The sequence below is a fragment of the Lycium barbarum genome, chromosome 6, assembly GCF_019175385.1.
Source record: "Lycium barbarum isolate Lr01 chromosome 6, ASM1917538v2, whole genome shotgun sequence".
NCBI classification, from domain to species: domain Eukaryota; kingdom Viridiplantae; phylum Streptophyta; class Magnoliopsida; order Solanales; family Solanaceae; genus Lycium; species Lycium barbarum.
Genome location: NC_083342.1, coordinates 84,367,515 through 84,439,603, shown reverse-complemented (window position 1 = coordinate 84,439,603; position 72,089 = coordinate 84,367,515). Strand labels below are relative to the sequence as shown.

The window sequence follows — 72,089 nt, the reverse complement described above, 5'->3', positions numbered from 1 at the left end:
AAGTTTGGTGATGAGGAGGGAGAAAATTTTGATCATTTCTTATTTTCTTTTTGCACAACTTGGGGGCCAAGTTTTGCTCCTATAAAAGGAGTCATTTTTTCATTCCAAGAACACACCAATTTGAGAAGAATTAGTTGTGCTTGTCTTCTTCTTTAGAGAGTTTTTGTAAGAGAGTTGTGTTTGGAAAACACTTGTGTGAATCCATCTTTAGAGTGATCTAGTGGAGTTACTCTCTTGGGGTATTTGGGATATTAGAGTATTTAATTACTCTATTTTTTTTTACTCTCTTTTGTACCGGTTAGTATTAGTAAATTTGCTCCTCTTTTGATTGTGGATGTAGGTCACGTTGACCGAACCACGTTAAATATTAATTTCTCATTATCTTTGTTATTGTCTTTAATTGACTGCTTTGTCTAATTCTGCACTATCCCGGACTCCCAATCCTAACAAATTGGTATAAGAGCTTAGTTAATCCGGGTTTTGTCTAGTAGTCATCATGACAATAACAAAGATTTATGTTGAGTAAATTACCGAAGTGCAAACTTCAGAATGTGGCAATTGAAAATGGAAGCTATCTTGGTTCAGGATGGTTCAGATATGGAGCTGCAAGGAAAGAAGAACAAATCAGAAAAAATGACGGACGGGGAATTTGCTAGCCTTGATAAAAGGGCGAGATCTAATATTATATTAAATCTCTCTGATGATGATGTATTACGTGAAGTAGCTTTAGAAACTGCTGCTAAAGGCATGTGGGAAAAATTGAAAGTTTTGTATTTGAAAAAGGACAGTAGAGAATAGACTCTACTTGAAGCAGAAGCTTTGCACGTTTCGCATGAATGAAAGTACTTCCATACTCTCACAGCTTGACACATTTGATTCCATTCTTATGGATTTTAGTAATAAAGATGTTAAGATTGAGGAAGAGGATCAAGCCGTTTTGTTAATATGCTTCCTACCCCAATCCTTGAAGCATTTTAGAAATATTATACTTTATGGAAAAGAAATTATCTCTTATAGAAAAATCAAATTTGTGCTGAAATATAAAGAACATATATATAGAGATATTACTGGGGAAGGTAGTGGAAATCAGGTTATTGATTTATTTGTTAGAAGTAGATATGATGCAAAGTCCATATACAACAATTTAGTGTGCCATTATTGTCATAAAAAAGGCCACATTAAGTTTGAGTGTCCTAATTTGAAAAAGGAAAAAGAAAAGAAAAATGAGCACAGGGATTTCAACACTGCTGAAGCAAATGTTGCTACTGATGAGATTGAAGGAGCTATATTTTTAATAACTTAAAATAATTTTAATTCTATCGATGAATGGATTTTATATTCGGGTTGTTCTCATCATATGTATCCCAACAAGGGCTTGTTTTCTACATATGATTTTGTTGAAATGGAGTTGTTTTGATGGGTAATAATGCTGGTTGGAAAATTGTCGGAAAAGGTACAATATTCAAAATGCATGATGGTGTGGTGAGAACTCTTACCAATATTAGATATGTTACTGAGTTGAAGAGAAATCTCATTTTTTGGGGCACTCTAAAATCTCCTAGGTGCAAATATTCATGTGAAGGTGGAGTTCTTGAAGTCTCTCGAAGCGCTCTTGTGATTATGAAGGCACGTAATTCTGGGACATTGTACACGTTGTTGGGATCTACTGTTAAAGGTGTTGCTACTATTTTGACATTAGATGGAGATCCATCGAATTTTGGCATCATTGAAATTTTGAATATACCCTTCGTGGCTTCCATATTTACTATATTGGCCAAAATCAAGTTAAGGTAGAGATTTGTAAGATGTTGCCTTACTTGGCATGTGCCAATTTACTTGGTCACAAATGTTTCTTGGTGCCAAAGTTTGGTGATGAGGAGGAGAAAAGTTTGATCAGTTCTTAGGCCCCGTTTGTCCATAGAAACAAAAAAAAAAATCACTTTTTTTGGAATTTTGGAGTTGGAGTTGTATTTGGCCATAGTTTTTGAAATTGTAATTTTTAGTGAAATGTAGTTGTAAAAAAGCGAAAAAAGTGCAATTTTTTGAAAAACAAGTTTTTGGAATTCCGGAATACAACTTCAAGTTGTATTCGGAATTCTTATGGCCAAACGCTGAAAAGTGAAAAAAGTGAAAAAAAAATCCGGAATAAAGTGAATAATTCTTATGGCCAAACACCTACATATTTTCTTTGCACAACTTAGAGGCCAAGTTTTGCTCCTATAAAAAGGAGAGCATTTCTTCATTTCAAGAACACACCAATTTGAGAAGAATTAGTTGAGCTTATCTTCTTCTTTAGAGGAGTATTTGTAAGAGAGCTGTGTTGGGAAAACTTGTGTAAACCCTTCTTTGGAGTGATCTTGTGAGGTTATTCTTTTGGGGTATTCGGGCAGAGTATTTAATAGCTCTAATTTTCTACTCTCTTTTGTGCTTTGTACTCTCTTTTGTAATCGTTGGTGTTAGTAAATTTGCTCCTCTTTTGATTGTGGATGTAGGTCAAGTTGACTGAAGCATGTTAAATCTTTGTCTCTTATTATCTTTGTAATTGTCTTTAATTGTTGCTTTGTCTAATTCCGCATTTATCCGGACACCCCATCCTAACAGATGTTAATAACATGCCACGGGACACGATCGTTTTCTGTAGCCCGTCACAAATTAAATGAGTAATTATGGCTGGTTTTAGTTGCATTTGTCAATCATTCAAGCATAACTAAGTGTCCCAAGTTGTTAAGGAGCGGCTCAACAATTTGTGTGGCCGAAATCCAACCTTTGATAGGAGGCCTTAAAAATTATTTTTTAACAATTTGTATATATATATATTTTAAGTTTATTTTCTAACTTTTCGAGATGCAAAGTTATTAATAATATTTTATAATCGATTTCTTCTGACAATTATATTTCAATTGATAATATAGCTAATCAACTTAATTTCCCTTTAAACATTGTTAACTCGGAAAAGGGCCAAAAATGCCCCTGAGCTATCAAAAAAGATTTTAAGTATGCCCTTCATCAATCTATTTTGCTAAAATTACCCCTCTAGTTGCGTTCGGACTAACAAACATATATATTCTACTATTCCCTGGCCTTAATTTCGAAACAGTAGAAACATTAAACCTTAGGTGACCCACGTTACCTTGTATCCCCGGCCTTAAATTCGATGCTTCCAAAATACTTCTTGAATTCAGTAAAATTAATACTCTAAACTACTCGACTTTTACGTTGAAAATTATCTTCCGTTTCAAATTAAATGTCTTTCCTATGGTTCTTGCTGTAATAGTACCCCTTGTCTGGAAAGAAAATCTGTCAACCAGATATATGAAACCAAAAAATGTCAGTGGTCCTATTAAAAATTGCTAAGGGCCTTAGACTTCTCTTGGTTTCATATATGTTCTCTGCAACTTCCATGGAGTTTTTTTTTTTTTTTTTTTTTTTTACATAGGGGTTGGGAAAGGAGAAATGGGGGAGGAGATCACAACGTGGGGATTCGAACTCTCAACAAGGTGAAAGTTCAGGTAGTCAACTAACTGAGCTACTAGATCTCTACGCTTCCATGGAGTTAGATGGAAGTAGAATTTCTTTTCTTAGTTAGATTTTTTGTTCGGATCGGGTTAATCCGAAAAACGAGTACATATGGATGAGTCTTTTTAATAGGTCATGTGTTTTAATTTTGACCCATAAGAAGTTGTCATGTGGAATTTAAATAGACATTTTTTTTTAGTTAGTGTTGAATGTTAGTCAAAGGCATAAGTGAGCCAAAAAATAACCGAAGAGGTATTTTTAGCAAAATAGATGGATGAAGGGTATATTTAGACCTTTTTCGATAGTTCAGGGCATTTCTTTTACCCTTTTCCATTGTTAATTTAGATAAGATTTTATTCAATTTTAATTTTGAAAAACTTCTTTCCACGTAACAACTGTTACAGAAACTGTTAACATTATTCTATAAGTGACTGAAAAACAATCATGCCTTATATCAATTAAAGTATTATTTTCTACATGTATTACTTTCCCTAACACTTTTAATTCGAAGAGTTCAAACCATCAATATTAGTATGACTATTATGTTTTCGAGCTCATATGTTGCTAAAAATTAGTTTTTTTTTTTTTTTGGATTCTCTCTAGTTTCTACTAATTTTAAATAAGCATTTTTTTATTTGTGGAGCATGAAATCTTATTGTTTTAATACTTTCAATATGATTTTAATTTTTCCATATGCTTATGACGATGATTTAAAAGTTACGCTAGGTATATTATTTTTTAAAACTTACATCGCTTAGTAGAAGCAGAAAACAATGTATATATATGTATTGTAGCACCACTTCAAAGAATGATATAATTCGTAGAAAAATTAATCACGTCACAACGTACCAATTTAAATTATGACAACCGTAAAATGTACAAATAATCTAGAGTTTATATCGATTAGTCCTTCTTGTACTCTTTGATATTTTCCTTGCATATTAGATCTTCAAAAAGTGTTTTTTCTTTGGGCAATCAAAACACTATTCCTATTACCTAAAATAATACTCAACCGTTGGAGTCATAGAACATTTTTCTTCCTTTGTTATAGAAAAACATTGTACTTTTCTATTTACGGTACTCATTTTTTTCTTTTGAAGAAACTTAATTTATTACTAGTAAAATAATGAATCCTTCATAATTGAGGGGCCTAAGGTCATTACCTTGGTTGTTTTATGCTAAAGCCGGCCCTCTTTTTTTCTTTTTCACTTATCTCATATATCTACTACATATGGTGATAAAGGTCATTGACCCTCATTCAAAGTTGTGGCTGAGAGAGTAGTAATTTCAATGCAGATGAAGTTCTCACAATCTATAGAAAGAAAAGGAATTAAAAAAAAAAAAAAAAAAACTTGTAGAATTCTCAAAAAAGTTCTGCGATTTCCTCCGGAAAAATATAACTAATTATTTGCTTTTCACATTCTGTGAAGAGCTGACAGTATAATGAATTATTTATTTTTTAATGTAATTAATTTAATTTGTTATAAATTGTTACATATACTTTCTAATTGACCTGACAATGTAACCTTTGTTTTACACTAGCGGTTTATAGAATTTTATAAACATTATTTTTGCTCAAAAAGTGTCTTAAAGCACTTCTCCATAGATTTTTTTTTTTTTTTTTTTTTTTTTGAAAAACCTTTCACCAAACATTTATCTGTCATTTATTTTTAGCTCTCATGATTACCTACAAATTAAAGGGTGTAGGATTACACCAAAGTATGGTCAAGTTAGCAATAATGACAAGGAAAATGGGCCGAACTATATAAGGCTATAAATTGCGCAACCTTGACAGTAATTCCAGAGAATGACAACCCCATAAGTGCCAAAGATTACAAGCCAATAGCATGTAGCACTGTCCTTTATAAATTGATTTATAAGATGCTAGCCTCAAGGATACAGAAGATCATTTCAGACACTATTTGTGATACTCCAGCTGGTTTTGCGCTTGGAAGTAAAATAAGGGACAATATTATTTTGCATGAATTAGTCCAAGGTTATTCAAGAAAAGACATTTCTCCTAGATTTATGATAAAAATTGACCTACAGAAAGCTTATGATTCTGTAGATTGAATTCTCCTAGGACAGATGTTGACAGAGTTGGAATTTCTTGATTTGATTATCAAATGGATACTAGAGTGTGTTCAAACAGTAAACAGTAAACTACACAATTTTTGGTTAATGGGAAATCCACCGTTCCATTTAATGTTGCTAGAGTCTTGAGATAAGGTGATCGTATATCACTTTTCTCTTTGCAATAGCTATAGAATACCTTAGCAGAGGTTTGGCAGGAATGAAGCAAGGCCGGCTGAAGGGCCAAGCAACTAAAGCAAAAGCCTTAGGCCCCCGTATACTTTTATGCCTCACTATTAATAATTACTAATAGGTTCAATCTTTCGTGATTAATTTTTTTTTCCAAAAAATATTAGATCCTCCAAGGTAAAAAAAAAATGATCTTTGTAAGAAAAGAAAGATTATTATTTTCCTTTTTCATAACTAAATTTATCTTAAAAAGAAGGATATATTACTTATACAGGACATATACATAATATATAATATATAAGCAGGGGCGGAGCCACATTGGCTCTAGGGGGTTCCGAACCCCCTCGACGAAAAATTACAGTGTATTTTCAGAGTTAAAATTATTTTGTTATGTATATATCGTAGATGTTGAACCCCCTGACTTCTTCGTGTATTTACCTTATAGAATTTTTGAACCCCCTGAATGAAAATCCTGGCTCCGCCACTGTATATAAGTAATGTATTTGCTTTGTATAAACAGTGTATAACTATGTTTAAACAATATATCAACGCTATTTCTAGGGTTTTTGTTAGGATATTGACTGGATGTTTATTAAAGATGATAATCTTGCTTGGAATGATCTAATCCGGAAATTTGAAGCCAAAAGGAGAACAATTAGGCCAAAACCTGAAGAATTCCATTGCTATCTTTTTAAAGCCTCTGAAATTTCAGATTTGCAGAACCAGTCTCGTTCTGTAAGGAGAAAAAAACCGACAAGGATTTTACTTTTGTTGAATGTAGGGACAAGATAACTTAGCCTGGGATTAGTTATTTCACCCTCCCACAAGGATAAAATAACACAACAATCCCAGGATAACTAATCTTGAAATTAGTTATACCACCATTTTATCCCAACCAAACATGAGATAAATTCATCTTAAATATAATCCCGAGATTATTTATCGTTATCCCTTGTACCAAACGAGCACTAAGATTATATAGGGTCGTGTGGTATGACGTATATAAAATTAGTTATTATAAGGGAAAATTAGGCAAAATACTCCTTCCGGTACATATTACTTGTTATGATACTTTGGTCCAAAATACTTGTCATATATTAAGATATAAAAAATTATTATTTTCTACCTTTACCATTTAATGAATGTAAAGAGAGATTAATATAGCGAAAGATTAGTATCAAATTGAGATCAAATAATAAATATGGATAATTTAGCAAACAGGACAAGTAAAATGAATCGGAAGAACTACCAAGGCAATATTCAAATGCACATAAAACATGAATATTTACTTGAGCACTTTGGTTAAAGCATTTAGTTAAGTACTCGTTTCCAGTGAACAGTTAAAGCTGAAAACTTCGTAGCTAAATGTATTTGATCCAGACATGATAGTATCAAATAAACGCTACCAATAATCAAGAAAGAAGCACATAACATGTGCATATAACACAAAAATATCTTGATCACTGTAATAGTATGAATGGATGTCCATAGAAAATCTAACTATGCTTCCCGGGAGATGAATCAAGAGAAAATCTAACTATAGTTGTAAAATTGTTTGATTGAGGAACTCCAGATACAATGCTCAAGATATCATCTAGCACCAGGAACGTCAAATGCTGCTGGTACCTGAACTATGAAGGGTACACTGCTTGCATGTAACATCTAACAAATGAAACTGTATTCTGCATCCAGTTCATCAGGTTCTAAATCTTTTTCCACGTTACAAGAATCAAATATTGACCAAGCCACTGTCTGGTGGATCTTTCACATCTCAGATAAAGGTTGTCCAGAGAAATCAAATCCAAGATCCCCATATGACAGCTACTATGGCTATCACCAAGGTAGAAGGAATTATAAGGAGCCACATACCGCAGCTTACATGAATCACTGGTATACAATGCGAACCATTTTATCTTACATGGCACGTCTTGGTAACACCACTAGCACTCCAGCATCAAAGGTAGACAATGTGATCAGCTTAAAGCACTGACAAATTAAAGTGGATCTATCTCCCCTTCCTCTAATTCATATTCCATAGGTAAAACGTCAACCAGCAATGACCAGTCCTTCTCTCCACTCAGATCCTTCTCTTTCGTTGATAAAACTTCTGAATCAAGCACTATGCATGTATCACCAACTACATCTTGCTCACCTTCAGTAACATGTCCATTAAAGAATGATGTGGTTAACTTGTCTAATGACTTGATAGAGGTCTGGGATGCTGGATTTAACCTGGCACAATCCTAGATATCTGAAATGTGTGGGTCTAATGATCCATCGTCCCCTATATCCTCCTCCTTGAACATCACTCCCTTGGGACTTGGACTATCACTGCAATCTACCTCTTTCAGCACAACTTTTAGAGGAATGGAATATTTGATTACTTCAAAATCACAGCTTAGTGATGGCAGAAAAACATAAATATCAGGATATTCCAAAATAACTTTATTGGCTAGTTGCTCACACAGCGGGGCTTTTATATTTAACTGATAGAAAGGTGATTTTGACCCCTGCAATCCAACAAATACCTTTCTATCAGCAGTATTTACTATAAATAGCTCATTCAAGGATCATGATCATATATACTAAAAAACATAAACAATAAGATAATACACATCAAAAGAAGTAAAACAAAAACAGGAGCAAAATTTGTACCTACGAGAAATAAATGAAGAGTAAGCAAAATCAAGCCACCAAAACATTGCTTAATAAACATCCAGGATCATGCAGCACGTGTTCCGACAGATGTCATTGTTATGCTAAAAACAGGATTAAGAGCCAATCTATTCAAAAAGTAAGAGCTCTTCCAAAGAAATTACATGAGCAGCTTTTCTCATCAAACCCGCATGCAAAGAAGAGCAACGTAATGGTTTTACACAGAACAGAAGCATCAATTTAAATGGAAGACTATGTACTTCCTATTGTAACACTAAAATAAATGACCTACTTACTGAAGCTATCACACCTTGATTTCAGAACAGAATTAAAAAAGGCAAGGATATTGTCTCTCTGAATGTATGTCTATTATCCAGAAGTTGGAACTTTGTAATCAGCTATATGTAGAGAACAGATTTCATATAGCAAGTTTGACTGTGCATACTCATTAACATGATCATAAATTCATACATTCGCAAATATCCAAAGAGAGACCTTTGGATATTTGCGAATGAAAAGTTTAAGACAGTTCAGAGACTCTTCACAAAATTGCTTCAGTGGATGATTCCAGGGACCAGGTTTCAAATGAGTCTCAAGCACAGAGCAGAGACTTGTGTCTTCATGTACCCTGCATCGAAAGCAATTATATAACTACTCAAAGCTTCTCAAGGTGGTGCCAATAGTATGCAGAACACTACTATTTAGATCAAATTAGAGAACACTCTAGTGTAGGGATAAAGTTGGTCAAGGGCATTTACCCGTGGTCAATCAACACAACATCTGTTGAATCAAACCGCCATTCAATTGTCCAAGATATGAACTTATTCCTGCAGGAAATACATAAAAGTGTAGTGCATTAAAATTTCTGAAAATGCACTGATGCATCATACCAACATAAGATAATCGATACACATATCCTTATTTCACAAAGAGTAGGGGAAGAGGACGTCAATGAAAAACAAAGCAATTACTAATTCTTGTTCATAAGAATGATGATAAATCAGCAACCAAGTCTTAATTAAAGCTCAACTGTAGCACGAGAAGTATACTCAGTGGCGCTTACAAAATTGTTGACTCTTTGCAGATTGGCCCCGTCAAGGGGAAATTCATGAATAGATGCTATCCTTGATGGAAAAGAAAAAAAGCACCTTAATGGACGAACATAAGTGCATGTCGCTCCTGGCCAAAAAGAAAAATTGGTTCAAAACCTTGAAAGAGGGCGCCTAGACAAAAGTTAGAACAAAGAAAGAGTCAACCTTTTTTTTAATTGACAAGGGAACCCGCAGCTGCTACCCTTCAGGTGCGCACAAGGTAAACCCCATTCCAGTGTAATAGCCCGCAAACCACACAGGAGAGGTAAATGCACTAGGCAAGCCTCGTACGACAAGCTTGACCAAAAAGCATGCAGGGGGTTCGAACCTAAGACCTCCCATTGAGGAGATCACCGGCTCAACCAACTCAACCACCCTTGCGAGTAAAAGTCAACTTGTTCTAAACTACGTAATGACTTGATCCTCTTCCGATGTATGTAGGCCGCTCAAAGTTCTATTCTAAGTTCAGTCACCTTAAAAAAGACTGAGGTCCTTTTCCAACATAGTAGAAAATGTGGTTTAACTATCGGATCTTGATTGTTTAAGTGCAGAAAAAAGAAAAATCAATGAGAATGATATAAGGCGAAACAAAATGAATTTTATTTCTGATTGAGAATCTCTACTATACAATCAAATGAAAGAAGGAAAAACAAATAAAATAGTGTTTCTAGGCTAATAATTGATCAGGTGTTGGCGCATAGCGCTTCCAGGCGCTCCTTGTTTTCTAAATCGGTCGAGTCGTGAGAAGTCATCAGGGCTATATCAGAGCATGCATCATATTCCTTTCCGGCAATAAGGCTCTTAATTTGACTTCTTCAACTTCTTTCTCAGTAGCTTCTAAAAGGACTTCATATTTAAGTTATTTTATTTCGTGCAACTTTTTAACATTCTCTTTTACCTTATCTAGGAATTAACGAATATATGACACTTCTTTAACCTTTTCATGTTCTTCAATCTTGGCATATGTAAGACGTTCTCCGACTATTGAAAACAACTCTAATCTTGCAGCTATAGAGTCAACTGTGCCTAGTCATACGAAGCAGCTAACTCAAAAAGGACATCAATAAGTTCCTCAATGGGGAAATATCCACATCCTCCATCATCGTGGCAAGAATCACTTGGACTTCTTTTTCAAGCTCAGAAACCCGGTCTATTACACTTTTGGAAAGCTTAACCTAAATCAATGTCCAAAGTTTCAAAATAAATTCCTTTCAGTGGTTTAAGACAACTTTTTTCCCATCATACACAAACACTACAGATGTCGGACGTTTGTGTAAATCAGAATCCAATTTTGTTGTAACTCTACGAGGAATAGAATTTGCCTCTTACTCTGCTTTAGTTGTAGAAGATGATATCCTAGGGTCCGGTCCCGCTATACACTCATCTCTATCTTGTGGCCTTCCTCGTTATAATGCTCCACCGACGTTTGACCGCATAAGAAAAAAGTGAACAAACAATTAGTAATGTTATTTTAGATATACTCAAAGGCTGAAAGTTTTAATCATTACCTCCTTAGTAGGAGCTGCACAATCCTAGAAGAGCTACCAATAATCTCAACCACATGTAAATCAATGTCTCCTAACGGGTTTAAACGTCGCTTCGCTTGCTTCCAACAACGATCTCCATGATTGTTACAACTCTCACCTTAAGATAATCACTTGTTAGCAGCATCTACAGGTACACCTAATAAAAAGAAATATTTGTCATCTTTGATGAATTTGAGCATTGTACATTTTCTCTTTGAACTCCTTCATGTAGCTGGGTCCTTTGCCTTTATGGCGCCCAACCACTTAAAACGGGAGACTTGTCAATTACTAAAACCTCATTGCCACACTTTTGAAGAGTATTGGTAATTAGCTCAGCAACATTCACCAAGGATTGTAAGTGGTCTTCAAGAAAGCTCCCATGCACAATTTTTTCTTCATATTGGACCCAATTGGAGGAAATATCGGCTTTGACCAAGATCTAGTCAACACATAAGTTCATGAAAATATTAACCAGTATTCTAATGAAGCCTCACGAAAATCTTGCTCCAACTAACCAAGGACATCCGGGTAGAAACCAAATTGGCTTCTGAATCTATTAGGATTATATGACTCAATAATAAAGACAACTCAATCCCTTACAGGATGATAATTTGAGCGAATACTCAAAAAGTTGTTCAATTCAAACTTTTTTGCATTGTCATAATCGTATTAGTGGTGTGGATGAGATCTATTGGGCATTGTTAAAGTCAAAATAACACTTTCTTCTCTATGAATTCACTTCCTTGCCTCCTCTTTCCCAAAGTACCCCCAGCAGCACCCTCGCTCGAATACGCGGCCATAAGAGGATCAACTCATTGCTAATGGATAATGAGTCTTGAAGTAATAGCCTAACCCACCATGTTACCAGTCTCAAAAAGAAAAAAAGGTAATAGCCTAACCCACCATACACGTAATGGGCCGAGAAGTAAGCTCGGGCAAGATCAAGTTGCGAGCATTTTGAAAGTTCCCGGACAAATGAAGTCGCCCTCTTTTATAAAGTGCACAAAGATACAAAACTAATATGATAAAAAGGCAATCAAGTATGTTTCGTCTGTCATATGACTCTTAACTCCTAGCTTATGGAATAAGGCTTTTTCAACCGTCAACTAATTAACAGCTTCATAAATGGCCCAATTGTATTGTGCATCGATTTGAAACGAGCAGACTTCTCTTCTTAGCGGAAGTTGTTCATACTTTGCAGCCTCTTGCACCAAAACTCACAAGAATGCTTGGGTTATTCCTATTTCTCTCTCGAATGCATCAAATAAATGTTCACAAGCCTGAGGAAACCTCAAATTGATATAGACCATTCTCGAACTAAGATAAGCAATGTAATTGCAAGAGAACACCAAGCTTCGCATAAGGTTTGCATGACGTTTGTATTACGAACATAAGTGAAAAGTAAAGCATATACAGTATCATAAATTTTTGCATCTATCAAGATCTTGTAGCTTCTGCTAAGGACATCTTCATCCCACTCCCAATAACCGAGAATGTATTGAAACTCACCACCGAATGTCAAAGTATCACTCCAAATAGTCTCTCTATTTATGATTAGTCGTCCTAAGCACAGTAAAGAACTTGTAATATCTTTAGCATCATGATTGGGGGAGCAAAGGATTCTCGTCTTGGACAGACTGCTAGTGTATTCAAGAGTCCATTCTGCCAAACAAGATGGATTCCTCAAAGGTGGCCACGAAGCAATATATTGACTAACTAATGGTGTATCAACAAACAACCTTGTCTCCACCTTGTCTGAAATTATAGGGTACTTTGACTTGGAGGAAGAAGATACCGAGTAAACCATGCTCATGCTCAAACTGGAAAACAAAAAAAGTGTTTATCAAAACTTTAACTTAGTAAGGAAATAATCGTGATTTTGAATCCAAAGTCTTTGACTCGGCAGTGTAAAGTCTTCACTGTTTACAATGTAAAGTCTTTGCCTCAACTTTGTAAAGTCTTGCCTTACTAAGTTAAAGTGTTGAATAACACTTCTTTTGTGTTGCAGTTTGAACATGGTTTACCGAGTATCTTCTTCCTCCACTTCGAAGTATCTATAATTTCATACCACAAGTACAGCACAGTAGAGACGAGATTGTCTATTTGATACCCCATTAGTTGGCTAGTATGTTGATCCCTAGTCACCTTTGAGAAATCCATCTTGTTTGACCGACTGAGTCGTCCGCCCAAGACGTGAATCTTTTGACCCTCCAAACTTCCTACTAGAGATATTGCAACTTCTTTACCGAGCTTAGGGGACGAATCATAAATGGAGAGACTAATTGGAGTGATACTTTAACATTCGATGGCAAGTTTCACATTCCCGGTTATTGAGAGTGGGCTAAAGATGTCCTTCATAGGAGCTACGAGACCCTGACAAAAGCAAGAATTTATGATATCGTATATGCTTCACTTTTCACCTATGATCATAATACAATCGTGAAGCTTGGTTTCCTCTTACAAATACATTGCTTACCTCAGCTCGAGAATTATCCAAATCACTTTGGGATTTCCACACAATTGGTGGTCTACCCATACCAGGACCTCCTCAGGCTTGTGAACATTTATTTGATGCATTCGAGAGGGAAATAGGAATAACTCAAGCGTTCCTATGAGCAAATGGGTAGAGTTTTGGCACAAGAGGCTGCAAAGATGAACAACGTCTCGCTAAGAAGAGAAGTCTTCTCATCTCAAGCGAAGCACAATGCAATCAGGGCCGTTGACGAAGCTATTAATTGGTCGACCGTTAAAGAAGCCTTATTCCATAAGCTAGGAGTTAAGAGTCATAAGACAAACGAAACAGTTTCTCAAAAAAAGACAAACGAAACATACTTGGCTACCTTTTTATCAAGTTGATTATCTATCTTTATGCTCCAGGGTGACTCTATTCATCTTGGAACTTCCAAAACTGTGTCATCTAGCGTGTGGGCGAAAAGTTAACCTTGTAGTCCCAGTCTTAGCTAGTATTTACAGAGGTTTAAACACAATTTTAAAATGCTCGCAACTTGATCTTACCAAGCTTACTTCCCGACCAATTACGCGAATGGTTGGTTAGCCTCTTACTCAAAATTTATTATCCATTAGCAAATGAGACAGTTGATCCTCTTAAGTCCGCGTATTCGAGCGAGGATACCGTTGGGTAAGAGGAGGCAAGGAAGCGTATTCACAGAGAAGAAAGTGGTATTTGGACTTCAACAATGCCTAATAGATCCCATATGCACCATTATCATGATGGCAATGCAAAAAGTTTTGAGTCAAATTACTTTTTGAGTCAAATTATCTTCCTTTGAGGGATGGACCTTATCATTGAACCATATAGTCCTAATAGATTCAGCCACCAATTTAGTTTTTACTAGGATGTCCCTGATCAGAGGAGTGAGATTCTCCTGAGGCCTCATTACAAGACGGGTTAAGATTTGCACGAATTTGCATGTTGACTAGACCTAGGTCAAAGGCAATGTTTCCTCATATTGGATTTGAAGAATTTTTTATTGTCTAACTATAAGTCTTGGTGCGAAAAGTGCGTAGGAGCTTTTTTTAAGATCCCCTGCAATTTTTTGTGAATGTTGTTGAGCTAATTACTTTTCAAAAGCGTGGCAATAACGTTTTGGTGATTGACAAACCTCCCGTTCTAAAGTTTAAAGTGGTTAGGCCGCACAAAGGCAAAGGATCCCAGCTACATGAAGGAGTTCAAAGAGAAAATGTGCATGCTTAAATTCATCAAGATAGCAAAAGTTTCTTTCCATTAGACGTACCTATAGATGTTGCTAACAAGAGATCATCTCAAGACGAGAGTGGTAACAATCATGGAGATCGTTGTTGGAAGCGAGTGAAGTGGGGTTCAAGCGGGTTGGGAGACATTGATTTACGTGTGTTGAGATTCTTGACAGGATTGGTAGCCCTTCTAGGAGTGTGACAACTCCTATTAAAACGTAATGAGTAAAACTTCCTATCTTCCTAGTATAGCCAAACTGACATTACTAATTGTTTGCGCCCCCCCCCCCCCCCTCCTTCCCTCCTTTTATGCAACCAATGAAGGCCCCAGGATAGTGATGAGTGTGTAGTGGGACTGGACCCAAGGAAATCATCTTTTACAGCTAAAGAAGAGCAAGAGGCAACTTCTATCTCTCGTGATAAAGTTAGAACAAAATTGGGCTCTGATTTACACAAACATCAAGCAGCTGCAATGTCCGTGATTGGAAAAAAGTCGTCCTAAACCACCGAAAGGAGTTTATCTTGAAACTTTGAACTGTAATTTAGGCTAAGCTTTCGGAAAGTGATGTAGACCGTATTTTCAAGCTTGAAGAAGAAGTCCAAGTGATCTTTGGCACAATGATGACAATGATGGATGGGAAGGATGTAGATATTTCCCCTCTAAGGAACTTATTGTCGCCCTTTTTCGAGTTTGTTGCTTCATATGACCGGGCACGGTAGACTCTATTCGACAAGGCTGGAAGCTGCAAGATCAAAGTTGTTTTTAATAGCTGTAGAACATCTTACAGATGCCATGATTGAAGAACCCAAAAAGGTTGAAGAAGTGTCATCTATTCGTCAATCCCTAGAATCTAGATAAGGTAAAAGAGAAGATAGAAAAGTTGCGCGAAAAAAAGAGAACTTAAATAAGAAATCCTTTTAGAAGCTACCGAGAAAGAAGTTGAAGAAGCCAAATTAAGAGTCTTGACTGCTAGAAAGGTATTATGCATGGGCCGATATAGCCTTGTTGATTGCTGACGACTCGACCGATTTAGAAAACAAGAAGAGTGCCTGGAAGCTATGCGCCAAGACCCGATCAATTACAAATTTTGTTTAGATTAGACTAGGAACACTATTTTATTTGTTTTTCCTTCTTTCATTTGATTGTTTCGTAGAAATTCTCAATCAAAAATAAAACTCATTTTATTTCGCCTTATATCGCGCATTCTCATTGATTTTGCTTCTTTCTTTTTTCTGCACTTCAACAATCAAGTTAAACTATAATTTCTACTATGTTGGAAAAGGACCTCAATTGTTTTAAGGTGACTGAACTTAGAATAGAACTCTAAACTGCCTACATACCTCGGCGAAAAGGATCAAGTTATTATATAGTTAAGAACAAGTGAGATAAGTTGATTTCGGCAGATGCTACTAGAGTGGCTCTAAACAAGGCAAAGTGATATGACAAAGGATGGAAATGGAAGAGCGAAATGGAGAAAAGCGATGTCAAATGCTAAAGTCGCCGTTAAACCAAATGGCAATTGCCGAAACTTTTGTATTTTTATGACTTTGAAGATGAGAACCTCCAGAATTTCATTTTTCGACTAAAAAAATATAGACAAGTTGACACAGGAAGAGGTTCTCCATTTCTTCAGTTTCCGGGATCCAAAATCAAGTCATTTGAAGGGATTCATACTGTAAGACTGGCAATAAATAATCAAAGCAAAGAAATAAATACCATAAGATTGATGGGTTGACCAAAGAGCAGAATATCACTGCAACTTTATGCATTTGAGATCAACAATTTACCTGTTGTTGTAATAAGTTTGATTTTTCTCTCTCTTTGACATTCCACTGGACAGAAACTGTACTTTGGTTCTGCGACTGGCTGCAGCTCTACGAAGGTTTTTAAGAGGGAAAGGAAGCTTAAAATGAGAGTAGCCACATAGCCTCTGTCTCATTCTTCTTGCAGATTCAGCAAATCTCTTAACATGCTCAAGCGTATTATAATCTGCAGAAGGAAAAGGTTCTCAAAGAGCACATCATAATCAGAAAAATAAAGGGAGAAATGCGAAGAAGCCTATTGTTCCATCGAGTACAAATGAATCTAAAGTAGGAGCACTGAATAGATAGTAATCAAACATGTTGATAAATATCACAATGACATGCTCAACAACATTTCACTAAATCTGATGCAAGTCATGTTTCAAGAAAAACTATCAAAGTAAAGCAAAGGTATTTTCATCAATCAAAGAGAGAGAGAGAGCGAAACTTGGATAAAATTCTCAACGACAAAGGTAATTAATCTTTAGACACCGGTTTCACCAAAATGGTCCAAAGTAAAGAGCTCAACAGAAAGCAAAGACATGGAAAAGGAAAATACGTTAAAAATCCCATTGTGAAGAAGATTCCCCGAAATTCGAGTCAAGTTTGTGTTTCACAACAAAATCATTTTGATAAGAACAGCAGGTCACAGAAAGAGAGGAAGACAAATTGAGAATAACTCAAAGTCCTATTCGTCGATCAAAGAATGCAGCTTTTATATCTTGAAGAGTAAATAGAATCTATGTGCTCAAGTTTCACACAACCTTCCAAGTAACTGATTCCACCAGAAAAGCAATTTACAAACAGAAATTTCCAAGCAGTTTAACTCTTGCCTGAAATGTAAATCACATAAAACAACTCACCAGACAGACCTACAACTGGGCTATGGGTATTTGAGACAATGTAAAGAATTCTCATAAGTGGAGAACTTCAACTACTACTAATAACCTGATAAAGAAATATTAAGAAATTCTAGAGAAAACAAGAATCTCTTCATTAATCAAAGATAATAAAAACAAGAATCTTTACGCTCAAATATCACCAAAATTGCTCCAAAGCAACGAGTTCCACACAAAGCTATAAAAGGGAAAACATGTTCGCAGTCTCAAAACAAAATCCTCAGATAATTAAAATAAGAATTGATTTCGAAAACCATAAAAATACATACTTCTGCACAAAAAGCACAAATTATGCAAAGGCAATTAGCTACATCCTATAATATGTGTTTAATTGTTCTTCGGCAAGCCCCTCAACTGCAGTTATGAGCAGATCCTATAGTTGTAACAGTGTATGCTGGCACACCTACTATCCTTTGATCGAGCTACATATATAGCTGAATTTTATATATAAACAATAACAAGATACCCATTGTAATCCCACAAAGTGGGGTTTGGGTAGCGTCCCTTTATATGTACACACATATTTATCCAAGTCCAAACAAACCCATATAGAACTCTTTTTACTATTAATAATGGCAGAATGATAAAAGGAGGTTATGGTCGAATTGAGAAAGAGGTATGACGTGAGTGAGGGACCTTTTGCCATTACAAGCAGTCCTTTGTTTGTGAGAATTGACACATGGGCATTTATACTTGCATGGATTTGACTTGCACTCTTCACATTCAACTGGTGATATTGGCTGAGGTTTTGTCACTAAAGCTGATTCTTGTTCCTTCTCCATTACACGCAAAATCCTTATGGTGGGTCTTGACTCCTGCTTCCTTTTGGCGCTAGGGTTTGTGTTAGGGGTTTTTATAATGCTAGTTGATAGGCAAGGAAGTGGAGTTCTATGCAATTTCCACCTCTGCAATATGTTCATTTAAGAAAGATAAAATTTGTTATTTAAGTGGTAAATCATTCATATTCATAAAGTGAATTTGTTTTCAAATTAGAAAAGAAATCATTTATTTTGGCACAGATTAAAAAAAATAGATTCAAATAAATTGAAATAGAGGGAGTATTTTCTTTAATCTACACGTCTTTTCAATATTTTGCAGTTTATTTTTTTATTTTTATTTTTTGCAAAAGCATTATAGAAAAACTTGCTTTTCAATTGTTTATAGAGATAATATAGATTGAAAACTAGAATACTTTCTAGTCTTTCATTTTTAGTAAACACGGACAAATCTAGAAAGACAAAAATCGACATCGTCTTTCACACACACAAACATATATATATATATATATATATATATAAGATAGAAAAATACTTGCGCAACTCAAAGAAAAAAGAACCACAAAATCTTGAACTTTTGCAAGCTCATTCAGATCATAAAGGTATGACTTTTAACTTTTATAGATCAAAAAAATTGTAATGGGTTGAAGTTGTAGCACCACCACAAATCCATCACCACACATATCAATGGATGGGGATGCTGGATGAGTTACATAGATAAACTTTTCATTAGTCATAGTTTTGATAAACTAAATGAAAGCATAAAACTTCTTTTTCAACGTGTCTTCGTAGCTGCATTTTTAACAAAAATACTGAGATCGAATCATTTATGACGACAAAAATTGAAACCTAGTAATTGGGCAACTTTTTTTGGAGTAAAGGATTTGTTGTAATAGGGACATAAAATAAAATACTTACATGCATCAACTTATGTATAACTAGTATAGTTATTTAGTTTTAAGTCTTAAAATTTGGGAGGATATAAAATCATCCAATCCAAAAATATAGCAAAATTTGTGGCGTTTGTCTATGAAAAATAATTTTGTAAACTAGTAAAATAAATATTTCAAGTTAGTATTTGTTTAATCTTTTCGAAACATTTCTTTTTTTTTTTCCTTTTTGCAACAACTTTTTATTGAAGTTAATTTGAGGGTATATTTTGAAAAAGAAAATTCAAGACGCTTCTTCAGTCTTCACCCACAAATCTTAAGAAAACAAAAGTAGTTTAAATGTCACCTTAGCATTTTACATCGTCTTTATCCATCTCAGTTTTTTGAGTTTGTGTCAGCATTTCTTTCGTTTAGAGCCATTTGGAAAACGTTAGTCGAAATCATATTATTTTAATAGGAGTGTTCATGGGTCGGTTTGAGTAAGTTTTTGGTTAAAATCAAAATCAGACCAATTTAGCGGTATTTTTAATTATTAAAACCAAATCAAAACAAATATATTACACAACCATCGGTTTGATTGTTGTCGGTTTTGTTCGATTTTTGGTTTTAAGAGATCTAATGTAATTTCTCTCTTTCATTTATTTTTCCTACAACTAGGAAAGACTTTTCCATCATTTTCCAACTTAAAATCCGTTATTACCCTTTTATTATGGGAGCTATAATTTTCTTGGATTATGAAGAAAATGTCTTAAGATCTATAAGCTTTAATTAAGTGAATAGAATCTATATTACACACTTTTTGTAGGTAAATCTCATAATTATTTCTTCGAATAAATGAGTTTTGATTCATGTATTTCTTTTAAGAAATGGGTTTAAGGTGTAAAATTCATTAGCCTAGAGAGATAGAGAATATTTCGATGAAAGAGTAAACAAAGTATTTAAAACTATTTATAAAAATTAATATATTGTATATATATAATTATAATATTGTGTAAATTATTTAGTCGGTTTGGTTGGTTTTGTTCTTCGGTTTGTTTTTAATAAAATCAAACCAAACTAAAAATTATCGATTTTTAAAAATTTAAAACCAAACCAAACCCAAACAACTATCAATTTATTTAATCATTTTGATTTGATTTGTGGTTCAGATCGGTCTTTAACTAAACCGTGAACACCCCTTTTTCTACTGATTACCCGCTAAACTTTAGAGTTTTGTCTTCAACCTAGCTATTTGCTCAAAGTATTTTCACAAGTTTTTTATTCTTCCAAAAACCTAATTTTAAAAGACTCAGGATGCATTTGTCGAAACAGCTTACCGCCGTTTAAGTATAAAAATATTTAAAATTGTCAAAAAAGCAAAATCCTATAGTAAGTTATAACTAAGGAAAATGTGCTCATTTTTATGATCTCTTGCTCACGTTGTAGTATCAGTTTTTCACAAATGTGTATATTCCATATTCGGCATTTAGTTCATAAAAATTTAAATCTAACTTGATGCAAGCAGGGACGGATTTATGTTTGAAAAAATGGGTCACGTGAACACATGGTCCTCCGACTAAAATCAGTATATTATGTGTACAATTCTTAAAATATATCAAATATTAACTGAAGAAACCCAAGGTCAATTGAGACTGAGTGGAGCACTGGTTAAGCGCTAGGTCTAATTTCTCAAGGTTGAGGGATTGAAACCTACTTGCTGCACTTTCGCATTAAAAAAAAAAAAATCTAAAGTAGCCTTTAATTATGCATCTCTTTGACGCCGTTGTGATTATAAAACAACTTACTTATCTTTTACTCGCCAAGTTGATGTCACTATAAAATTTTATATCTTATCTTAACAGCAATAGTGAACCCATCCTCTTGAAATATTGCATTCGCCTCCAGATGTGAGGTGACAGTTATGAAAAGAAAAAGGTTGATGAGGAGGAAAACAAGGGTATATTTTTCACCTTTTGGTTTGACAATAACCTAATTTTCTCAATTAGAAAGTATTGTTGGTTTTTTATTTTTTATATGAATAGGTGTAAATGGAAAATGAACCATTGCACCTTTTCATGGAAAAGTCTTCACACCTCTTCACTCCCTTACTTTGTTGGTTATAAATACTAAGCCATTTTCATCAGATTTGAAAGACTGAAAATTCTGAAATTTCTTCCCTCTTCTATGCATTGTTTTTCCAAAAATAAAAATATCATAGAGTCGTGTCATTTGCTCTTGCTCCGTTTGTTGAATTCGGCAAAGTTATTGATGTTTGAGGTACCACTACTCCACTAATAGGTATATCCGTTCTATCAATGGGAAGATGTAAACCAAAATCTCGAGTACAGTGAGGGGATTAAATTCCTTAAGGACACACAGTGAATTTTGTGGGCTGGAATATTTAATTTATTTAATTAACATTTCTGATTTTCTCGTTTAATTATTTTCAAATTATTTCATATATTCTAATTTACTATTTTAAACACAGATTACTAAGAAAATATGTGCATTTCTAGAAAATTTGTTATTCTCACATGAGTAATAAACAGGATTTTATAAATATCCCAAAACAGTCGGAAAACAGTATTATCAAGTGAGATATGCTTATATGGATTTGGCTCCTCTCCATTTCTCTTTTCTCCATTTTCCCCAAGTTCTTGCTTGGTTGAATGACACATGTCATGGTCTAGGATTAATGGTCTATATTTAATTAACTAAAATAAAATTCTAACCATAGTTAAAATAATTAAGTACTTCCATATATTTGCTCCCAAAATATATTTTTACAATCCCATAATTTCAGATCTACCTCATATCTTTCCTAAATATATTAAAAACTTTTCTTTCTTTCCTTGAGTAAACTTTTGTCGTGCCTTAAATATTTTTATGCCTATCCTTTTTTTTTTCTTCATAATATTTTTTTTCTAATTGAATTTGAAAGGTCCACAACTCCTGTAGGGCGATAGAGTAACAAAAGGTTGTGTTATTAAATTTAATTTGCTCGTACTACTAAAAACATGTTAGGCCAGACTTTTTATTAATTATTTGGCAAATATTGTTTTATGAAGTTCTTTAATTATATCATCATGATTCATAGGTTGGAGTTACTTCTAATTTTCCATCTTTGAATGAGAAGGTGAGTATATACCTATGAGATAAGCTTCAATATCGAGGGATAGAAAAAAAGTAGCAAAAAAATAACAATGATTCACGGGAAAAATTTATTCATGCCAAGAAAGAAAAGTTTTAATATATTTAGAAAAAATATAATGTAGACTTAGAATTGTGGGATTGTAAAATATATTTTGGGATCAAATATATGGAAGTAATTAATTATTCGAATTGAGGTTAGAGTTTTTACTTTAGTTAATTAAATCTAGGCCATTAATTTTAGACTATGATATGTGTCATTAATCCATGCAAGAACTTGGGGAAAATGGAAAGAAGTGAAATGGAGAGAAGCCGGATCCTGCTTATATACATAAGTAAAATAATTCATGGTGATATGGTAAATGAGCAACGAGATTACAATCACGAACAACTGGAAATGCACTCCGACGTTGTGTTTCATTTATATCTTTAAGTTGATATATGTAAGAAATTAAAAAGCTTTCTATAGCATGATATGATCCCAATTGGTACAAGTCCCTCATGACCTTTCACACGTAGCCAAGCAAAGGAGCTCCAATTACTCCAAGCCATGTTGATGAGAAAAGGAGCGTTGGAAGAGCTTGAGGAGAGGATTGCAAGAGTCTACAACATTTGGGAGATAGCTTGGGAGGATTTTGAAGAGGCCACTCCAAAAAGTGGCTAGGAGCGCAAAGTGGCTAGTTGCAAGCATTGAACAATCGGAGCATTGAAGACCCATGTTGGGGCTATTTTAGCAAAGAGTCACTTTAGGGCCTTTGTTGTAATGTCAAGACTATAAATAGGATACTTAGTCTTCATTTGCTCCTTAGCTTGAATATTGATGAAAAACTCCTTTTGAGAGATTGTTTAGTTGTTAATATAGTTTGTTTCGTTACTTAACTAAGTGTGATTTTTTAGTTGCATATTGAATTGCATTTCCATTGAATTCATAGTGTGTTGCTCATTTGTGGAATCAATTGGGTCTTCTTTGAATTCAAATAGCTTAGGTTCTAGGGTTGAATTCCAATTGGAAGGGATTGGGTTTCACATACTCAATTCTGTCCATAGAATCATTACCCCAAGGGTCTAGCTTCTATCCTCTAATCCTCTCATCTCCAATTCTTCATCTATCCCTTTTTATTTCCTTTTGTTGTTTTTGAATTTCTTAGAGTTTCCATTAGCTTTCTATCATTTGGTATCAGAGCATAGGCTAAGGATTGTTCTAACAATTCTAATCCTAGGTTCTTCATAGTAAAACAAAAACAATGAAAATTACAAAAAAAAAAAATTGAATTTGTGGATTGATTTGGACGTTTGTGAAGTTAGATTTGAGCTTATTGAGCTGAAAAACATCTAGATACGAAGTTTGAGGCTATTTGGTTGAGATTTGGTTCAATCAACATTATTGAACTTGAAGGTTTTGAAGAACTCAAATGTGGGTTTGGTGATTGAGGGAAAATTGACGTTTAATTATTATTGAGCTTTGTTCTCTAGGTGAAAGGGAGTCTAGATCTGAAATTTGGTGAAAAAATAATTGATTTGGAGATGGATTGGATTTTGGGTGTTCATAGTGTTCTTGAGCTCCTTCATAAATTCATGTGGAAGAAGATAACCAAAGGAGTCATTTGATCCAAGTCTTCCAAGTTCATAAATTCATGACGAAGAAGATAATCAAATGAGTCATTTGATCCAAGTCTTCCGAGTCAAAGGTGTACAAAGTTGTTTTTCCACCCCAAAAGGGAAAGATCCTAGGTTGAGTAGGCCCAATACATCAGCAAAATTCAGAAAATCTGACCTAAAGTTCGAGGAATCGGGTACAGGGATTCGTGCGCGCATCGCACAACTAACACGTGTGGACCAATCAGGTGTCAAACCCGTGTCGCGCGCCCGACAGGCGAGATAAAAAAAAATCGGAGCGCGTGCACTACACTTTTAGAGGCATATATTTGTGCGCTACGCCCGCGACGTATGAGCAACACCTGAACATAAAAAAAAATGAAATTTTTTCTAAGTGTCCAAAAACGGTTTGAATCTTTCCTCATCTATTTTCTTTGATTCTTCCTACTAATTAACAACTAGTAATCGATCTTACTTGTTGTTAACTAGTTCTTGAGTCCGAATTTCATTTCGTGCTAATTTCTTTCAAGTTCTTCTCTTTTATTTTCGTTGAAACTTTATTGGCTCTTGTTCGTTTGCTTTGAATCGTCCTTCTTTCAGCTAAACAAGAATCCGTTCTACCACAAAGGATAAGCAACCATGTGAATTTAATTGGATAAAAGATTCATCAACAACTTTGAAAAAGCACGGGAGTGTGGTAAGGATTGAGAGTTCAATACGAGTGATGTGAGGCTTTTACTACTAACATCGTTTGCTAGTTTTGCAGGTCATAATGTCTAATTAAGAAAATCATTTTCTAATTAAGGAGATCATACTCAAGGAGTAGAGGACCCAAACACCTTGAACTTGATCCTTCAGCAATTAACGGAGTTGACATCGAAGGTAATGGGGATAGAAGGGAGGATAGGGAGTTTGGAGAGTTCAAGTAGAGTGGGCACTCCCCGCTCGCAAGTTGAAAGAGATTTAGGTAAGAATACGGAGACTAACTGTAGCGTGACGTATTTTTTCCGATTCGTATTTACACTTGCCTCATTTAAAAAGGAAAGTGTCGCGGGAAAATACGGTTGTCAATCATATCGGGAAAAAGGAAAAAATATACTTCTATGTGGATAGTGCTCTAAATGGACTTTATTTTAGAGTCAGCACCTAATTTTTAGGAAATTAGGAAAAACCGAGTCGAAAAGGGTTCATTTAAAACAATGATTTTACGATTATTTTAAAAGAAACCTAATCTACATAGAGTCTAGGTAAGGGTTCTGGTGATCCTCCACGGAAGGTGTTAGGCACCCCAGTATTAAGGATCCGCTCAGTTGCGGTTTACCTACGGGTTCTAATAATATGTCTATGTAGATATAAATTGGCTATGATAAAAATAGTTATGCTTTATACTTCCACAAATAAAAATTAGTCTTTCATGCAAAAACGCCTCTTTTCAAGAATCAAAAGTGGTAAAATTTGTCCAAAATTTGGCGTTTAGGGTATCGGACTAGAATACTTAGGTTAATACCCGAAGGCTCTTAGCCTAAGTAGGACTCTACGTAAGTTCACCCAAAAAATAGTTTTGAAAAAATGTTTCAAAATGTAAGAAAATAGTTTTTAAGAAAATAATTCAGATACACTATTATAGTCCATATAATATACATATATGTAGTCCATCTTTCATTCCTAAGCTTTTAGTCAATTTTTTACTTTTTTAGCCTAAGTCTAAATATTCATAATTAGTCCTATCAATGTTGAATATTGATCCAAATTAATCCATATGTCATAAGTCCACGGGTTTCATAAGTGTTTGAATTAGTCCCAAGTTTTATAAAATCGGCAGTTTTGGTTCTTCTATTTACATCAGTCCCAAGTCACATTTATGCTCCAAATTTAGTTGCAAATTTTTTGGCAACTTTAAAACATTGCAATCTCATAAGGGTTCCAATTAGCACAATAATTAGGCAAGTAATCAATTTAAAATGCGCAATTTAAATGAGATAGAGAGTTGGGCCAACCAAGCCCAAAAAAAACATATTTATGCAATAAATCTTGTTTTAATTCCACGTACGCTCCATTTTGCTCCAAGTTGGGTTGACTCGATCAAAATGAATTGGTGGGCCTCGTTTAACCCACTAATGAATGGGGAGGTTTGCAAATAAAAGGGTATAAATACATTAGTATCAAATCACAAGGACATAAATTAAATTTACAAGGCCAAAATTTAAATTACAACATAACTGGGGTAAGCCCATGCCTAAATGAAAAAAAGAAAAGGGACACAAAAAAAAAAGAAGACTGGACCAGTATACTGGCCCAGTTGGCCCAGCTTTTGAAATCATGCTAGAAATTTTCTAAGTGTTGAACTGCGATATACATGATATACTATGTGATATACCCTTATGGAGAGCAAAACCCGTTGAAGGGCATATCTTCCATATTCAACCGATATACACTATTTGCCCTTCGATATTCACTCTATATATAACTCTTTTAACTCCCCAAAGGAACTCAAAGATTCCCAGAAATTGCTCAGATTTCCCAGGTTTAAACTGTTCAGATTTTATCAAGCAATCAAGCATATAGGCCACTTAGATTCATGGATTCTCAACTAGCAAACTAGGCAAGCACAACAAGGAACAACTTTGTCAAGGATAAGAGAGTAACAGACAGTTCTAAACCAAAACAAATACATACAAGGAAGTGTCTAGCACACAGTGCACACATTATATTCTAAAGGTCCCTTTTCACTTTTGGAAACTCATGATTAATCTAAACTAAAGTAGAGGCAAGAGTTTTCGTAGTTTTAGTTTTTAGGGATGGACAATGAATCTAGTCAAGGTATCAAACCTATAAGCAAACAAGGTAAAGATGAGGTCAATAAATCCCACAAACAGCAATTTCACAGAAACAAAACAAAATTCTAAGTGACAAGACGGGGGGAAAACAATAGCATTGAGGAGAGATGAGACCAGGGAGTGCCAATTAAGCCAATAGGGCAAGCAAGGGAAGTGTATAAACAACATTCTCTTTTTCCAGTTTTACCAGTTAAGGGCAAAGCAGGTTTAAGCTCAGAAATTCTTAGGCAAAGATTTAAATTGCAAGTTATACAGTGTACCTAACCACATCAGTTCTTACAGAGTCACTAGTGAAACTTGCAGGTGATAATCTAACTCATTTTATTCAAAAAGCCATATAGGGGAGTCAAAAGAGGAAATAGCCAAAAGGGATTCTTAGAAAGACACACCAGCAACTCAGAGAAGTCAAAGGGCAACTAAGAGGGACATGGTGCTATTTCTAGGTGCAACACAATATGCATAGTTCATCTTAGTTTAAATAGATAGAGGCCATATACATGAGGGATAATCTCACATTTCCCACATAAATAACAAAAGATGAAGAATCCCAGAGAAAGCATCACACTCAATCTTTTACACAATTTTTAGTCTTGTTTTAGGCTCCATTTACTTGATTTTAGATGACCCATCAAATTAGCATATTGTGATCAAAACTCAACATGATACACAAGCCACTCAAAAGACAAACCAACATGACATAAGATAGTGATTCAGAACTCATAACCAAGCACAGACCACCCATCCATCAACCAACCCCTAGAATGACAACAGAGCCTGGAAGAATAACTACTTGCACAACAAACAAAACAATGTGTGGAAAAGCCTAGGTTTACTAGTCAATATATAAGACAAACAGGGTTTGTAGAATCAAGTACACAGATACAGTAACACCATAAGTAAAGACAAGGTGGGAATTCAAGGTGACCCAGGAAAACAACCAGTGATGTAGTGAAAAGACAAGGAAAAGGAATTAGGAGAGTCTCCAAGCACATGATTAGGACAAAGGATAGGCCATACATTAATCTTCCAGTTTTAGCAATCAAGATCTAATGAGCCAAGAGAATGAATTAGACTAGTCCAAAATGTATTCTCAAAGTAATCTAATGTTCAGTTTACTTTAGCTTCAAATTTCCAAATAAAAGGTTATAGAAATGATAATATGAATACAGGGGACCAATTCAACTCAAAACATGACCAAACTATCAGATAATACAAGTTACAAGTTCAAAAATAGTCTCAGGATTCCCAATTTTACTTTCAAGGGCACAGAGGAATTAAGGACCTAAATATAGGTCAAGAATGGTCAATGCAGGTTTCAAATACAGAAAATTTCAAATTAAAGTCAATCTAGGAAAATCCTAACAGCCTAAAAGATGCAAATAATACAAGATATGGTATAATCCAAACAGGCAGAGAAGGAGATACATGGTACATAAATCACAGGATTAATCAAACCATCTAACTAAAGGAATAATTCACACAAATATAGACCTTATACTTAATCCATTTTGAGCACTTTTGTTTTAACTTTAAACTTTCCTGTACACTTAGACTCTAAGTGATAGAAGTTCTCAAAAACCATACCCCTGTCACACCCTAATCTTACTAGGGTGTGATGGGCACCCGACCCCATATTCGGAGCCGAGCGAACCCACTGACTCTTATTACACACATACTCGCTTGGACTTCTAACTCAGATAAAACGAAATACATAATAAGAGCTTTCAGAAACATTCTTCTTATCGTTCTCAAATCAAACAAAATCTGTAATCAAATGAAACTCATAACATAATGCATTATGACACATCGGCTGGTGGAGCCGCTTACAAGACTGACATCCTATACCCACGACTCTGTCTGCAAATTCTCTAACTCCGAACAAGACATCATAGCATAATACTTTGACCCGACAACACTCCAGGGGCAAATGGAGCTTGCCAACTCTGCTGGAACATCTTCTATAATGGCTTCTACTCATCTGGGTGTACCTGCGCGGTATGAAACGCAGCCCCCGAAGAAAGAGGGGGTTAGTACGAAATATGTACTGAGCATGTAAAGCATGGAACACAGTAACTAGGATCATGACTGAAATAAGGAATATGGGAAGTGAATACAAAATCAGTATACCAAAATGCTTACTTTTGAAACACAAATGATGCATATCAAAATCATGCATAGGGCACAGGAACATGGTCGCCACTCCTGTCTTTGGTGCCATAACACATCATACTCCAGAAGATTTCATATCTCCGTAACATCTCCGTAACACATAACGCATCATAACATATACACGGTACCCGGCCCTCTAGCAAAGGACCCGGGAAACCGGACACATCATACTCCATAACATATACACGGTACCCAGCCCTTTAGCGAGGGACCCGAGAAACCGGACACATCATACTCCAGAATATATATATAGAACCCGACCCTCAAGCAAGGGACTCGGCGAACCATACGCACGATACATACCGGCCCGGGACTCGGTGAAAGAGGTAATGACACATGCACGAGCAGAGTAGTGAGAAGCTATATGCATATAAAACAATTTTTAAGACTCGATGGATAAGCACATAGATCGACACTTGAGGTTCATAAACACGTTTCAAGTCAATCCGAGTTAGTATAAGAAAGTTATGAACATTTTAGTACAGAAACCTCTACGGACGTTTCAGAAGCTATTTTTGGAAAATCAAAGCAATAATTATATCAAGTACCTTTTCGAATATCGCTATGGATCAAATCAACATAGAACTTTTGGAACCACACACATGTATCAAAACTTAGCAAAATGGTTTTCGGAAGTCAAGAACGTTAGCCATCCTAGTGGCTCTAAGAATAGGAGTTTCTTTGAAATCATACATATACTTCGTCTGTTAGTTTCACAAGGATCATGCCAAAAGAAAGAAAGGGTAAGCCTTACATACCTGCTCCACGTCCTATTAGCTACGCTTAATTGTCCAAGCTTGCTATCGCTAGTCTACATTCAAGAAGATTTACACAATCATTAAACACATCGTCACACACTTGTCTTAGTTTTTCAAATAAACTCATTTATAATCTGCCGAAATTTCGGCAACATTTCCCCTGTAAATACAACCATCCCCGAGAATTCAACTCGGCCAAATTATCAATCAACAATCCGAGAATTCAACTCGGCCAATTTATCAACAACAATCCCAATAATCATGCCAACAACATCAACAATCAATTCAAGACGCATTCTAACGGTAGTAACTCTTTTCTACATAATTCGACAACATCCCATTTACATTCAAATCGACCATATATAGCCAAGCTAACACCAATGATCTCATATTCAAGTGTTAATCCGCAATCCTTCTCACATGATTCAAGAATACTTTAAACAATTCACACAATATTCAAAACAACCCAACCAACATACTACTTCACCCGAAACCTTCCAAATTCAACAACACATTCTTTTCTTCCAAATTCATGAACTACACCAACAATCTACATATTAACAACACCATTCGTACAAATATAAAAATTCATGCTAATGTCACATTAACTTATACAACAATCCCACAACGATTACAACTTCATTTCAAACCATTAAATCTTCATTTAACATCATAGAATCTACCACAACAACAATTAAAATACTAAGTAAAATCAATTCATCACATCTCACCAATTCAATCTCCCATTCGGCCACATCCTACACACATATTTCATGAATTTCACCCATTTCTACATACCACAACATGCACAAATCATCCATAACATATGAAAGAGAGGATTAGACCTTACCTTTATCCCTTGATTCCTCCACTCGGCTAGGGTCTACAACTTACACAACGAATGCTTTGCTTGCTCCAACAACTACTCCATGTTGTTAGGGACGTTCCACTTGGTTGAATACTAGAAGAAAATAATTTTTCTTGATAGCTCTCCATGGCCCTAGGTTCGGCCAAGCCATGGCCGAACCCCTCTCTCTCTCTCTTTTCCTTTTTCCTTCCAAGTCTTTCTTAAGTGAAAGATGAATAATTTTTTTGTCTTGCTTTGTAAGCTTTCTCATATATATATATATATATATATATATATATATATATATATATATATATATATATATATATATATATGTATAGTCCATAAGAGGTTGGACACATGCCCTACCTCATGGCTCAAGGCTATTGGCCAAGCCATGGGTGGGTCCCACCCTCTCACACCACACGGCCAACATGGCCCTTTCAAGAACCTTCTTGAATATTTTGTGAAATTCTCATTTTGCCCCTAGCCTTCCACAATATTACCATGAACCTTCTTGTGAATTTTCCCTTTTTACCCTTAGCCTTTCTCAATATTTCCATACTAATAAACAACTTGTATATTAAAATAACTTTGGAAAATAGTCTTGCCCTTAACTTACCACGACTACCTTGAAATATCCGAATGTACAAAATACGGGCTATAACAACCCCCCCCCCCCAACAAACTCATATGCCACCAACAGTTACCACAATCTCACACAAACCCCAAATTCACAAGCCAAATCTAAAACAACTCAACCTTTTAAAGAGACACTCTACAGGACCAAAAGAAGGTAGAATAACATTTACAAAGGGGAGACAGTCTCATAAGTTACCATTATTTACCTCTTGGGACCTTTTACAACCATACAGCTTTAAAAGAAACCAGAAGCATAGACTGAAGTCCATAAAATACCAAACAAGGAACCAGATTTCATTTAAAGCTCACTTTTAAGATCCCATAGACACACATCACAAATCATCTTAAGGGAGATTGTTTCACTAAAAAAAAACCATTTTTATCCAAAGTGCTTCAAAAGGATTAAGGTCTATGTGATACCAGTATCAACCAACAGTTTCAGGCTTTTGAACCTATCAATCCAAATTGGGCACATAATACAACAAGGCTTATTCCTCCTTCAAGTTTTAGATTTAGACAGTTTTGAAACCAACAGAAATCACACAAGGAAAACCAATTTCATCACAGTAAAGACATAAAAGAGCATTGTTACTAGTTCTAAAGCACATATTGGATTTCGAATTATATAACTCAACAAACAACTACATTTCAAATTTACACCGCATAATAGGATTCTAAACTACTTAATAATCCTTAAATAACTTAAAGCAAGACCAAAGATTGCCAAAAACTCTATAAAACAACAACAAGTTTAAAGAACATCAATATGATATACAGGATCTGAAAGTATTACTAATGCAACCATATTCTTAAAACTAAAATGTGCATCAAATCCCCTTTCCATCTAATCCTAGAATCAAGTAGCATCATCATGAGTCAAGTATCCGTTTAGGCCTCAATATAACAAATTCATCATGTTTAGAGCCCATTTTAACAACTTCAAATTAGTTTCTTCCAAAATCAAACAATCTCTAGAAATCTACTTAAAACTAAATCAGACCAGCTGTTTAAGTAGATATGTATCAACAGATTCTTTTAAGAGTAAAAAACAAGATCTCTGTTTCATTTTAGGACCTACTTTTATCATGTGATCAATTCCAAACCATTTTAAAGTATCATCTAGGCTAGGTGGTTTCCTGACAATTAATCAAAGAGGAAAAAGTTTATTTAGACCCTTTGGGACAATTTTAGCAAAAGACTAAACCATAAGCAATCACATATTCATTTTTATTCAAAAACAGAACAAAACAGTGCATTCATGAGATTTAAAAACTTCAAATGATCCCAACATAGTTAATGTGAGGTCAAAATGGACACAACATTCTCAAGGATTCAACAAAAACACATAACAAGGTAGAAAATAAAAACTTCATAGAACTCTGAAATGTTAAAGGAAACAAGCTATGGTCTAAAGCCAGTCTTTCTTCCTCATTTAAACTTATTTGAACCTTATATTGCTAGTATTATGAAACCAATAACATGATAATCATCAATGAAATAGTAAACCAGAAAAAAAACTTTATATCTACACAACACACTTAAGCCAACATTTATACTAAATTCTAACAGAAAACAGGCTTAGAACATCAATCAAGGAACTATAACCAAGTTAAATGCATAAAAGAAAACTTAAATGAGTATGAAGTGAACTGAAAAATAGAATTTTACCTTTTTGTAGGGCAGCCTAAAGATCAAAGCGGAGGGGTTGGAATCAACACTTCAAACAACACTTGAAAAGCCCTTTAAAATGATCCTTTATCTTGAAATTTTTCTTGTATATTATAGTCTATATTATTGTTTGGGTATTCTCAGTAGATAATAGATGATAGTATATTGTAATATATATATATATATATATATATATATATATATATATATATATATATATATATATATATATATATATTGTATAGTATAGTGTATATTTCGTGTATAGAGACTAGGAGACTTTGTAGTAATTTTTTTAGAACTTAAGAATTTTTTTAGAAAAAAGGGATCCCTTCCAATGGCTAAATGACCTTCTATTTATAGCAACTGCCCTCGGGTTTAGGGATAGAAATGGGAACAAATCAAACTCCCAACTGATATTCCCCCCACTTCATACCCTAATTTCAAAATAATTCGAATTTTTCACAAAGGACAGGCGGATATTTGCAACAAAATATCAAATTCGTACTATATCCAATCAAAGATGGAACACCTCATCAATACAAACAAAATACAGCCAATTGTACCCGAGTCTATCCCAAAAATCCCTCAAAATTAGGGAATAACAGAAAATAGTACGCTTAGTCATCAGAAAGGTACAAACAAATAATTCCAATGTAAACAAATAGTACTAACTAGGATAGAATTCCCAAAATCGTACCCTAACAAAATCCAAATAGGGAATTTCCCCCCTAAATTCCTTTAATATCGTATTGGGTAGCACAAGATGGTTAAGAGTTCATGACTCCACCTATGTCATCCCCAATACTTAAAGAAATTAGGGTAACACCCTATTTTAGGATAGATAATATGTAAAATAAACGAGAAAACGTAAAATTAACCCGAGGAACTATAATAACCCGACGTGAGGGCACCCTCATGAAAATCACTGGAAAATGGTAAGAAAAGGCCATTAATGGCGGTTGTGAAGAAATCCTAATCGATGCGAATGAGGAGAGAAAGAGAAAGACGACTCAGCCTTCACAAGTGAAATGAGGGGGCCAAAGTTATCTCTTGATAACTTTGGTCCCTTTCTAAATATATAGTACCCCCCCCCCCCCCCCCCTCAAATGTTTTTAAAAAAAATTAAAGAGGCCCCTCATGTTTAGAAGGTATTTTTAAAGGACCCCATGTACACAATTTTAAAATGAATACTCAACTTCGTCAAACTACATATTTATCTAAAACTCTTTCGTAGACCCCTTTTTTATAAAATCCAAATTTGGAATATGTCATTTTAAAATACAAGCTTTAATATAAGCCCAATATTGACATAGTTCCGGATAATTTTTAAGGATGTGAAAAATGCGATCAAAATGAACCGTAATTCGTACGTCATTTCAATTACTGAATTTCCCGAATTTAGACGGAGCGTGCGCATCTTCTTTTGAATTATATTTACAAAAATAAATAACTCATAATTTCTTGCAATTGTTTTATACAAATAATGATTAAACGCCAATTTTTGCAATTTTCTCGGGATCTTTAAGTTTTTAAATTTTTAAGGGCATCCTTACTCCGTCTTGGACTTGGGAAATTTGGGAAATTAAAATACGCGTTTTATGAGGTGAAAATTAGGTGTCAACACCAACCCGACGCTTAGATCCAAGGAAGCACATGCCTTGTGCTATCCCCCGACTACCTCTTCACCTACCCAAAGGGCTCCACAACACCAACTGCCCACCTTCCAAAACACCAATCAACAACTTATTCCCAAGTCTACCAAACCAATCAAACAAGCAAATACCACAAAGAGCCCCACAAAATACACTACCACAAACACCTCCCCAAAACCAACAACAAGATCTCTACCAAAACCAATATCAAGACCCATTGGATGATGTGGAGTATGAGGAGATGTAACAAGAGAGGTGGTGGGATGAGAGTTGTCAAGGAGGAAGACGTGGAGAGATGAACAACCGGGGATAGAAGATGGCAAGGTGGATTTGCTAGGTTCCAAGCCCATGATGCTAGGTTCCAAGGTCATGTAGACCAAGGGAAATGGCAAGATAATGAGGTTTGTGGAGACAATGATCGAATTTGAATACCATAAAGGTCACACTTCCCAATTTCACGGGGAGTAGTGATCCGGAGAAGTTTCTTGAATGGAAGTTGCAAAGTGAGAGGATATTCCTCACAAACGATATGCCGGAGGCTTTGAAGACAAGGTATGCCCTCACTCAATTTGAGGGATACACATCAACTTGGTCGGAATCCAAGAAGCTAGAAAGGGTTCAACATCGTATCTTTGATCTTCCTACGTGGAATGACTTGATTGAGCTCATGGAGACGAGGTAATTGCCTCCTACATACTATCAAGAAGTCCTTAAGAAGGTATACATGTTGAAGCAAGGCTCCAAGAGTGTTGAGGAGTACTTTGATGAATTTAAAAATTTGAGGATAAAGTCCAAAATAGAGGAGCACTTGAACTACACTCTCATAAGATTTGTAGGAGAACTTGAACTACACTCTCATAATATTTGTGGCTAACCTACACCGGGAAATTTCCAAATCCATGAGGCTACAAACTTATAGGAGTCTAGAAGAAGCGCTTCATGATGCTTCCAAGGTTGAAGCGGATTTGAAGGAAGAGAGAGCTTATAAGGCAAAGAACACCACATCTTCAACATGGAACAAAGGTAAAGATAATTGGAAAACTTCCACTTGGGAGAAGCCCAAGACCACCATTCAAGCACCTCAAGCTAAGTTTGACTACAAGTGCAAAGGGGATGATAAGGCCAAAAGAGGTAACAATGCTAAACCTAAATATCCTCGTCCATCTACCATTCAATGTTTCAAATGTCAAGGTAGAGGACACATTGCAAGTGAATGCCCCACTAGGAGATCAATTATAGTTCTACATGATGGGTACCGAATCGATGAGGAAGATGAGGGCGGGGTTGGTAGTGATAATGAGGGAGAAAAGAGTGAGCATGAGGGTGAATACAAATATGATGTTGAAGAAATGATGGAGGAGAGATTGAACTTTGCCATTATATCTAGGAGAGCCATGGGTGCATTAACTAGAGAGGAGAGTGACCAAAGGGAGAATCTATTTCATGCTAGATGCAAAATGGTGGACAAGGTGTGTTCGTTAATTATTGATGGTGGAAGTTGTACAAATGCGGTGAGCCGATTCTTGGTTAAAAGTATGAAATTCCCCACAAGGAAACATACTAGTCCTTACAAACTTTAATGGTTCAATGAGTGTGGTGAAATGAGGGTAACCAAGAAAGCCATTATTAAATTTAGCATTGGAAGGTATCAAGATGAGATCTTGTGTGATGTGGTACCTATGCAAGCTTGTCACCTTTTGCTTGGGAGGCCTTGGCAATTTGATAAGGATGCCCAACATAGGGGGAGGTCCAATGAGTATTCATTTGTATTCGAGGGTAGAAAGTACACTCTTGCCCCATTGACACCATATCAAGTGAGTGAAGATTATCGAATCATAAAGGAACTCCGGGAGAGGGTTCAAGTGGAGAAAAAAAGAAAAGCGTGAAAAGGGAGCCTCAGTGGCTATTGGTGGAGAAGGATCATCTCAAGATGGATCCAAGAGGTGTATGTTGGCCAAACCAAGCAATTGTTTGAAGGGAATTGATGAGAGGCACTTCATGGTGTGCCTTGTAAACAAAGATCTTCTTTTGTATACTAACCAAACTACTAGCACTTTGCCTAGTAGTGTGTCTTCTCTTTTGCAGGAATATGATAAGCTATTTTTGGAGTTAATGCCCGATGGATTATCTCCATTGAGGGGTATTAAACATCAAATTGACTTTGTGCTGGGTTCACAAATTCCCAACAAACTGGCTTATAGGAGCAATCCAGAAAAAACAAAAGAATTGCAAAGGCAAGTTGAAGAGCTTCTTGAAAAGGGTCCAGTGAAGAAGAGTCTTAGTCCATGTGTCATTTCGGTGATTCTTGTTCCAAAGAAAGATGGCACTTGTAGGATGTGCATTGATTGTAGAGCCGTCTACAAAATCACAGTAAAGTATCGCCATCCCATTTCTTTTAGCATATGAGAAGTTTTGAGGCAAAGGAAAAGCCAAAAGTGATGTTCATGAAGTCTAGTTTTTAACGCAACAAACCGCTCATCGATATGGCATTGGAGTAAGGAGATATGAACGTTACAAGTCTGGTTGGCAGGCCGGGAAATTGCACTGCGCGAACGTGCCAGGAGGTGGTGCAAACGCGCAGAAGGGTCACAAAGCAACCCAGCGCGAACGCGCTGAGGACTTTCTAGGTCGGTGCAAACCGACTCTAGACATGTATAAAAGGGGGATTACCCCCTTATTTTCATACCAAACACCCCTCAAAATTTCCCAAATATTCTGGAATATTCCCCTAACCCCCGTCAACCAAATTTTATGCAAAACATTTGGAATTCCCCGAATTTAGATTCGGACAACGTATAGTTGGAATTGTAATATTGCCTTGCGAGGGATCCTGGCTTGCATTCAAGGTGGATATTAAAGATATTGTGGTTCTAGTGGGAGTAAGGTATGAATCTCTCCTTATTGATATTAAATTCGGTTTATTTACGGAGATAAAGTTGTTAAATAGCCGTATAAAAATTTGGTTAGTTGATAAACTTTGAAAACATTGTGTGGGATGTTTTATGGAGCCTATTGGTGTTGATAATGTTTGTTATGATGTTGGTATTGTTGTTGTTGTTTCTGGTTGTTGGATTGTGATTTCGAGCTAGGCATATAAACAGGGGAGATACTTCCCAAATTTCGGTAGATTCTAAACAGAATGAAATTAAAGGCTTAAGATGAGCGTATGACATTGAGCCTAACAATAGTTTGATGGTTTATATGTAGATCCACGAGCTTGGAAGGATAAATGTTGAGTGGCTAAGGAGACAAAAAGGTATGTTAAGGTTGGACCCTTTCTTTTGAAAGGCATGATTCCCGTGTTATGATTCCGGATATTTTGCCATAACATTTTCTTACATCCAAAAGTTAGAAGTCCATGATTCTTAAAATCTTCTTATGATATTAAGGATGCGATGTTTTCTAGGTTGAGCATGATGATGGTGATTCTAACTCTAGAAATTTCAAATCTTATGATTTTAATGCTATTATGAGATTATTGAGTTTATTCCATGATTTCCTTGATTCTACTCATTGTTGTTGATCTCACCTTATATTACTTGTTCCTTCAAGGTGAGATATAGCGATAATGATTGTTCCATAATATAAATCGGAGGTTACCGACCTTACGTCACTCCGATAAAGTTGTAGCTTTCATATGTGCTTTCATGCATACTAATTACATTATGTATATGTAACATATTATATTTATGGATCAGGCCGTACATTCCTCGGCACTGGCATATTATATTTATGGATCGGGCCGTACGTTCCTCGGCACTAGCATATGATATGTATGGATCGGGCTGTACGTTCCTCAGCACTACCATATTATATTTATGGATCGGATCGGGTCGTACGTTCCTCGGCACTAACATGTGATATTCATGGATCGGGCCGTACGTTCCTCGACACTAACATATGATATTCATGGATCGGGCCGTACGTTCCTCGGCACTAACATTTATGGATCGGTTTGCATGTTCCACAACACTAACATATATATATATATATATATATATACATACATACATACATGTGTATGTGCTTACTTACATATGATTTCTAAGATTCACGCATTACACATTGTACGTTCCCAGATGATAGGTTATCTTGGTCTCATGTTATGTTCCACGTTCCTTCGTATGTTATTTGCATGCCTTATATACTCAGTACATTATTCGTACAGACGTCCCTTCTTGTAGACGCTGTGTTCATGCCCGCAGGTTCAGGTAGTCAGGCGAGCAGCCCAGCACAGTAGGATTTTCTCTCAGCCGCAGTCAGTGCGGTCCACTTGGTCCGGAGCCGCAGTCTTTGGGTATGATATTTTGATATGTACACATGAGTATAGCGGGGCTTTGTCCCGTCCTTCCTACAGTTTATATTCCATAAGAGGTCTGTAGACATTGTGTGTAGTTAAAAAGTTAGATAGCTTTGCTAGCTTTTATTCCATTATACGACATATGTAGCGACCTAGTCAGCTTACAGTGTTATTTTCTGTACATATATGTAGGTGATGGTTATGAGTTTTGGACATGGAGTTTGTTTTGTTGATATCACCGATGTGTATAATTCAGTAAAAGTCATATATGGGCCACTATGTTGCTCAGCGAGTTTGAAGTTCGAAAGTAGGAGTACTTGATCAGAAAAGGTCGGGCAATCGTCACAACCCCTCAGTTTGGGGCGTGACACTTGATGATATGTTGGATGAGCTTTGTGGCTCAAGTGTGTTTTTGAAGGTTGATCTTAGAAGTAGCTATTACCAAATTTGAATAAACCCCGGTGACAAAGTGGTATCAGAGTAGTTCCATCCTAGGGTATGTCTACAGACCCTGTCTAGTAGTGTCTTGTTTATGGGTGTGAAGCGCGCTACACTTATAAACAAGAGGCTGTGGGGCATTTAGGAATGATTGACCTTTGTTCTCATCTTAGATCGTGCGATAGAGCCAAGTCTAGATTAGATCATTTCTGACTTTTTTTTTTAGGCAAATTGATTCAGATGATGGGGGTGCAAGAAAGGCCCCCGGGGTAGATTCCGGACCAGCATCACCCTCGGGCCTGATTAGGAGGAGCCTCAGTTATTCTATGGAGACTGATCCTTCCGAGGACATTGAGACGGTTCCCCTAGAGTCGATGACCCCTACAAAGGAGGATCCATTAGAGGCTAGCTACGACACGGACCCATCTGAGGGTTCGTACGAGACCCCGGAGGAGCAAGAGGCTCCTGAGGTTGTACTAGATTTGGCTCTTCCAGTTTCTCCTGTGATGGAGCATTTTGTTAGAGCAACTACTAGTGTGAGTGTTACAGCGTATTCTAGCCCTCTGTTTTGGCCTTCGGTCAATCAGGAGTTACCAGAGTACCTATACCCTACGAACTATAATGGGGAAGACGAGGAGGAGCAGACTAGTAGATAGCGGGGAGATGACGAAGGAGATATTTCATTACGCAGTTCCACAGACTGGGATCAGGACGGGCCGACTACAGGTACATGGGTCCTTTTATTAATACTTCTTATGTTATGTATGATTACTATGGGATATTATCTGATTTGGCAAATGGAAATTTTTTAGGAAGTTGATCACTAAAGTAATTATGGATAATTGCGACTAAGACATTTTGTTACCGCTCGCAACCCCGGGATTAAGGACGAAAAGCAGTCGCGTGTGTTGATTCGTGACTGCGACAATTTTTTGAACGTTGGAAATTTCAGAGAGTATAATAGTATTTACCCAACCGCGGGAGTCAAGGACTTTTCCAACCGCGGGGGAAAAGGTTTTACAAAATTTTATTCGAGTTTTCCTTTAGAACTTCAAATAGATGTTTAAGGATAGATGATGAAGACTAGACTGTAATAAAAAGGATGGATGAGATCCTTCTAAGGAAAGGTATCTTAATTTTTTTAACAGATATGGTGAAGGTCATTTGACAACAGGAAATATATGAACTTTATGATTTATCTTATGAGGTACTAAACGTAGTGATCAAGTTGGGTATTGAAATTAAGGTAGCCATTGCTACAAGATAAGTTGATATTGTCTTTCTCCGAATATTAAAGTAGAGTGATTATGATATAATAATATTGGGGAAGGAGTAATATGTATATATAAAACAAGATTATGATACTGTGAGGAGAGAAGAAGCCTGAGCAAGGGAATTATGTTGTTAGTAAGGGTTAAGTGGAATTCTTGGGAAGAGGACTAAGGCGATAGTAAAGGTGAAAAGCCATTTGGGTAAATTCCTAAAGTAAGTAAGTAGAAAGGATGGGATATGGCAAAATGTGACAAAAATTAAATGCGAAAATATTGAGAGCAGATCGGAATAAATGGGGTTTACAGTATAATAACAATGGATATGGATGCGATCCGAGAGGGAATGATCAAATTTTACGAAAAATGTCAAGGAAAGTCTGACTCTTAAGGTACGTCTGAGAGGATAAATATGAGGCCGTATTGATACGTCCGCCTAGGGAACGGACAAACCCCTTCCCAAGAGACGATCTTGGAAATGGAACGGATTCGTACTTCTAAAAGAGTATTTTACAAATTCTGGGGTCGATGTGGTAATATGGCAAAGAGGAGGAGAGTGTTTTATGAGCGAGGAAAGTTAAGCAAGGTTCTAAGGGCAAAAGTAACGGACTAATGGACTAGGCAAGAGGAAATATGCAACCATCAAGGACAAGAGGAATGATAATAAGCTAATACGTTTGGCCAAGAGACCAAAACATCAATGACTGGAGATATGAATCACAGCAAGAGGTACAGAAATTCGATCGTAAAGGAAATAGGAAGAATGTACGAGGAATGTGAATGAATACGGACAAGTTGTAATTGTTACACCTCGGAAAAATCTTCCGTTGGTACGCAAGTGAATGAACTAGTGATGAGTACAAGTGTACGATGTTTCCACGAGTAAGAAATAACATTTGACGACCCTAAGTGAGATTCCGAAGGCAATCGCAATAAGAGAGAGGTTATGCCCCATAATGAATAATTATAGGTTTTGGAAATGTGAAAAGTTGCAAGTTTGCATTCTGGCCAGTTGGTCGTAAAGTGAAATACGAATCGTAAAGTGGTATACGGTCCGTAAACTGCCATGTCGTATTTTGGCTTCCAAAACTTCAACTTTCTGCTAAATGAGCAAATGGTTAAAAACGACCCAAAATACGGACCGTAAAGAGGCTTACGGCCAGTAAACTGCGTCCGTAAATCACCACATCTCAGTTTGAGTTTCTGGTTCTGATATGATTAAATACGACCACGAAGGACGGTCCGTAAACTGGAATACGGACCGTAAACCAAGTTTACGACCACTGGGCACTTCAGATCAGATTTTTAAGTCATTAAAAAAGGGGACCAAGGCTTATTTCATTTCACTTCTACATCACACCCCTTCTCTCTAGAACATCTCTCTACATATATTCCACAAGAATTCAAGGATATTTGGTAATCAACAACATAAATCAAGGGAATCAAGTGTAAGAAAACCATCAAGATCATCCAAGGTCAAGAAATCCAAATGGAGATAAACTAGGGTTTTGCTCAAAGTGGAGTATTATCAACTAAAGCTTGTTCCTACAACATTTAAGGTAAGATTCATGATATTTCTATGTTGTTCAAGGTAGTTAAGAGTTGAAATACTTGGATTGTAGAAGAGTATAGAAAATGAGTCATGAATATGGAATAGTGTCATTTTGAGAAATAGTATGAATTGAGCTATGGGTCTTGATGTATTGTGATGTAGATAAGATATAAATGATGTTGATAACATGAGATGCACAATGTATGTAAATGGGAGTCATGTGTGTTATGGCCATGGTTATGGATGAATTGAATGTAAGACTAGAAATATGGATAATGTGAATGAGTAATGGCTATTGTTATGGCACCGTGAATTTATTATTGACGTTTGGGAGTTGAGATACGTTATGTAGGAGATGCTATCCGATTTTCTCTAGTTTTAGTCATAGATGCTAGCTATAGATTCTAATGATAGTATGACTTTGATGAAGGTAGAAACGTGATCGTTGAAGGGGAACGTACAAGCGATAAATAGTTGAACGGAAAGGTATGTAAGGCTAACCCTTCTTTCATAAGGCATGGTTCTTTGGCCAAACATCTACATCCTCTATACGAGTATGTTGTCTTTCAAATGATTTGATCTTCCGAGCTTGTAAGCTCACGATTCTTGATACGTTACGATTGTACTAAGTTTCTCGCATGACGAGTGGGCCTATTAAGGTAGATGGAATAAATGATGATGATAGTGATAATGGTATTGATGATGGCTATAATGATAATAACGATGACGATTATGATAATGGGATTAAAAGTAAAGATGCTTATGAGCTATTGTGTATATGTATGACTATTATGGAACACCGAGCTTATATGGCCGGGTAGTATATGTATAGATGTATATGTATGTATATTTACGTAACGTGCGCACACCACTGCAGTTGGGTATGGACAACACTAAGCCTTGGTAGGGCCAGGTACGTGTAACACTGAGCCTTGGTAGGGCCAGGTACGTGTAACACTGAGCCTTGGTTGACCAGGTATGTATGATCACTGAGCCTATATATGATCGGGTACGTGAAACACCGATCCTACGTGGTCGGGTATGTTACATAAGGATATGTATGAAACACCGATCCTACGTGGTCGGGTATGCTATGTAAATGCAATGTATATGACGTGATTATGTATATGATATGAATACGAATATGATCTGACTATGTATATGAATGTGAATAAGGGCATGTATACGAATACGACCACAAATATGGTACGGGTATTATGGTGGAATACGGATAGTGATGTATGCACACAAATACGTATTAGCAAGGGAAAGTTCCTATGAAAGGCAAGTAAGTGCATATGACGATGATATTGCCATCTCCCATCCTATGCTATTTCTTATGTTGCTATCTATGCTTCTATGTTGATATTGACTATGCTTTACATACTCAGTACATTCTTCGTACTGACTTCCTTTTGTTTGTGGACGCTGCGTCATGCCCGCAGGTGCACAGGGAGACAGGCTCGATCCATAGTTACATTCTCAGAGACTACATAACAAAGCTTCATTTCCTTCGGAGCCATAGCTTTTGGGTACTTATTCTTTTGTGTACATAATTATGGGCATTGCGGGGTCCTGTCCCATTTATGTGATATGTTATACTCTTCTTAGAGGCTCGTAGACATGTGTATGTGGTTAGATGTGCTCGGCCTTGTCGGCCTATATTTTGTATACCATTTTGTTGGCCTCGTCGGCCCATGTACATTGATGTGGCATAGATGCTTATGATGATATAAAGGGGTTATTGTCCGAAAGGTCTAGTATGATCGATGGATAGAAATGTATGTTTTACTATGTGGCTCACCTAGGTGTTATGTGCAATTATGTCAAGGGGTACCCGGTTGGGATAGCACCGGGTGCTCGTCGCGGCCCCCTAATCGGGTCGTGACAAAAGTGGTATCAGAGCAGTTCAATCCTAGGGTGTGTCTAGTAGAGTCTTTGTTATGGGTGTGTTGCGCGCCACACTTATAAACAAGAAGTTGCGGACATTTTAGGAATGAATAACCTTCTTTCTTCATAAGAATCATGCGATAGAGCTATGATATAAGAAATTCTTGTTCCTTAATCGTGTGTTGTGTATTTCAGAAATGCCTAGAAAGAGAAAAGCTACAGCTGCCCAAAAGGGCAAGACGGTGGCAGAAAAATGGGCTGAAAAAGCACCGCCACCGGTAGTAGAGGAAGGTGAGTCCCAAAGTGCGGCTCAATCCCAGTCCTCCCGTTCAGTGCCTATATTAGAGGAGCGTGAGGGAGCCTCCGCCCCAGCTCCAGCACCTCCAGCTCCTTGATACGCTCAAATTACACCTATTATTGGTATAACGCGGACGTTGTCAAATATAGTAACCCAACAAGGTTGGGGTCGAATCACACAGGGAATATGGTGTGAAAAGGTTACTAAAGTCGTAAATGCTAAGTTCTAGGTCTAATATCTTAATCCGATAATGTTGGTAAAAGTTGGGTTTTGTCTATGACTAATTTCTAAACTATTGTTTTGGTGGAAAGTTATGGTAAAGAAACTAAGGTTGTGTCCCCGTTAGATAGGGTGTATGATCATGGATATTGATCTTGATATACTTGTAATGGATCATTATATGAATGCACTTAATCTCTATGTGAATCTCTACTATTTCCCAACAAATAAAGATTATATCTTTCTATGATTTTCCCAAATATAAGAAAGTGATTATGAAGAACGATTAATCATGCCAAGTAAATTCCTCTTATTCCTAAGTGAATTTATTAAACAAAGTTTAAAGCTTTGAGTTCTTGTTAATTATTCTTACCAACCCTAATTATTTTTCCAAATAAATTTAGGGTTTATGGCTTTAATCAATGTTTGCAACCATTAATTATGAATGAAGAATGAAGAATAACTAAACCCTAATAATGCGTTATTTGTATATCGATCACAAACCCAATCACAAAACACCCATCATTGGGTTCACAACCCTAGTAAGGGAATTTAGTTACTCATGACAAAGAACAAGAAATAAAAAATTGAAGAATTCATAATTGCTTACTTTGGAATAAAAAAGGAATTCATAATACTTGAATTGATGTTTGAGTCTTCAAAAACTAGAGAGAATTAATATCCTAAGTCAAGAGACAAAAATATAATGAATGATGTCTATTAAAAACCCTACAATGGCTATTTATAGGTTTTGGAAATACAAAAGTTTCAGATTTGCGCTTTGGTCCCGTCATGGCGAAATACGGTCCGTAAATCACTTTACGGACCGTAAAATTGGTTTACGCCCAAGTTGGCTGCTCAGTTGTGTGCAACTTCCCCTTTTTGAAATACGGACCGAAAAGTGGTTTACGGTCCGTAAACTGCATGGTCGTATTTCAACATCCAATACTTCGACTTTCTGCCAGATGCTCAACTGGTTAAATACGTGATGGAATACGGACCGTAAACTGAAATACGGTCCTTAAACCTAGCTCGTAAACCACCATCTTCTCAGCTTAACTTTCTGGTTCTGTTATCCTTAAACACGACCATGGAATACGGCCCGTATTGTAGAATACGGTCCGTAAACTTCAATTTACGACCATGATCTGCACTTCAACTGTGATTTTGCCAAATCTGTTCCTTTACCTGTAAAACACTAACAAACACGTAAAATCACATCGACTTGCTTAACAACAAGTAAAACTTATAGCCGAAAAGTATCGATTGTGGCGTAAAAATCACGCCACATCAACACCCCCAACTTAAAGTATTTGCTTGTCCTCAAGCAAGCCATACCACGCAACGACTCAATCTAACACCTAGATATCACAGAATAAAAATGTCTACATTGGTTTCGCCTCGGAACTTCTAGCATGCATGTTTTCTTTCAACTGACCACCCCAACTATTTATTGTACAACAATATTACACACTTTAAGAATGTTATGACTAACCATGACGCTTTAAAACATGACATTACATTATCGAACACATTATCATGCATACAAACACTACTTTCGGCGATCACTTTCGTTTGTTCAATTCTCATCCTTATGCCCTCACATAGACCAAAGAATGTCCCAACACACATATGTACAACAAGAATGGGACGAAGATGAACGAGAAGAGAAAAACACTCAACACTCACAAAGAAATCATATTCACACATGCAAATACCATAGGCTTGCCCTTATTTTCTGTGTTCTCATCCTAGGCTCGTTCGGTTGTGATCACATTAAGACTTGTTTCGGCTTGTAATGTAGGCTTAGGGACGGGTAGGATACTTTTTGGGTATTAGTGACTCACCCTCCTTGACACTACAACATCTCTTTTACCCTGATTCGCCTCGTTTCTTTCCAGCCCCGTCTTTCCTTTAACGTTTTCGACCTCAATGCGGTTTAATTTCTATCCAACTAGAAATTCTTTTTGTGTTTCAATTTCCTAGTTTAGTTTTTTTTTTATTTTTATATATATATATATTATCAACTACCACATCGACTCACTACTAGCAAATTTCACCACCCCAACCTTTGTTCTCACATCTACTTCACATTTAATGTACCCCCAACTTAGGCGTTTTGCCTCGTCTATTTAGTAACATCAAGGAGGGAACGGGTGCGAAGATGGATAATTTTCACAACGGGTGAGGTTTCATTCGGCTAGCCAAGAAAAAGGGTCAAAAAGGCTCAAAAGGGGAAGACTAGTGATATTCTCAGCTTTTGGTGGGGCTTATTTAGGCAAAGTGACTTTATTAACACAAAGAAAGCCTAAGATCATTTCACAACCAAACTAACTTCCGGATTTCAAACAAGACTAACCGGGCAAGTTCTAGATTATACATGCGTAAACAGAACAAAACTAACAACTCACACACACATCGGCATAAGGATAATCATTTTTACACTTGTGGCCTCCTAAGTAGTCATTCATCACACACAATACCCCAATAATCACAATGTCATATAAAGACTCAATCATGTCAGACAATAACTGTTCTAAGTATGCATTTTTCAAAATTTCTGAGGGGTCCAAAATTTTCAACAAACCACACACATGCCATCAGTTACAAAGTAACACCAAGTAAGTCAAAATTATTCTACTCAACCTAAGAAACATCCTAAACATGCCAGTTTCAACAAAATAAACCCCCCTCAGGAAAAGAATTTTGGCAAAGAAAAGCCGAGGGGGTTCCTAAACACATATTTACGCTACCCTACTATCAATAAGTCCCACCCCCAACGAAAAATCAAGCACTATCTCAGTGCTTCAAATATAAGAACAAGGGAGCGAGAAAATACCTGAATGCTGTGAACATCTCACGGCTGGCCCGCCGCATCCGGCGGCTGACTTGAGGACTCTCCAGGTTGGCGCTGCGGCTCAACCAATGTCTGAAAGATCGCCTGCTGCAGATCCTTCTTTTCAGTCTTTTTTAATCTCCTGGCCAACTCTTCCGGGTCCTCAGATGACTCACTGACCCTCTTTCCAGTACCCCGAACAAAGGGGTCAGCATCCTCCGTCTCCTCCTCAGAATCAAGAAAATCCAGCACCTTAAACATAGTAGGCAAAATGGCCCGTGGTGCTGGTGCTGGTGCGGCTACCATTCTGTGCATCTTGAGTGCTTCAAGCTCCTTTTTCAACTTCTCCAACGCACTCCTTAAAGAACTAGACTCCCCACCGGGTGCGGTCTGCTCTCGAGTCAACAATCTTGCCTCAAAACTGTCTAGTCGAGCCTGATACACCTCGTGCTTTTTGTCAAACTCCGCACGGATCTCTGTGGTTGCCTCAGTGACCAATTGCTGCACTATTCTCGCCACCTTCGGCCTGAATTGTTGCAAGATTTCGTCTACTTGCCTTTCGGTCCGCACCGCTTTGATTGCGATTTGGCTGTAGTTAGTAGGGCTGAAGTGCAGCAACCCCACCTCTGGATCAGCAGGCTCAGCTGTCGCAGCAGCAGTGGTGGACCCCGAAGGAGGACCCTGTGTGGCCGGATGTGGTGGTGGAGGTCTTGCCTCCGAAACAGCTAGTGCAGCTGCATCACCCTGTGTATCGACAGTAGCTGGGACACCTGTCGTGGGAGCCTCCGGCTCTATCGTGGCAGCACCAAACTCGGAACCTACTAGGTCAGTCCCATAGGCACGGCTCGGACTCATCTCTAACTGAGTGTCGTCGTCATCGCCGGACTGCTCCGCCTCCCGGTCCGTTTTGCTTATCACCTTATTTTTACGCCAATCCCCTATATGTGCAGCTGTAATGGTACCGTCCCAATCTGGAAGCGGAATTATCCTTGCCCGTCGACACAATGCCGTGATAAGGCACGGAAAGACCATGTTTTGGCTGGGCTTGTGTGCCCGCATGTGCAGCTCTTCAGCTATTAACCCGCCAACATCCATCGGGTACCGTGACATGAATGAGGCAATGGTCACTGCCTGACTGGTGGACAGGGTATTATCTGCCTGGGTTGGCGTGATCCTGTATCGCAGCAATGTCCACCAGAATTTAGCCTCTGTGGACAAACAACTTTTAGTGATCTTTGCTTTCCAATCATTAACCCATTTTTGCTCATGTGGTTCAGATGTGATAGCTGCTGCGGTCTATTTCCTGACGGATTTGTCGTCCTTTCTGTCTCGTTTGTCTAGGAACAAGCGCAGATCAGTAGGAGACACAAAATCATCTCCAAACAAGACCCTGTTGATGGCTTTGGAGGAAATATCAACCAGGGAGTTCCGAACCGTCACATTTTCCAGCATGGGGATCTGATGCCAAGCAAGACTCGGCTTCTTCATCGACTTCAGGACGGCCCCATATGATGCATAGAACTCCCGCACAATATGTGGAGCATACTCTCCCGGCCCGTGAGTGAATGCATCTAACTTGCAGCCTTTGATGGTATCATCCAGCTATGGATAAGCTGAAATACCATCGAAAATCATCCGCCGTTCTTCAAATATTTCCTCGACGGCTGCCCACCAGTCTCAGATCCGGCCATCCATTGGTCATACAACTTATTTGACCCCTTTACCGAGAACCGCAACTTTTCTTCATCCAAATGTTTGGTCCTGACGACCAGCTTACGACCCTTAGGCAGCGTACCATCAACCGGGTCACTGCCCTCACTAGGCCCTGCTGAGTCACTCTCTGGTGGATTTTGGGTGGCAGCCCCCCTGCTTGATGCTTCCGCGTCAGAATCCCCCTCTTCAGACTGGGAGGTTTCCGACGCAGACTTTGATGGAGTCATGGGAGAGAGCATGGTTGATGTGGTTGCCATTGTGTCTTGGGTGGGGGCCCCCCGGACTTTTGGTGGCGGTATGACCTCGGCGTACTCGGATCCTGATTATTCCCCTTCCGAAGTGGAAGGTTCATCTATCATCCTTGAATCCGAGCGCACTCTCATTTTCTTGCCCGTGCTGTGGGCCCCCGCTCTCGTTGCTTTTCTTTTCTGACCCATTCCTGCAAAAGACACCACAAATTAGTTACCATGGAAAAATCAACAAAAGATAAGAATATATGACTGTGCACAGAATACATGTTCTGTCTGTGGTCCTAACCACAAAAGACGGACCGTAAACTGTTTTACGGTCCGTAAAGCACGTTCGTAAACTGAGCTATCATCTTAGAACATTCTGTCCCTTGTTGAAATCTTAAATATGGACCGTAAACTGGTTTACGGTCCGTAAAGTTAGATCGTAAACTGGGATTCCCTTTGGATTTCATTCTGTCCACTCTACATGCCAAACTACGGACCGTAAAGTGCAATACGGTCCATAATGTGCAGTCGTAATTCGCACCACAGACAGACACATATTTTGATTTCACAATTTCATATCATATCTCGGTTTCACATTGTGTTGGGGTTTAGGCTACTCAGACTTCACCTATTTTTCTATCAATATTCATAATTACCGCGAGTGTCAAGCCATTGAATTTTGGAGTATGGAATGCCCTCCAACCCATTTGGGTGTTATTAACCATTACCCACGAGAATTAAAAAAAAAACAAAGATTTAACGACTCTATCCCCTCACTAGATCATTAACCAAGGTAAATGCATTTAATCTCACAAACCCAGTCTAACAATCACTTACCACCAAGTTCAAGTTCACAGATATAAAAGAAAAATGGGGAACATCAATCATACCTTTGAATGAGGAGTCAGACCACTAGAAGCACAGATTCTAAGAGCACAACTTCAATCACCAAAGAATTTAAACCTAGGGCAGAGGGGAATACAAATTTGTGGTAAGCTAGGTTTAGTTTGTGGGTGGAGGTTGTGTATTTATGGTGGTTAGGAAGATGGAAGGTTTTGGGTGAGTGTGGGGAGCGTGGGAATATGAAGAGGAAGGGGGAATTAATGGTGGGAAAATCGTGGGGAAAGAAAACGTGAAGATGGAGGGAAAGGAATTTGTGGGGTTGCCCTTGGTTTAAACTTGTGGTGCATTTAAATCGCTGGTTTACGACTTCTCATTTTTTTTTTCTTTTTTTTTTTATAAATCTCTAAATACGGTCCGTAAACTAGTTTACGACCCGTATTTAGAGTGGTTGATGAGGGCAGAACAATGCAATGCCTCATGTTAGTTTACGATGAGGTTTTACGGCCCGTATTGTGAAATACGGTCCGTCCTACATGGTCGTAAACTAGCATGTGAATTACAGTGCTCACTGTTTGGTAACAATGTTAAATACGCCCTGATTTACGGCCCGTATTGTGAAATACGGTCTGTAAACTTCAGGCGTATTTTGCAATGTTGCTAACAGTGTCTTGCAACTGAACTTACCTGCTTTTCAGCAGAATATTTCTGTGATATATTCCTGCACCAAAACGACCATTACCCTATATGTAATAAAAAAACAAAAGAAAAATAAACATTACACTTGGGTTACCTACCAAGAAGCGCTTGATTTAACGTCGCGGCACGACGGTGGTAACCAATCACTCCTTATCTTGGTATACCAGATCATTGTTCGTTCCGAGGTGTTTCAACCTGTAACGATCAACAACCCTCTCCTCCGAAACCATGCCGTGGTAGTGCTTCAATCTCTGCCCATTCACCTTAAATGTCCGAGTACCATCTCCGGACTTCAATTCAACCGCGCCATGGGGTGAGGCACCTACCACCTCAAACGGGCCAGACCACCTGGATTTAAGTTTGCCAGGTAGCAACTTCAGCCGAGAGTTAAACATTAATACAGAGTCGCCCTTGTAGAACTCTCGCTTCAGGATCTTCTTGTCATGGTATTGCTTCATCCTTTCTTTATAGAGGGCTGCACTCTCATACGCCTGGTGCCGAAATTCATCCATCTCATTTAATTGGAACAACCGCAGCTTGGTTGCTTCCTCCCAATCCATGTTTAGCTTCTTCAGCGCCCACATAGCTTTGTGTTCAAGTTCGACCGGAAAGTGACAAGCTTTCCCGAATACAAGCTTGAAGGGTGATGTCCCAATTGGAGTCTTGAAAGCAGTTCGGTATGCCCATAGAGCATCATCGAGCTTGCGGGCCCAATCAGTTCTATTGGCATTCACTGTCTTTGCTAGAATAATTTTGATCTCCCTGTTGGACACTTCAACCTGTCCACTTGTCTGAGGGTGATAAGGTGTTGCTACCCTATGATTTACACCATACGTCTCCATCAGTCCCGCGAACGCTTTATTGCAAAAGTGGGATCCACCATCGCTGATTATCGCCCTCGGAGTACCAAAACGAGTAAATATGTTCTTCTTAAGGAACCCCATCACACTCTTGGCCTCATTATTGGGTAAAGCCACCGCTTCCACCCATTTTGACACATAATCCACAGCCACCAAGATGTATTTCATTCCACCAGAACTCACAAAAGGTCCCATAAAGTCAATCCCCCAGACATCAAACACTTCCACTTCCATAACAAAATTCATAGGCATCTCTTGCCTTCTGCCGATATTCCCTTGCCTTTGACATTGATCACAGGACCGCACCAAAAGATTAGAATCATGAAAAATAGTCGGCCAGTAATAGCCGCACTCAAGTACGTTGGCTGCAGTCCGGTTTCCGCTATGATGACCCCCAACAGGAGAGTCATGGCATGCCTTTAGAATTGCCATCACTTCACTTTCCGGAATACAACGCCGAATGATGTTATCAGCGCATGTACGGAACAAATAAGGATCGTCCCAATAGTACTGCCGAGCATGCCGCAAGAATTTCTTCTTTTGGTAAGTTTTGATATCATCGGGAACTATACCTGTTACCAAATAATTGGCAAAATCAGCATACCATGGTGCTACCTCATTTGACACCGCCAACACCCTCTCGTCTGGAAAAGCATCATCTATATCAATCTCATCAGACGGTCTCCCAGCTTCTTCAAGCCGAGAGAGATGGTCAGCCACCTGGTTTTCAGTGCCCTTTCGATCTTTTACCTCAAAATCGAACTCTTGCAGCAGTAGCACCCATCTGATCAGTCGCGGCTTTGCTTCCTTCTTTGCCATGAGGTATCTCAAGGCTGCATGATCAGTATAAACCACAACTTTGGACCCCAACAAGTAGGCCCGAAATTTTTCGAAGGCAAACACAATGGCAAGTAGCTCTTGCTCCGTCACTGTGTAATTCATCTGTGCAGCATTCAGTGTTCTACTAGCATAATAGATCGGGTGCATAATTTTATTGTGCCTCTGCCCAAGCACAGCACCAATCGCAAAACCACTAGCATCACACATCAGTTCGAATGGTAGGGACCAGTCAGGAGCAACAATAATAGGAGCAGTAGTGAGACGCACTTTTAATTCCTCAAACGCCTTCTGGCACTTCTCATCAAACACAAATTTAGCCTCTTTTTCAAGAAGCTTGCACAAAGGGTTGGCAACTTTAGAGAAATCTTTGATGAAGCGCCTGTAGAACCCAGCATGCCCCAAGAAACTTCGGACACCTTTGACTGAGATAGGTGGAGGAAGTTTGGAGATCACATCAATTTTTGCTTGATCGACCTCGATTCCCTTTTCAGAGATTTTGTGACCGAGGACGATTCCTTCCTTCACCATAAAATGGCATTTCTCCCAGTTCAGCACCAGATTAGTTTCTTCACACCTTTTTAGCACTTGACCCAGATGGCCAAGACAATCATCAAATGAGTCACCCACCACGGAAAAATCATCCATGAACACCTCCAAGAAATCCTCCACCATGTCGGAGAAGATTGACATCATGCACCTCTGAAAGGTCGCTGGTGCATTACACAAACCAAAAGGCATTCGGCTGAATGCAAATGTCCCATAAGGACAAGTGAACGTGGTCTTCTCCTGATCTTCCAAAGCAATGTTGATCTGATTGTAACCCAAATAACCATCAAGGAAACAATAATAAGAACGCCCTGCTAGTCTATCCAACATCTGATCAATGAAGGGCATAGGGAAATGGTCCTTGCTCGTGGCTGTGTTGAGCTTGCGATAATCCATGCAAACTCTCCAACCGGTGACAGTTCTGGTCGGGATCAACTCATTCTTAACATTCGGTACAACAGTAATGCCACTCTTCTTAGGAACACATTGGACCGAGCTCACCCATTTACTATCAGCGATCGGGAAAACCACGCCTGCATCTAGCCATTTGATGATTTCTTTCTTGACGACCTCTTGCATATTCTCATTTAGTCGCCTCTGATGCTCTACACTTGGTTTGCTGCCCTCCTCCAACTGAATTTTGTGCTCACAGATCCCAGATGGGATACCTCGAATATCTGCTATAGTCCAACCAATAGCACGCCTATACTCCCTCAATACCTCCAAAAGCTGCACAATCTGCTCCTCGGTCAATGAAGCTGAAACAATCACCGGTAATGTGCTGTCGGGACCAAGGAACTCATATTTCAAGTGTGACGGGAGCTGCTTAAGCTCCAACTTAGGTGGCTCAATGATCGAAGGCTTTGCTGGAGGAGTTGTTCTATTTTCCAGATCAAGACTCAGCTTCTTTTGGTGGTATGTGTATGAGCCCAACCCAACAAGTGAGTTAACTGTCTCCTCATAGCCTTCCATGTCTTCAGCATCGAAATTCATCAGAATGCCAGCCAAAGCCTCACCCAAGCTCTCTTCTTCCATTTTGAACTCCACTGCATCATCAACTACATCAAATGAATCAATTACCGAAATGCTCTCATAAGCACTTGGTAACTTCATCCCTTTGCTAGCCTGAAAAGTCACTTCGTCATTGTTGACTCGAAACTTGATTTCATTTTTTCCAGAATCCATCAAATCCCTCCCTGTAGCAAGGAAAGGCCTCCCCAGAATGATAGAAATGTCCCGATCAATAGCACAGTCAAGAATCACAAAGTCAGCGGGCAACAAAAACTCACCAACCCGCACAATCACATCATCAACCACCCCAAAAGGTCTTTTGATAGACCTATCAGCCATCTGCAACCTCATCGTAGTCGGCCGTGGCATTCCCAAACCTGATTGCTTATATATAGCAAGGGGCATCAAATTAATACTCGCCCCATTATCACACAAAGCGCGAGCAAAGTCATGGTACCCAATAGAACAAGGAATGGTGAACGCCCCAGGATCTCCCTTCTTCTGAACAGTTGTGGTTGAGATAATAGAACTCACAGTGTGAGTCAAACTCACGGTTTCATGTTGAACCGTCTTCTTCTTAGTCAGCAACTCCTTCAAATATTTCGCAAAACCGGGCATCTCCTTGACAGCTTCCAAGAAGGGAAAATTCAAAGATAACTGCTTCAGCTGATCATAAAACTTCGCAAACTTAGCATCTTCATTCTTCTTTACCAACCTCTGAGGAAAAGGAGGTTTAGATTTAAAGAGCTGTGTCACAGGGCGGAGAGCCCCTTTTACTGCCTGCTTGCTTGTGTTCTCAGCTTCCCTCGCCATCTCTGAAATCTCAGCATCCTTCTTGTTAGTTGGAATCTCATCAGCAATAATGGGTGCTTCAGACTGCACCTGATTCTCTTCATCTATCGGCTCAAGATCAATCACCTTCTCAGCAGCCCCCTGTATTGTTTTACCACTTCTAGTAGTGATGGCAAATGCACGGTCTATACCGCCTCCCCTATTCTTGGGATTTGGAATAGTGTCACTTGGAAGTCCTCCCTTTTTATGAGGGTGCTGCTCTCTAGAAATATCCCTCATCTGCGACTCAAGCTTCTGAATAGCCGCTGTATGAGAACCCACTGTTTCTGTCAGCCCAGCCTTTCAGACTTAGATTGATTTGCCAGAATCTTCTCAAGCATTGCTTCAACTTTCGAACTACCCTGCTCTGATGACTGCCCTTTCGGTGGTATATAAGGATTGGAACTCTTGTTCCCAAAATTGTTGCTGTTGTTGTAGCTCCCTTGGTTCGCACCACCAAAGTTATTGTTGTAGTTCCCAGAGTTGTTGTAAGCACCTTGACCTTGCTGAGGTCTCCATTGATTCTGATTTTGATAGCCACCTTGGTAATTCTATCTTTGATAACTCCCTTGAGAGTTATTAACATAATTTGCATCTTCAACCTGCATGGGTGGCCCATCAAGGAATGGACCATCATGAGCATGGTACATCCCTTTTGGAAAAATTACATCATCCTCACAAACATTTACTTTTTTGATCTGAGATTCATCGAACTTCTTCGTCAGCAAGGAAATATTCGTTGCAAGCTCTCCCAATGTTTTCTGGGTATCCTGATTTTCCTTCACTATATTCTGGAGCATAGCACTACCATATGGTACCACTTTAGCATTGTTTGAGTGCCAAGCCTGATTATGAGTTGTTAGCTTGTTAAGTATGGTGGTCACTCGTCGAAATGTCTTGTTCATAAAACACCCATCAGCTGCATTGTTAGCTACTGACTGTGTCACTGGATCTAACCCTATGTAGAACTTCTCCATCAATATATTTTCCGGAAAACCATGATTAGGGCTCTTCTGCAAATACTCTTTGAACCTCTCCCAGGCTTCATATAGTTGTTCCCCTGGTCGCTGCTTGAATTCATAAATCTTGTCGCGAATCTCAGCCTTCTTGCTAGGGGGGTACCACTTTGTAAGAAACACAGCTACCATTTCTGCCCATGAAGTAATGGAATTTCGGGGCAGCTTCTCGAACCATGTTCTTGCCTCCCCAGCTAAGGAATATTTGAATAACCTCAACCGAATAACATCTTGTGGAACATTGTTCTGGATGTGATTAGCACACACATCCAAAAAATTCTGCAAATGACGTTGAGGGTCATTCTCGGTAGAGTTCCGAAAGTATCCCTCAAGTTTCAACAGCTGGTATAAAGATGAGTCAATTTTCACTGTAGCAGCTCCAACTCGAGGTTGAACAATAGCGGATGCATAGTCCTCCTCTTGCACAAGTTCAGCAAAAATATTCTCATCATCAGATTCATTCGCCTGATTGTTCAACCGATTCACCTGATTACCAGCACGCTGATTCTGCTGATTTTGATTCATGTTCACCTAGTTTACACAGAGTAGAAAACAAGGTGTGATGGAATAAGCAAAAGACTTTAATCAAAGCAAACACTATTTAGTAATTTCAAAACCGTATTCCCCGGCAACGGCGCCAAAATTTGATACGCTCAAATTACACCTATTATTGGTATAACGCGGACGTTGTCAAATATAGTAACCCAACAAGGTTGGGGTCGAATCCCACAGGGAATATGGTGTGAAAAGGTTACTAAAGTCGTAAATGCTAAGTTCTAGGTCTAATATCTTAATCCGATAATGTTGGTAAAAGTTGGGTTTTGTCTATGACTAATTTCTAAACTATTGTTTTGGTGGAAAGTTATGGCAAAAGAAACTAAGGTTGTGTCCCCGTTAGATAGGGTGTATGATCATGGATATTGATCTTGATATACTTGTAATGGATCATTATATGAATGCACTTAATCTCTATGTGAATCTCTACTATTTCCCAACAAATAAAGATTATATCTTTCTATGATTTTCCCAAATATAAGAAAGTGATTATGAAGAACTATTAATCATGCCAAGTAAATTCCTCTTATTCCTAAGTGAATTTATTAAACAAAGTTTAAAGCTTTGAGTTCTTGTTAATTATTCTTACCAACCCTAATTATTTTTCCAAATAAATTTAGGGTTTATGGTTTTAATCAATGTTTGCAACCATTAATTATGAATGAAGAATGAAGAATAACTAAACCCTAATAATCCATTATTTGTATATCGATCACCAACCCAATCACAAAACACCCATCATTGGGTTCACAACCCTAGTAAGGGAATTTAGTTACTCATGACAAAGAACAAGAAATAAGAAATTGAAGAATTCATAATTGCTTACTTTGGAATAAAAAAGTAATTCGTAATACTTGAATTGATGTTTGAGTCTTCAAAAACTAGAGAGAATTAATATCCTAAGTCAAGAGACAAAAATATAATGAATGATGTCTATTAAAAACCCTACAATGGCTATTTATAGGTTTTGGAAATACAAAAGTTTCAGATTTGCGCTTTGGTCCCGTCATGGCGAAATACGGTCCGTAAATCACTTTACAGACCGTAAAATTGGTTTACGCCCAAGTTGGCTGCTCAGTTGTGTGCAACTTCCCCTTTTTGAAATACGGACCGTAAAGTGGTTTACGGTCCGTAAACTGCATGGTCGTATTTCAACATCCAATACTTCGACTTTCTGCCAGATGCTCAACTGGTTAAATACGTGATGGAATACGGACCGTAAACTGAAATACGGTCCGTAAACCTAGCTCGTAAACCACCATCTTCTCAGCTTAACTTTCTGGTTCTGTTATCCTTAAACACGACCATGGAATACGGCCCGTATTGTAGAATACGGTCCGTAAACTTCAATTTACGACCATGATCTGCACTTCAACTGTGATTTTTCCAAATCTGTTCCTTTACCTGTAAAACACTAACAAACACGTAAAATCACATCGACTTGCTTAACAACAAGTAAAACTTATAGCCGAAAAGTATCGATTGTGGCGTAAAAATCACGCCACATCCACCGGATGCTTCGGGCCAAGATGTGAAAGAGGCCATTGATTTGCTGACTCAATTGGTTGTGACCCAGACTCAGAGGCAAAGTTCAGGGAAGGTGATAGGGCTGTTAGTGCAAGGGCACGTGATTTCATAACTTTAAACCCTCCGGAATTCTTTGGGTCAAAGCCGGAAGAGGACCCTCTGGATTTCATTGATGGTATGTTGAGGACGCTTCAATTGATACATGCTTCGGACACCGAATCGGTGGAGTTAGCGTCATATAGATTGAGAGATGTCTCGATCCAATGGCATACAGTCTGGATGGCTTCACGGGGAGCCAATGCACCTCCCCCGGTATGGCAAGAGTTTGTTGATGCTTTTCTCCGACATTACATGCCTCCAGAAGTTCGGCGAGCTAGAGCCGATAAGTTCTTAAATTTGAGGCAAGGTAGCATGAGTGCTCTAGAGTACAGTCTCCGCTTCAATTCCTTGGCTAGGTATGCTTCGGCCATGGTAGCGGATATGGGCGACCGAGTGCACCGATTTGTAAAAGTCCTAGGGCCACACTTGATGGATAGATGCTTGACTGCGTCCCTTTAGGACGGTATGGATATTTCACGCATTGAGCCCATGCTCAAAACGTAGAAGAAAGCCTGCAACAGCAAAGAAGGGAACGTGAGCAAGATAGGGGCTATTTCAAGAGGGCCAGACCTTCGGTTCTGATGAGTGAGATTAGAGGTGGACACAGGCAGCAGTCTTCCGGGCATTCAGGATACTCTATGACCAGTGCACCTCCACGGTTTTCAGGCCAGAGATTTAATAGATCTGCTCGTGCGGGGCCGAGTCCGAGTTCTTCAGGGTCCCAGTTTAGAGGTGATTCGGGTCAGGCAAGGCCGCCCGTACCACGATGTTCCCAGTGTGGGAAGTTGCATTGGGGTCAATGCCGATCGGGTTCAGATGGTTGCTATTCATGTGGTCGGCCAGGCCATATCATGCGTGATTGCCCCTCGGTTAATGGTAGGGGTAGGACCCAGCCCTCAGGGTCAGTAGCCGGATCTTCATCTTCTATGCGCCCTATGGGGCCCGGTTCACATGCGCCAGTTGGCCATGGTAGAGGCAGAGGGAGAGCTCCCAGTTCTAGCGGTCCTCAACACCGTATTTATACTTTGGCTGGACGCCAAGATCTTGAGTCTTCTCCTGACGTGGTCACAGGTATATTATCGGTATTCTCTCATGATGTATATGCTTTGATTGATCCGGGCTCCACATTGTCCTATGTTACTCCATATATTGTGGGTCGATTTAAAATCGAGCCGGAGTCGATCAAACCTTTTGAGGTGTCTACACCCGTGGGTGAATCGGTAATAGCTAGTCGAGTATATAGAGATTGTGTAGTTGTGATATGTGACCGCCATACTATAGTTGACTTGCATGAACTAAAGATTGTAGATTTTGATGTCATTATGGGCATGGATTGGTTGGCTTCTTGTTATGCCAATGTTGATTGTAGAATGAAGATGGTTCGTTTCCAGTTTCTGGGAGAACCAGTTTTAGAATGGAAAGGGAATACGGCTTCACCAAAAGGTAGGTTTATTTCCTATCTAAAGGCAAGGAAGATGGTCACAAAGCGATGTATTTATCACCTAGTGCGAGTTCAAGATATGGAAGCTGAATCGCCAACCCTTCAGTCAGTTCCCGTAGTAAATGAATTTCCGAATGTGTTCCCGGAAGAACTTCCAGGCCTTCCTCCCGAGCGGGAGATTGACTTTGCTATTGATGTGTTGCCAGACACTAATCCTATATCTATTCCTCCTTATAGAATGGCACCTGCAGAATTGAAGGAGCTGAAGGAGCAATTGAAAGATTTGCTTGATAAAGGCTTTATTAGGCCTAGTTCATCCCCGTGGGGAGCGCCCGTATTGTTCATTCGAAAGAAAGACGGCTCCTTGAGAATGTGCATTGATTATCGGCAATTAAATAAGGTGACGATTAAGAATAAATATCCTTTTCCGAGGATTGATGATTTATTTGATCAATTGCAAGGCGCCAAATGGTTTTCAAAGATTGATTTGAGGTCCGAGTATCATCAAGTGAGAGTTAGGGATAAAGATATCCCTAACACAGCCTTCAGAACCAGATATGGTCATTTCGAGTTCCGGGTGATGTCATTTGGGCTAACTAATGCGCCGGCAGTATTTATGGATTTGATGAACAATGTGTTTAGGCCCTTCCTGGATTTATTCGTGATCGTATTTATTGATGATATCTTGGTGTATTCTAGATCCGAGGCAGAACATGCGGATCATTTGCGTACTGTCCTTGGAGTTCTTCGAACTCGAGAGTTGTTTGCAAAGTTTTCCAAATGCGAGTTTTGGTTGAACTCAGTTGCATTTCTGGGGCATATTGTTGTAGCCGATGGTATTCGAGTGGATAGTCAAAAGATTGAGGCCGTGAAGACTTGGCCAAGGCCCACAACTCCTACGGAGGTTCGTAGCTTTCTGGCCTTAGCAGGTTATTACAGGAGGTTTGTTGAAGGCTTTTCTTCTATTTCTGCACCGTTCACAAAGTTGACCCAGAAATCAGATAAGTTTCAATGGACAGATGCTTGCGAACGTAGTTTCCAAGAGTTGAAGGGTAGATTGACTTCTGCCCCAGTCTTGACACTCCCAGAGGGATTGGAAGGATATGTTGTTTATTGTGATGCTTCAGGTGTTGGGCTAGGCTGTGTATTGATGCAACATGGTAAAGTGGTTGCGTATGCTTCAAGGCAATTGCGGAAACATGAGAAGAGTTATCCAACCATGATCTAGAATTGGCCACAGTGGTTCATGCATTAAAGATATGGAGACATTATTTATATGGTGTCCATGTGGATATCTACATAGATCATAAGAGTCTCCAGTACATCTTCAAGCAGAAAGAGTTGAATTTGCGGTAACGACGATGGTTGGAACTGCTAAAGGATTATGATGTCGATATTTTGTATCACCCTGGAAAGGCAAATGTTGTAGTTGATGCTCTTAGCTGCAGATCGATGGGAAGTTTATGTGATGTACGACCAGAGAAGAGGGGAATGACCCGTGAGCTCCAGCAGTTAGCTAGCCTAGGAGTTCGAGTGGTGGACTCAGGTAGCAGGGGAGCTACTATTCAGAATTCAGCAGTCTCGTCGTTAGTAGCAGAAGTGAAAGAGCGACAATACGAAGATTCTATGCTAATGCAGTACAGAGATACACTCCCTCAGAAAGAGGAGTCATCATTTGATATTTCAGGAGACGGAGTTCTCCGCTGGCGAGGCAGGTTATGTGTTCCCGATGTGGCAGACTTACGCCACCAAATAATGAGGGAAGCCCATTGTTCCCGCTACTCTATCCACCCCGGAGCGACGAAAATGTATCATGATCTCAAGTCTATATATTGGTGGAATGGAATGAAGAAAGATATAGCAGAATTTGTGGCTCAATGTCCCAACTGTCAACAAGTGAAAATCGGGCACCAAAAGCCGGGTGGATTGTTGCAAGCTATAGAAATACCAACTTGGAAATGGGAAGTAATTAACATGGACTTCATTTCAGGCTTACCCCGTTCTCGACGTAAGTATGATTCCATATGGGTGATTGTGGATAGACTCACAAAGTCATCTCATTTCTTACCCGTCAGAACGACGTATGTGGCAGAAGATTATGCAAAGCTATATGTTAAGGAGATAGTGAGACTCCATGGTGTTCCAGTATCTATTATCTCCGATAGAGGGACTCAGTTTACAGCTAATTTCTGGACGTCATTCTAAGAGGGTTTAGGGACCCACGTGAGCCTTAGCACGGCATTTCATCCACAGACCGATGGACAAGCTGAACGTACTATTCAGACTCTTGAAGATATATTACGAGCATGTATGCTAGATTTTGGAGGAAATTGGGATGATCATTTGCCACTCATTGAATTTTCTTACAATAACAGTTATCATTCTAGCATTCAAATGGCACCGTATGAAGCTTTATATGGGCGAAAGTGTAGATCCCCAATCGGGTGGTTTGAAACATGAGAGGCTAAATTGATAGGGCCAGATTTGGTCCAGCAAGCTGTAGAGAAAGTTAAGCTCATACAAGATCGGTTGTTGGCAGCCCAAAGTCGCCAAAAGTCCTATGCGGATAATCGTTGAAGAGACTTGGAGTTCAAAGTGAAAGACTGGGTATTCTTGAGAGTGTCGCCTATGAAGGGTGTAATGAGGTTTGGGAAAAAGGGGAAGCTTAGTCCCCGATACATTGGGCCTTATGAGATTGTACGAAAAGTGGGCAAGGTAGCCTTTGAAGTAGATCTACCTCCGGATTTTGAGTCAGTCCATCCGATTTTCCATGTCTCGATACTTCGGAAGTGTGTAGGAGATCCTACTTGTCACACCCTAACCTTATTAGGGTGTGATGGGCACCAGACCCCATATTCGGAGCCGAGCGAACCCTCTGACTCTTATTACATACATACTCTTTTCAAACTTTCAAATCAGATAAGCATAAGACACAAAGTAAGGTTTTCAGAAACTTTCTTTCTATCGTTCTCAAATCAAACCAAAATCTGTAATCATATAAAATCTGTAACATATCACAAAATGCCACATCAGCTGATGAAGCCGCTTACAAAACTGATGTTCTGTACCCACGACTCTGTCTGCAAAGTCTCTAACACAAATCAGAAATCACAGCTTATATACGCTCTGACTCGGCAACACTCCGGAAGGAAGTGGAGTTCGCCAATCTCGCTGAAACACCTCCTAGCAAAGTCTTCTACATCATCTGGGTGTACCTGCGTGGCATGAAACGCAGCCCCCGAAGAAAGGGGGTCAGTACGAAATATGTACTGAGTATGTAAAGCATAGAGTAATATGAACAGAATCACAAGCAGAATAAATAGTACAGAAGATTAGAACAGAAAGTAAGCACGATATGCAAAGTAATAAAAACACTTACTGGAAACACAAACCATGCATGCCAAGAACGGTATCCGGTCCCGTGCGGGACCCGGGGAAACGTGGCGCCACCCTGCCTTTGGCGCCACACACATCTAACTCCAGAAGGTTTGCTCCGTAATCTCCGTCACACATCATAATATCACATCATAATGTCACATCATATATCACATCATATATGGTTCGGCGAACCATAAACACATCATAACACCGTAACACATCTAACTCCGGAATACATATATGGCACCCGGTCCTCAAGCGGGGATCCGGCGAACCATACGCACGATACATACCGGCCCGGGACTCGGCGAAAGAAGTAATGACACATGCACGAGCAGAGTAGTGAGAAACTAAATGCACATAAATCAAGACTCAATGGATAGACACACTTACCGGCCTCTGAAGGCTCAGAAACGAGTTTCGGGTAAATCCGACTTAGTATGAGAAAGTTATGAGCGTTTGAAGTACAGAACCTTCTACGAACGTTTCAGAAGCTATTTTTGGAAAATCAAAGCAACAATCATATCAAGTACCTTTCAGATATCGTTATGGATCAAATCAAATAAAGCTTTTGGAACCATATATAAGTATCAAAATGTATCAAAGACTCGAGGGAGTAATCAAACGTGCTTTCATTTGAAATTCAAAACTTTAGTCATATCAATTTGTCTTTCGAGTGCCATTCGGAACATATCAAATAGATTTTCGGATATCATAGATACACGTCCAAACCATATGAAATAGCTTATGGCAGTCAATAATATTGGCCATCCTAGTGGCTCTAAGAATAGGAATTCCTTTGAGATCACACATATACGTCATTTGCTTGTTTCATACGGATCATGCCAAAAGAAAGAAAGGGTAAGCCTTACATACCTGCTCCCCGTCCTATTAGCTACGCTTATTTATCCAAGCTTGCTAGTCTACATACAAAAGAATTCACATAATCGTTAGATTCATTGACATATACTTGTCTTAGTCTTTCAAATGAATTCACTTATATTCTACCGAAATTTCGGCAGCATTTCCCCTGTAAATACAACATCCCCGAGAATCTAACTCGGCCAATTTAACAACAACAAACCCGAGAATGAAAATCGGCCAAATTATCAATAACAATACCAACAATCATATCCTCCAAGTTCAACAATTAATTCAAAATACATTCCAACATTAGTAGCTCCTTTACATAATTCAATAACATTTCCTTTATATTCAATTCATACTTGTCCACATATTCAAATACTAATCCGAAACCATTCAACAATATTCAAGAACACTTCAACAACCCGCACAACATTTCAAACGGCCCAACCAACACATACACTACCCGAATTCTTCCAAATTCAACAAGAACAATTACAACACATTTCCTTTCTTCCAAATTCATAGACTACATCAACAATATATACTTTAGCAATATCATTCATTCTTATAATCATAAGGAACCACACTAATGTCACATTAACTTCTTCCATAGTCCACAATTATTCCAACTCCATTTCAAGCAATCAAACTTTCATTTTTATTATGGAATTCACAACAACAACAATCAAACTACTAAATAAAATCATTTCATTTGTTCTACACAACACAATACATACACGGCCACAACACAACTTCCATATTTTTATGAATTTCATCCATTTCTGCACTCTACAACATATACAAACCATCTACAACATACAAAAGAAGATGAAACCTTACCTTCTTCGACTTGTTTTCTTACATGGCTAGGGTTATGAACTTGCAAGAATAAATGGTTTTCTTGCTTCAACAATCATTCCATGTTAAAGAGGACCTTCCAATTGCTTGGAATACTAGAAGAAAATAATTTTTATTGATCAATTTCATGGACACAAATTTTGGCCATGGTGGCCGAACCTCTCCTTTTTCTTCTTCTTTCTTTCTCTTCTTCTCCAAGCTTCTTAACTTGAAGATGAATATGTCTTCTTATTTTTATTATTTCCACCACTTATCTATATATATATACTCAAGCCCCTTAAATAAAAATAGGGACACATGGCCATGGGTGGGTCCCACATGCACCACACGGCCATGGTGCCCTTTTCTTGAAACTTCTTGAATTTTGGTGAGGTGTCCTTCTTGTGAAATTCCCATTTCGCCCCTAGCCTTTCGCAATATTACCATGAACCATCTTGTGAATTTCCCTTTTTACCCTTAGCCATTCTCAATATTTCCATACTAATAATATTCATAAGTAATATTCATAACAACTTGTGCATTAAAATAATTTTAGAAAATGGCCTTGCCCCTAACTTACCACGACGCCCTCGAACTATCCGAACGTACAAACTACGGGCTATAACACTACTAAGATCGCGCCAATAAGTGATGTACATGTGACAGAAAAGTTATCTTATGAAGAGATACCCATTGCCATAATAGATAGGCAAGTACGGAGGCTTAGAAACAAAGAAGTGGCCTCAGTTAAGGTTTTATGGAAAAGCAGTAAACGAGAAGAAATGACATGGGAAGCGGAAGAAAGTATGCGATCCAAATACCCTCATTTATTTCAGCCCTTGGAAGAAGTCCAAGATGAGACGTCAAGATTTTAAGGTATGTATGTTTTCCTTCTTATGCTTTTTGGGTCGTGCGTGGCCAAACTTGTATGCTATTGTGTTGTGGCCCTGTGAGGCATTGATATTATGGGTTGTTGTGACAGGATGCTAGTGCCATATTATAGGGGAAACTCTGGAAATTTTTTTATAGAATCCCCGGAGACTTTAACATTCGAGGGCGAATGTTCTTAAGGGGGGAAAAAGGTTACACCTCGGAAAAATCTTCCGTTGGTACGCAAGTGAATGAACTAGTGATGAGTACGAGTGTACGATGTTTCCACGAGTAAGAAATAAAATATGACGACCCTAAGTGAGATTCCGAAGGCAATCGTAATAAGAGAGAGGTTATGCCCCATAATGAATAATTATAGGTTTTGGAAATGTGAAAAGTTGCAAGTTTGCATTCTGGCCAGTTGGTCGTAAAGTGAAATACGAACCGTAAAGTGGTATACGGTCCGTAAACTGCCATGTCGTATTTTGGCTTCCAAAACTTCAACTTTCTGCCAAATGAGCAAATGGTTAAAAACGACCCAAAATACGGACCGTAAAGTGGTTTACGGCCAGTAAACTGTGTCCGTAAATCACCACATCTCAGTTTGAGTTTCTGGTTCTGATATGATTAAATACGACCACGAAGGACGGTCCGTAAACGGGAATACGGACCGTAAACCAAGTTTACGACCACTGGGCACTTCAAATCAGATTTTTAAGTCATTAAAAAAGGGGACCAAGGCTTATTTCATTTCACTTCTACATCACACCCCTTCTCTCTAGAACATCTCTCTACATATATTCCACAAGAATTCAAGGATATTTGGTGATCAACAACATAAATCAAGGGAATCAAGTGTAAGAAAACCATCAAGATCATCCAAGGTCAAGAAATCCAAATGGAGATAAACTAGGATTTTGCTCAAAGTGGAGTATTATCAACTAAAGCTTGTTCCTACAACATTTAAGGTAAGATTCATGATATTTCTATGTTGTTAAAGGTAGTTAAGAGTTGAAATACTTGGATTGTAGAAGAGTATAGAAAAATGAGTCATGAATATGGAATAGTGTCATTTTGAGAAATAGTATGAATTGAGCTATGGGTCTTGATGTATTGTGATGTAGATACGATATAAATGATGTTGATAACATGAGATGCACAATGTATGTAAATGGGCGTCGTGTGTTTTATGGCCATGGTTATGGATGAATTGAATGTAAGTCTAGAAATATGGATAATGTGAATGAGTAATGGCTATTGTTATGGCACCGTGAATTTATTATTGATGTTTGGGAGTTGAGATACGTTATGGAGGAGATGCTATCCGATTTTCTCTAGTTTTAGTCATAGATGCTAGCTATCGATTCTAATGATAGTATGACTTTGATGAAGGTAGAAACGCGATCGTTGAAGGGGAACGTACAAGCGATAAATAGTCGAACGGAAAGGTATGTAAGGCTAACCCTTCTTTCATAAGGCATGGTTCTTTGGCCAAACATCTACATCCTCTATACGAGTATGTTGTCTTTCAAATGATTTGATCTTCCGAGCTTGTAAGCTCACGATTCTTGATACACTACGATTGTACTAAGTTCCTCGCATGACGAGTAGGCCTATTAAGGTAGATGGAATGAATGATGATGATAGTGATAATGGTATTGATGATGGCTATAATGATAATAACGATGACGATTATGATAATGGGGTTAAAAGTAAAGATGCTTATGAGCTATTGTGTATATGTATGACTATTATGGAAATCCGAGCTTATGTGGCCGGGTAGTATATGTATAGATGTATATGTATGTATATTTACGTAACGTGCGCACACCACTGCAGTTGAGTATGGACAACACTGAGCCTTGGCAAGGCCAAGTACGTGTAACACTGAGCCTTGGTAGGGCCAGGTACGTGTAACACTGAGCCTTGGTTGGCCAGGTATGTATGATCACCGAACCTATATATGATCGGGTACGTGAAACACCGATCCTACGTGGTCGGGTATGTTACATAAGGATATGTATGAAACATCGATCCTACGTGGTCGGGTATGCTATTTAAATGTTATGTGTATGACATGATTATGTATATGATATGAATACGAATATGATATGACTATGTATATGAATGTGAATAAGGGCATGTATACGAATACGAGCACAAATATGGTACGGGTATTATGGTGGAATACAGATAGTGATGTATGTACACAAATACGTATTAGCAAGGGAAAGTTCCTATGAAAGGCAAGTAAGTGCATATGACGATGATATTACCATCTCCCATCCTATGCTATTTCTTATGTTGCTATATATGCTTCTATGTTGATATTGAATATGCTTTACATACTCAGTACATTCTTCGTACTGACGTCCTTTTGTTTGTGGACGCTGCGTCATGCCCGCAGGTGCACAGGGAGACAGGCTCGATCCATAGCTACATTTTCAGAGACTACACAGCAAAGCTCCATTTCCTTCGGAGCCATAGCTTTTGGGTACTTATTCTTTTGTGTACATAATTATGGGCATAGCGGGGTCCTGTCCCGTTTATGTGATATGTTATACTCTTCTTAGAGGCTCGTATACATGTGTATGTGGTTAGATGTGCTTGGCCTTGTTGGTCTATATTTTGTATACCATTTTGTTGGCCTCGTCGGCCCATGTACATTGATGTGGCATAGATGCCTATGATGATATAAAGGGGTTGTTGTCCGAAAGGTCTAGTATGATCGATGGATAGAAATGTATGTTTTACTATGTGGCTCACCTAGGTGTTATGTGCAATTATGTCAAGGGGTGCCCGGGTGGGATAGCACCGGGTGCTCGTCGTGGCCCCCTAATCGGGTCGTGACAGTAATATTTTAAGAGTTGGACAAAAGGAGAAGAAGCAAAGAATATACTTTACGAACATATCATGATTAGGACAAGAGTTAGTAAATGAAGGACTATGATACAGAACCGTGATGTAAATGAAAGGATGAATTTTGAGAATGAATAGTATAGTATAGATGTAAATTAGGAACTTCAAGTAAGAGGAATCTTAAAGATCTTAGTAAAGTAGTCAGGAATGAAGGTTATGGCTAAAGGAGCATTGTATAAAGACCCCGACAAACTTTGATGTCATCATTAATTCATTGGCCTAAAGGATTAATGATCACAAAAGGAAGAAGTGTCCTAGATTGTATTCAATACATGTAAACTTTTGACTCAGTACAAAGTTCATCTAATGAAAGGTGAATGCCTAAAACCTGGCAATGAAAGGAATTCTAGCATTATATGGGATAAAGAGTTAGAGGACCGCTAAAGCTAGCCAGATGATTACCAGAGATGATGAGTATTTGAATATTACTGGTATATGAAGGTATTCTTGAAAGACGGGGGAAAGCTAAATTCAGTTTCGAGCTGAACTACAATACTCCTAAGCTCGTAAAGGAGCAAATCTATCAGCTTGAAGAAGCCAAAGTCGAGGCGTACCGGTTACTAACGGAAAGTGGGAATGAAAAAAATGCAGATGTATATGGAACAAAGGTAGAACAAGAATGCATGACCAGATAATGAAAGAAGTAACAAGGAGATTCTAGTATAAGAGGAAATGAAGATTTTAACAAAAGGGGAATAACTACAGAAGGTTGTGATTAAGTGAGATTTTGTTAATTATGATAAGATTTGAGGAGAGAAAATTGGAGGAAAGTTCCAAATATGGATTTAAAGACATCTTGAGTCCTGAGCCAGCTTATGTTGCGATTGTTAATATGTTATGAGTGTAAGTTTTCTATGAGAGATAATAATAAAGAATGAGGAAATGTCGTATACAAGTGTATAAAGTATTGTGTTACGGTTGTTGTCATGGACGGATAGTGAAAAGAAGTATGGTCGATTGAGTTCAATTTGAAGATAACCTTCTCAGCTACTCGATACACAGTGGATGAACCCTCTAAGGATGAATCATCATCGAGAATAATAAGACGTTAGTAGGAAGAAATTAATACCAATCACTCAGGCGTTACCACATATGGAACCATGATGAGATTGTAAGGAATTAAGGGGATCTGGCCAAGAAGAAAAAAGGACACGATATGCTATATATATAGAACTAAACAGTACTAAGAGGGGTACTGTAAGATAGCACCAGAGAAGCGAGGAAGGAAAAGTGCTACAGCCGAATAAGAAAAGTTGTTCATTTGTGGGGAAATAAAGAGTCACGAAACAGGTTGGGCTAAGCCAGCGGAAGGGGAAGTCATGGAAATAGTCGGAGATAAGATCGCGGGAAAAGGATTTAAGGATATAAACAGAGAAGATGGGCATTTAAGGGATTAAGCAACCCACTTGATTGATAAATCGAAACGACAAATAAGTGCGTCAGACTATGAGAAATACTTAGTAAATGAAAGTCGGGTGAAGGTCCAAATTAAGAGGAGGACCCTAAAGCAAATGATTAAAGGATATCGCGTTTGATTAGGATGAGCTGGTGACAATGGAACCTCATGGAACAAGCAAAATAATGGCCCAGTTGGAAGGGGATGAATGAGGCTACAGACAAAGGAAAGGAGTGGAGCGATTTGAATTCGTGGCATGATAGGGAACCTTGGTTAATTTTCAACAAATCTCCAAATTCAACCCCAATTTATTAGCCGAACTAAGGAAAAATAGTGATTGAAATAAAGAAGCCGTTAAAGAAGAGATTCAAGATACTCTTGATACGAATAGCCAGCCCGAACGCAACAAATCAAATCAAAAGAAGAAAGGATTAAGCAAGGGATTTTGGTGTTGCACCCGCTGAGAGATAAACTACCGCAGGAATCAATTCGACTGCTGTATTGAAATTATCTCAAGGGGAAAGAGAATAACAAAGGCTGGGGATATTTATGAAGGGTAAGAATGATATGTAGAGATCGGAGAGAACAAGAATTCCCTAATAAAATGAAGATGGAATCAGAAATTGAATAAAAGTATGTACCGGGAAAAAGAACATTTAAGAGTGTAGACAATAGAGGTGAAGAGCTAATGAGAATGACTAAACACGAAGAGTTAGTAAGGGGGTCGACCTTGAGCACGAGCCTAAATTTTGCCACAAAAGAAGAAGGATGAGTCGCGCAATTCAACTAAGTTTAGTTTTAATGAACAAGTCAGACTGAAAGTAAGTAAAGTAAATACTAGCAAATACAGGTAAGAACATTGAAATCCACCTTAGAGCGAACTCTACTTCAACATTCGAGGATGAATGTTTTGAGGGGGGGGGGGGGGGAGAATGCAACACCCTGTAGTTCTGTACGTTGAAATTTATAAGTGTTGGTTGCTTTAGGTATGGACTCTGGAGTTTCCTTCAAGGATATATACGATTGTATGCGTTCGTCTTATGGTTGTGAAGGTTTTAGTTCATACTATGGGAAGATTGGAGAGCAAGTGAATTAAGGAAAACTAAGCTTGATGAAGCTGTGGAGAGAATTTGAAGGGCAATTTTGATCCAATTTGGAGAAAGAATATATTTTAGCATATGAGAAGTTTTGAGGCAAAGCAAAAGCCTAAAGTTAAGTTCATGAAGTCTAGTTTTTAACGCAATAAACCGCTCATCGATATGGCATCGGAGTAAGAAGATATGGACGTTACAAGTCTGGTTGGCAGGCCAGGAAATTGCTCTGCGCGAACGCGCCAGGAGGTGGCTCAAACGCGCAGAAGGGTGACAAAGCAACCCAGCGCGAACGCCCCACTACCCAGCGCGAACGCCCCACTACCCAGCGCGAACGCGCTGAGTACTTTCTAGGTTGGTGCAAACCGACTCTAGACAAGTATAAAAGGGGGATTACCCCCTTATTTTCAGACCAAACACCCCTCAAAAGTTCCCAAATATTCTGGAATATTCCCCTAACCCCCGTCAACCAAATTTTATGCAAAACATTTGGAATTCCCCGGATTTAGATTCGGACAACGTATAGTTGCAATTGTAATATTGCCTTGCGAGGGATCCTGGCTTGGATTCAAGGTGGATATTAAAGATATTGTGGTTCTAGTGGGAGTAAGGTATGAATCACTCCTTATTGATATTAAATTCGGTTTATTTACGAAGATAAAGTTGTTAAATAGCCGTATAAAAAATTAGTTAGTTGAGAAACTTTGAAAACATCGTGTGGGATGTTTTATGGAGCCTATTGGTGTTGATAATGTTTGTTATGATGTTGGTATTGTTGTTGTTGTTTTTGGTTGTTGGATTGTGATTTCGGGCTAGGCATATAAACAGGGGAGATGCTTCCCGAATTTCGGTAGATTCTAAACAGAATTAAATTAAAGGCTTAAGATGAGCGTATGACATTGAGCCTAACAATAATATGATGGTTTATATGTAGATCCACGAGCTTGGAAGGATAAACGTTGAGTGGCTAAGGAGACAAAAAAGTATGTTAAGGTTGGTCCCTTTCTTTCGAAAGGCATGATTCCTATGTTATGATCCGGATATTTTGCCATAACATTTTCTTACATCCAAAATTTAGAAGTCCATGATTCTTAAAAGCTTCTTATGATATTATGGATGAGATGTTTTCTAGGTTGAGCATGATGATGGTGATTCTAACTCTAGAAATTTCAAAGCTTATGATTTTAATGCTATTATGAGATTATTGAGTTTATTCCATGATTTCCTTGATTCTACTTAATGTTGTTGATCTCACCTTATATTACATGTTCCTTCAAGGTGAG

General features: G+C 38.2%; 1 protein-coding gene and 1 non-coding gene across 6 annotated transcripts; one reads left to right on the top strand and one right to left on the bottom strand.

The window, feature by feature from the left end:
• Positions 1 to 7,111: 7,111 nt before the first annotated feature.
• Positions 7,112 to 18,385, bottom strand: LOC132644463 (uncharacterized). Of its 5 annotated transcripts, XR_009583849.1 has the most exons (7): positions 17,736 to 18,096; positions 16,553 to 16,754; positions 10,854 to 11,207; positions 9,497 to 9,612; positions 9,192 to 9,260; positions 8,972 to 9,061; positions 7,112 to 8,288 (listed from the first exon to the last, which is right to left on the bottom strand). XR_009583849.1 is itself a non-coding variant. In XM_060361060.1 (5 exons), the coding sequence occupies exons 1-5, from the start codon at positions 18,246 to 18,248 to the stop codon at positions 8,022 to 8,024; spliced, it is 873 nt and encodes a 290-aa protein (XP_060217043.1). In that variant the 5' UTR covers positions 18,249 to 18,385; the 3' UTR covers positions 7,112 to 8,021. The 5 variants fall into 5 exon arrangements, 2 of the variants coding, with proteins under 2 accessions (XP_060217043.1, XP_060217042.1); XR_009583848.1 differs by lacking the exon at positions 10,854 to 11,207; XR_009583850.1 differs by lacking the exons at positions 10,854 to 11,207; positions 16,553 to 16,754; positions 17,736 to 18,096 and adding an exon at positions 9,690 to 10,847.
• A 37,418-nt stretch (positions 18,386 to 55,803) lies between these two features.
• Positions 55,804 to 55,909, top strand: LOC132600952 (small nucleolar RNA R71). The gene has a single exon (XR_009567406.1). It is a non-coding gene; the product is annotated as a small nucleolar RNA R71 (small nucleolar RNA).
• Positions 55,910 to 72,089: the final 16,180 nt, after the last annotated feature.

Coding starts and splice junctions, on each gene's coding strand:
- LOC132644463 (XM_060361060.1), bottom strand. CDS start 18,248: ATGGAGAAGGAACAAGAATCAGCTTTAGTGACAAAACCTCAGCCAATA. Junction 9,261..16,552: donor CAAACTTATTACAACAACAG/GTAAATTGTTGA, acceptor TATTTCCTGCAG/GAATAAGTTCATATCTTGGA. Junction 8,289..8,928: donor TCATTCGCAAATATCCAAAG/GTCTCTCTTTGG, acceptor GTTGGATTGCAG/GGGTCAAAATCACCTTTCTA.